Raw genomic sequence first — 56,680 nt, 5'->3', positions numbered from 1 at the left:
ATAAACATTGATTTTAGTGACACAACAAAGGTCTTTAGGACTGATAACCCAAAACAAATGAGATCTGAAATCACTCTCTCTCTCTCTTCTCTTCTTTTTTTTCAATAGTCACTCCCCTCTCTGCTTCTTTCTTTCCCTTTCTCACATTGTCCTACTCTCTGGTCTATACCACACGTGATCATAATTGTTTCACACCATCAAAATTCAAATACTGAATGAAAAAATGCAAGTCCGTAAAGAGAAATAGGAAATGGAACATGACATGTTTTATTAATCAATACCTTTATTTTCACCTGATATTAAATTCAGTCCATGTCACAAAGCCATGCCAAAACATGTCTTACAAAGCAATTTATACAAATTGTACATTGGAAAAAATCTAGAATAGAAAATACAGTGCATAATTATGAATGATCATCACTGATCACATAGAGCTACAACATGAAGAAATCAAAGTACAAGTTTTATAGTAGCCTGTGAATATCATGCAAGCATTTTTTTAATTACTACTTTGAAAACACCTGAATCAAAATAATAATTATAAAAAAAAAGAAATTAAGAACATGGGGAATACATACATAATTACTTACATTAATATGAATATGGCAAGTCATTCTATAAATAATTGGTCTGGTTGGAAATAAAAAATGACTGAATTCTGCTAATAAAGTGAATGACAAGGATGGTAGTTTTAAGGTTGTTGTTTTTTACAGGAAAAGACATGTTTTATAATACCAATGTGGATTCAAGCCAAGTAATAAATCTTGGTAGATCATTTGAATATAAGGGATCCTTTGGAAGAATGAGTGAAGTTTTCTCTGAGTGTTATGAGATCAGTAAAATAACAACAAAGGTTCGTGTGGGGGGGGGGGGGGATATTGCTCATGAACCAGTGGGATTTCATGCTTCCAATATCCAAGCATTCAAAACACAGATTTAATTTCCCACTTACCTTTTTCAACCCACATTCACATATACATACACACAAAAAGACTTAGACCAATGCTGAATTTCAAAGAAATCCTTAATAAAAGAGCAGAAGAATGGGGGGGGGGGGGGTCTCTGTATGATGACTTGAGTTGGGTGCTTCAGGGAGACCAACAGCCGGAAGATGACAAGCAATTCACACCAAAGGATACTTATCTCATGCGGTTTCAACTCATTATGACCCAATTAATCACGGAATTGGACTTTGCAACAATCAGATGAAGAAGATTAATTCAAGTTTTGAACAATTAATCATTAAACCATCAAAACCACCCACACAACCGATGACAATCCTTGACCGTTGTCTTTACAAAGTGTGGGCTTGGTACTGACGGAACAATTGATAATTAGATGGATATACTGTATGGGCCATCCATACCAGGGAATATTGCATGTACCCAAGCCCATACCATAGCAGTTGCAACAAACTAAACAGGATTTATATTTAATTTCAAGCAACCTTGATACTTGGTACATGGATATGGATGTGGGGAGGGGGATCATTGCCCACTCATCAGGACAAACACCTAACAACTATTCCCCAAATAAATCTCAATATCAAAATGAAGTTTTCCAAACTTTTTAACATTGATAAAACACAAATGGGACATCCAAATTTTCTGAAACCATTGCAGAACTCAACTTTTTTTTTTCTTGCAAATATCAATAGAAAATGAGCACATCCACAGAATAAAGTACAAAAATATGTCTTATGTTTAGTATAAAAAACAACTCATGGCAAATCATTCCTCATTTTATTTTTCTCCACTTCATAATTTGTACACCACAAACGAAATAACATAAGTAGAAGATATTTTGCACTAATATCCTCCTGAGTGATCACTACATTAAAATTTCTCAAACAATTTCTGCACTACAGACAGAAAAAAGTACTTCAACAAGCATCATGATATAAAGCTCTACTAGAATAAACATTGTATAATTATTTGCAGTTGATAAATAGTTACATACACATTTTCAAATACATTCCCCCCAAATAATAATGACAATATCCACAATTATAACAATAAAAGATGCAAGTTCATTATATACAGTGTAATAGTTCCCTTACAGAATGTTAAACATTTAAGTAAGTTTACGTCTTTATTTGATAAAACATGACTGACCTTCCTGAAATGCTTGCTTATCAATGTTGATATTTGTGTATTACATTTTACATTACGCAGATATATCAATGAGATTAGCACGGTATATTGATAGCAAACGACATTGACGGTGGAAGATTGTCTTGAATTGGTCTTAGTGCTAGATGCAACATAAATCCCACATGATTGAAAACGTACAGAACGCTACTTAAAAACTCAGATGAAAATCGAACATCTACACTCTATCATCATCCACAACAACAACAACAGAATTTTAATCACGGTTCAGATGGACTCTGAATATCATAAGCATAGATTTGTTATTAGTGATGTAGACTGGCACTTAAGCTTTTAATCATTTAAAAGAATACACTACATTGTCAATCATTTTTAATCATACTGACTCATACCCAAGTCGATATGATCCACTGAAGGAAACATAGATACTACCCCCCCCCCAAAAAAAAAATAATAAAAGAGATAAATTGTGGGTTAAGATTGAAATGGGTCAGAATATTGATACTAACTGGACTAGTATTGGATGACTATGCAGACTTGATTTGGGCAGCAACGTCCATACACAGCTCTTCTCCATTTGGACCCTCCAAGTACCAAAACACAGCCAGTGTCATCTATGAATCAGATGAAGAAATTAACATCAAAGTAGTTAGTGGGGGCATGGACCTACTACAACTGGACATTCAACGAATCCCGTCCTTTGGACCATGGACCTACTTGGCGAGGGTATATGCATATATACATCTATTCAAGAATGTAATTGCTTCTAGCTGGTGATTTTTCGGTGGACATCGTTGGACTGGTGAAATACAGTACAAAAAGGTATTTAAGAAATTTAGTGTCATTTTACACTGTAAAATCCACCATTTAAGACCAAATCAAATTTTTAGGGGTAAAACAAACAAAAAATGTAGGAAAAAAAATCACAACATTCATTGAGGCCTACAATTTCATCCTGGTTTTATACATGAAATAGTCTTTCTAGAGGTAAAATTTGTTACAAGAGAGTCCTGCACGAATAAAACACAAACAGAGTACAATGTAGAACTGAGGAATGATAAAAGAATGCATTCGATAGCATATGATTTGTTTTGTTGTTTCGATAAATAGCAAAAACCACATTGGCAAGAAAACACTACAATAAATAGTACAAGAAAATGTACACCATAGTACTAATATAAAAAGGATAACAAATGTGCCAAAAAGGGATTCTTAGGCCTTAAAAACACAAGGTATTAAGTACTATATAAACGTAAAATATTTATTATTATTACATTGATTTTCTAAATGTTCATGAATATTGTTTGTGGCAATCTTGGGGAGACTTTAGGGAAAAGGTGGTTCCCCTACGGCATTTTATTTTGCAAATTTTAGGGGCGATTTTGACTGTCATGAGGGTGAAATCGCCTGTTTCATTCTTGCAATTCCTATGCTGACTTGGATCAGTCTAAAGGGAAGTTCACCCAGACACAAAGTTGATTGTTAAAATAGCAGAAAAAAAATATTGCCAAAGGTTTTGAGAAAAATCCATCAAAGAATAAAAAAGTTGTTCAAATTTTAATGATTTGATGTCATATGCGAGCACCTTTCCTACATGTACATACCATATGGCAAAAAATCAATGAAAATGAAATGTCATTTTGTCAGATAATTGAAAATGGTTTTTACTGTACCTTCAGTATATCAATAGACAAATAATTTCCCACCCATTTCTAAACAAAAGAAAACAAAAATAAGTCATCAGTTACCATTAAAAAAAGAGGAAATTTATGCATTTTATATTACATAACATATGGGGCAGCTGCTTGTTTATGACGTCACAAATCCAAAACTTGAAATTCTAATAACTTTCTTAATCTTTCATGGATCTTCTTCAAACCTTTTACCAATATTTTTTTCTGCTATTTTTACGACAAACTTTTCTTCAGGATGAACTTTCCCTTTAAGGTTCAGTGTATACTTACCGAAGGGTACTCCTCTTTAACTTCTAGACTGTATTTGTACGCGTACGATTGTCCTACTACGGTGGGGCACTGGATATTACAGCTATTGCAAGCATCGCTGTTACTGATGGGGAACGGAACCTTCACGCCTGCTATCTGGCCGTAAACCTCAGATTTGATTTGGGATGTTGCAATACCTACAACATAATGTTCAACAGAAAATGCACACATGAGAAATACCCATTCTTCACTACTGTACACTTACATATACCGGGTATACGAAGGAAGGTCCCATTTCTGCACACATACCAATAAAATAATAACATTAACGAGAAAATTACTCCTGAATTGATTTGACCAGATTACTAATGGAGAATAGAACCTTCATGTCTGCTACATGTATTTGGCCACACACCTCAGATTTGATTTCGGATGTTATGATACATACTACATACATGTACATCTAATAAATAACATAACTGGTCAACAGATCTTACACACATGATCAGTGAGAAATGTTCATTCTTTCATATAATTAAGGAGGAGAAGTCTGTCTTGAAATCTGGGAGCATTACACAAACCATTATATGGTTGGTGATTTTCCACTGACAAATTTGCTCTGAGCCAATCAGATGCAAGGATTTTGGTAGCTTATAACAATGTGCTTCATGAAATACTCCCCAGGTTGTATTTGGAATGTCCTAAAAAGTAAAACATTTTTCAGTCATAAGATGTTAGCACTTCACCCTACCATACATCATATTTAATGCCATTTTTAGTTGTCAGGATATATTAAAAAAAAAAAAATAGATTTAATATCATTTACGACCATTTGGAGACTGGTAGGGGCACTTCTAAATTTGGGAAATGTCACCAAAATGGGGCAAGTTCAAAACACATCAAAACACCAAAATTAAATGAAGCAAACTTAAATATTATGAACAGATACACTTTTACTTACGAGCTATGAAGTCAATCTCCACCGAGACATTTTTTCCTTTGATTAGAGGGCAGGGTGGCGCAGTACATCCCCCAACAGCAACCCTCGTCAGCTCAAATGTATCTGTAGAAAAAAGCATATACAGTGAAATCATATTCTGATCATGCTATTCATCATCACAAGTTATTCTGAGCGAATTTATTAAGGACAGTGATTTTCCATTCAAAATAAGCAGCCTTTTCTGTTTCTGAAAACCTGTAATTCCTTTTCAAACTTGATCTGAAATGGAAATTCCATTTTTATAAAAGAGAATGTTCACACTTCACAGAAAAAACATGACTTCTGTTTTGAAAAGGTGAATTCAATGAATTTTCACATGAAAAGTAAAGAACAAAAAATATTTTGCTTTCATTTACCTGTTAACAAAAAAAAATCATTGTCCCAACATAAGTAGCGATTTTCTAAAAGGAAAAGTGCTTGTTTAAAGGACAAGTCCACCCCAACAAAAAGTTCATTTGAATAAAAAGAGAAAATCCAACAAGCACAACACTAAAAATTTCATCAAAATCGGATGTAAAACAGGAAAGTTATGACATTTTAAAGTTTCGCTAAATAAAAAAAAACAATTAAGGTAGTTGGAAAATCTATTTCACTTGCCCGAAAAAGTCCTTGAAAAAAAAGTTTTACCTCTTCAAAAAAAATATTACGGTTTTAGAAACCATTCACCTTTTTTCTCTCTTTTGACATGAACTGATGTACCTTGTTCTTGCATTTCTATTTACAAGATGATTTTATCTTGCCCGCCATGACCAAATTTAGGGTCGGTATATCATACCGACTCTAATTTTGGTAATTCTACTGTGAGAATTTTGCTTGCCCAATTCAGTCAAGGAGTTTTGGTCTATACTTCAAAACACTTGCTCGACTTTAACTTTTACTTGTCCCGGGCAATCGGGAAAGTGCTTATATCAGAACTTCGACAGAAGAAGTAGACTAATAGACTATGTAATGATATCACATTGCATGCATTATGCAATGCATACATATATCATTGAGTTTACAGTGGGCCTACACACTTATTGGACAGTTTATATTCCAAATTTCCAGTATTACAATTCTTCTGTTGTTTGGGATAAAAAAAAAAACATGTTCCAAGAATAAACTTCCAATGGTGGAGAGGAATTTACAACAAAAAATTCTGTGAACTATTGGATAGTAATATTTTTGCTAACTATTCAACTAAGTACCTGTATTCAAAAGTTTGTCGAATATTTAAAAAAAAGGCATCACTTTTTGTTTTAATAGAATAGATCTAGTTGATTTTGTTTACCGTATATTTTTTAAATCAATAAGAATACTTGAAGTTGATGATAGTTGATTTAAAGTTCTTCCGATGTTTTTGGTGGATTTGAAGTCAAAATTGCCAAAAACTTTTGACAAAATTATGTACATGTTCAATTGGATATTGAAGCGATTGAAATCAGTTATTTTCATTTTTTTTTAATCCAGATATTTGAAGGAAAAAAGCATTGTTTTAATTGACCAATCCTACTTCAAGTACTTGAGCCTTGAGTGAAGAAAAATATTCTTTTGTAGGCCTAACGTTAGATCTATTTACTTTCAATTTCGAAAAATTCAGAAAATGTCAGAAATCCCCAGAAAAGACGGTTAGACTTAGAGTCTAACGAGTAACAACACGTTATCATATAGGGGTCTAGAGGTAGAGTAGACAGCTGGCAGCCGTCTGTTTTGAGGAGTTTAAAAAAAAAAAAAAAAATTTATTTCTCCTCGTACACAGACGGCTAGCTATCGTGCAGCCACCATTAGGGGGTTAACAATGCAAAATTCCCCCGACGGGGCTCATCGATTTTTGTCTTTATTTCATAAAAATATATAAAAAGAACTGTACTAAAATAAAGATTATTATTCCGTTTTGGCCTGAAATACACCAAAACGGGGAAAAAACAGTGACTTACTTCGGCTGTCGCGCAACTTCACTTCCCTGTTTTATATGAACTTAAAACATACATAAACATGATATGGCCATTGAGTCCCTAAACAGATCGAGCTAGAACTTCGGTCTCTGTATTTGGTGAGTGGAGCCAACGTAGTTCAGTGGAACAACCAACATAACACTACAGAGACTGAAGGCGTGAAGCTTTTGGTCATGAGGTAGAGTAAGTCAGAGAGAGGGGGGGGGGGGGACTGCCTGTTCTGAGTTTCTAACTTTGTCATATAGTACCGGTATCATGACTATCAATTATCATGACAAAGTTAGACACTCAAAACAGGCAGTCCCCCCCCTCTCTTTCTCTGACTCTGGAAAAAAAGTTCTCACCTATTTTACTTTTTTTTAGTCTTTTGGGAACAACTGCAGAATACCCGGACACTGCGTTACCTTATCGTTGGAGAGCCAACGCACAACGATGTACTTAAGCTATCAAATCAGAAAATCAGCTATAATAAATAATTGAATGATTTACAACTTACAAGTATTTTTTTAATAGATTCTAAGTGTTCAGACTGTACTGCACTGTAACGCTAACGATGCGAGCGCGCGCGATTAGTATGTAGACCAACAGTGTCCGCGATGCCAACGATGTGTATATTTTCGTAGTACGTATAGGCCAACACAGTCCGCGATGCTAGCGGTGCGTTGGTGTCCGTAGTACAGGCCAACACTGCCCGCGATGCCAACGATCTATATATATATCTGTGTGCATCTGTAGTATGTAGGCCGACATTGCCCGCGATGCCAACGATGTGTATATTTTCGTAGTACGTGTAGGCCAACACAGTCCGCGATGGTAGCGGTGTGTTGGTGTCTGTAGTCGGTACAGGCCAACACTGCCCTCGATGCCAACGATCTATATTCTGTAGTATGTAGACCAACAGTGTCCGCGATGCCAACGATGTGTATATTTCCGTAGTATGTGTAGACCAACATTGCCCGCGATGCCAACGATGTGTTGGTGTCTGTAGTACAGGCCAACATTGCCCTCGATGCCAACGATGCGATCATATCTGTAGTTGCCTATGTAAACCAACATTGCCCGCCATGGCAACGATGTGTTGGTGTCTGTAGTACATGCCAACAGTGCCCGCGATGCCAACGATGCGATCATATCTGTAGTTTCCTATGTAGACCAACATTGCCCGCGATGCCAACGATGTGTTGGTGTCTGTACTGTAGAGTACAGGCTAACATTGCCCTCGATGCCAACGATGTGAATGTATCTTTAGTAGGTATAGGCCAACAGCGCCCGCGATGCCAACGATGTGTTGGTGCCTGTAGTAGATGCCAACAGTGCCAACGATGCCAACAATGTAAATGTATCTTTAGTACGTATAGGCCAACAGCGCCGGCCAGGATGCCAACGATGTGTTGGTGTCTGTAGTATAGGCCAACCTTGCCCGCGATGCCAACGATGTGAATGTATCTTTTGTATGTATAGGCCAACAGCGCCCGCGATGCCAACGATGTGTTGGTGCCTGTAGTAGATGCCAACAGTGCCAACGATGCCAACAATGTAAATGTATCTTTAGTACGTATAGGCCAACAGCGCCGGCCAGGATGCCAACGATGTGTTGGTGTCTGTAGTACAGGCCAACCTTGCCATCGATGCCAACGATGTGAATGTATCTTTAGTAAGTATAGGCCAACTTTGCCGGCGATGCCAACGATGTGAACGTATGTTTAGTATGTATATACCAACAGCGCCCGCGATGCCAACGATGTGTTGGTGCCTGTAGTAGATGCCAACAGTGCCAACGATGTGAATGTATCTTACATAGGCCAACATTGCCGGCGATGCCAACGATGTGAATATGCCTGTTGTAGAGGCCAACATTGCCGGCGATGCCAACGATGTGAATATAACCCTAACCCTAACCCTAACCCTAACCCTAAACCCTAACCCTAACCCTAAACCCTAACCCTAACCCTAACCCTAACCCTAACCCTAAACCCTAACCCTAACCCTAACCCTAACCCTAACCCTAACCCTAACCCTAAACCCTAACCCTAACCCTAAACCCTAACCCTAACCCTAACCCTAACCCTAACCCTAACCCTAAACCCTAACCCTAACCCTAACCCTATACCCTAACCCTAATTGAATTCAATTCCCATTGAATTCAATTCCCATTGAATTCCTTCAATGGGAATTAAAACTTTATTTCATATTTTAATGAAGAAAAAATGAAAATATTTCATGTATAAAAAATACAAAAGAAATAGAGAGTGAATGACATCGATCACCTCACTAACCAGGATATGCATATATTAAACTGTTTTGTGAAACCATACTTTGAAACGCTTGCCAACGATGTTTTGAATGTTGCATTGCACGGTCACATCGTTGGTCGTTGGCTAGCGGCGCACCCAACGATGTATAGCAATAGCTAGTAGTAGTAGGTAATTTAAAAGAGTGTATTAATCTTGTACTATTGCACCTTCACATCGTGGGTCGTTGGTTAGCCAACGATGTTTTAAATGTTACATGGCACCGTCACATCGTTGGTTAGCGATGTTTTGAATATTGCACCGTCCGTACCGTCACAACGTGGGTCGTTGGCTAGCAGCGCACCCAACGATGTTTAATTATAGCTCTAGTAGTAGTCAAAGGGCAAAGGTCATTACGTATGGCCTGGATGCATTGCTCGTACGTACCGTCATACGTACGTACGTACGTAGTATAGTAGTAGTAGTAGTACCAGTAATGCATGTACGTATATAATAGTATGGATATATCTAGGCTATATACCATTGAATTAGTATTAGCTATAGGTCTTGACATCGTTGTGTTGGCTGACCAACGATTGGGTAGTGAGCAGTGTCGGGGTATTCTGCAGTTAAGCCGTCTTTTGTTTAAACATGTTAAAGGAATAACTTAAAAGTTTAGTTTAATAAAGTTCAACAAAAACAATTTTAACTTAGGCCTAGGCCTAGGTAGTTTTAACTAAGTTTGAATACTGTGAAGCCTACAAATACAATAGTACAAATGATGTAACGTTACTCACCTGTCGCTTTACTGCAATTGTGGAAAATAGGAGGACCGCCGAGCTTTTTTGAACTCGATTTTATCAAAGTTGCAGGTTCCAAATCATACATTGAAATGGTCCTGGATTCTGCTTTGGGAAGACAGAAAAAGGCAAATGCCATGCAAATAAACGTGAAGATTGTCTTGGTCATCGTGTGCGGATCGTCCTCAGCCTCAGGAAGTGAAGGAGAGAAAAAGTGGTGAAAAAGGAATTCACGAAAGTTACAAGAATTGATATTTCTCTCTGTAAAATAGTGTTAATACTTGTTGTTAATACAGATAGCCTCTCAAATCTTAGATGACTTTGGTGATCGCTGCATAAATGGGCCGCGCCGGTACATTTGTATACGCCGTAAACTTGCACGGCTATTCATGATCTCGTGACACTTGTGAATGAAATAACCAATCAATACCTGTATCGGTATATAAGGCCGCGCAAGACAGTAAAAATGAATAAATTGATTATAAAATAATTATATAACCAACAATTCCATTGAAAAAAAAATCGTGTATTGATATTTTCCGATGGATATGGGATGAGGGGGGGGGGGAACTGATAACGCCCTGTGCAGACCGCAAGACTTTTCTCAGAGTTTGGAACCGGCCTTCAGTTGTATGCAGGAAGGTGCACAGGTAGCGACCCCCCTTTTTTTTGCTTGTCATTTTTTTTGGATACGAAACGACCTCATATCTTTGATGGAAACCTTTTTTTTTTTTTTTTTTTGCTTGTCAACTTTTTATTCAGCTCATTAGCTCAACCCCCCCCCCTTTCAAAAATCCTGCGTACGCTACTGTCCCGTTTTATGGCAACAACATTGAGACCTAATTCATATCAGTTTTATTGTATATATATATATTCATTTTAATTGTACATTTGAAACTTAATATGGATCACTAAATATTTGAAGCTGGAAATAACATGCTGGAGTCCACTGTGATGCTGTGCTTGTAAATTGTGGCCCCCTCAAATCAAATTATTCATTAATATTCAATTACATAGTTTGAATAAGAGAGGAAGAAAAAAAGTGAAATAAACAACAACATAATGCGTGAAATGCATATTTTCTTTTTCATTGTACAAACCTTTTTTATTTACGATTTGAATTTCATTGATCAAAGATATACTTTGAGTCGGCGGATGAAAAGCTTTATATAATAGGAACAGGAGTTAATGTGTAATTCGTCTTCAAAAGATTTAATGACAGTTTATTGGTTCTTATCCATCCGAATTATACAACTCCCAATAATGTTCTGTAATCTGATTGGTCCAAACGGATCCGCGAAGTCATGATCCACATGGTCCAAACGGATCACATGATCTTCATCGAATTGCAATATGGCCATACCAAATCAAATAAAGGGAGGCCACCATGCACCCCCTCCGACAGGGGCCGCGGAAGGGGGGGGGGGGGCTTCAGCCCCCCACTTTTTCCAAAATCGTGTACAAAAAACGTAAAAATGACCATAGAATTCTGATTTTTTGCATGGTCAGCCCCTCTCCCACTCTGAAAACCGTTCCGCGGCCCCTGTCCGAAACTGGGAGTAGACAAAAGAATTAACAAGTGGGGATATGACATCATCAGCCCGATTAATGGAAATTCAATAACTTCGTTATTTGTTTATCCAATTTTGATCAAATTTTAAGCATTTTGTTTTGTGAATTTTACTCTATTTATTGAGATATAAATATCTCCAGCCTGGACCATCCCTTTAATAAACTCACTACTCAGCAAACCTGGGTGAATTCCTTATTTCCGTGGCCGGCAGAACCAGTAGAAATAGATTCTTTTTTAATTTGCCTTTTCATTGGTACCACTGCATAGTGAAGTGTATAAATTTTGTGGATATGTATTTTAGTACCGGGTAGCGAAGTGTTATTTTCAGCGTAGCTTGTACGGCATGCACGGTGCATGTCAATGCATATATATGCACGATTGTCCACCCGATTGTCCTGCCTTGTATTTGCAAAGTTGTATGCCGTCTCGATCTCCGTCGCCACCACTTCAATTACTTGGACAGCTATCAAGGGAAGCCGAAGGGAACAACAACGAAAATGTCGGAAACAATGGTCAACATCGTTGTTGGCAACATCACTATGGTTGATCCTGAAGTTTACAGATACTGGTTGGATGGTTATTCTGGTAAAAATTGTGTTGTTTTTGTTGCTGCTGTTGCCGTTTTTGACATGTGAATGTTGTTGATGATGATGATGACGATGATGTTGCATCGACAGTCAAGATTGAGATTGCTATTTATTGAAAAATCAATAGATATACCATAGACCCTATGGCTATGCTATAAAACTATGATGGTGATGATGATAATAAAAACAATAACATAACAATTATCAATATTGATAAATAATGATAAATAGGCCCTAATACTTTTTTCTCAATCTAGCTCTATCTAAGTAACGACAACGTTAGACCTGGCTAGTCTAGTAATTCTCGAAAATACATTGACATAAAATTTGGAAGTTTAAATTGATACTTCTCGATCGGCAACTTTTTTGTTAGAAGTTTACTATGAATCTATGATCATGCAATTAGACTAAATCCGACCATAATCGATTTTGTCAAAGTATGAAAATTGAATAGAAAATTAAAAAGGATTGTCGCCAATTTGAGAGCAATTAGAGATCAAGGGCTAGAGCAGATTAATCTCGACTTCATGAAAGGTGTGTAGACATCTACTTATGCTTATAAAATACAGGTTATCAAATTTCTGTTTGCTTCATCCTCTGTATTATTGCCTAGCTTATGAAGCAGCCAGGAGGAGACACCAGAAGGTCAATCGCGAGAAACCAGGCTACTCCTTTGAGATCATCAAGAACGATACAGACGACAACTACAGGGCCTTCATAGCCATGGAGAAGCACCTACAGAATCCACTATCTCTTGCCAATCAACCGTTATTTCAACTTCCTCCAGACATGCAAGGGTTCCTTATAGAAAAGTGAGTAGAAGGATCAAGGTCGGGCATGGGGGAGGGGAGGGGGGGGGAGGGGAGGGGGGGGGAGGGTAGGGGTAGTTGGTATGTCCAGACTTCTTTCTTTGTCTCTAGATTGAGAAAAAGATTTTCATTAAATAGGCAGGGTCTGTTATAAATATTTGTGATTTATATACTATTGACGATTGTCTAACATTATTTTCAAATGATTTTCAAATACTAATGAGTCTGCCCATAATGTCAAATTACTTTGGACGATAGAAACCTGTTCGACTTAGAAAATAACAATAATAAATAACACATCTGATTGTACTTTGACAAGTATTTGACTTCTTGTCTATCTGTATATTATTAAATGTAATTTGTTAATTACTTATTTCTTTGAATATTTTTCAAGAATGTATTATTTTTGTTATTTTATTTATGTATTTCATATTTTCAAAATAATTAATTGATGAATTGTTTATCTTTGACTCTTTTGGCTAGTTTCTATGAATTAGATTCCTCGGTTGCGAGGGAAATCCTTGGTAAGAAACTCTCTAGCAGGCACAGGAAGGACTTAGATGAGATCAGAGACAAGACCAATGTTGCTCTTAGAAGCTGCAGGAGACAGGTATAAATTATCCAATGTTTTTTTTTTTTTAGATCATAATAAGTAATGTGTTTTTGCGCTAAACTTAATACTCCTGATTATCTCTATTTTGCCATTTTTGGGTAGTGAAGAACATATTAACTTAATTAACTCGGTGCAGATGCTTGTTAGTATCAATAATTTTATCCTGCACAGATTAAAGTTAAGCTGATTGAGCACTCAAGAACATATTCCAGTCATTCGATAAATTGTGCATTTAACTCTTTCACATTGTGCATTGAATTCTTGAACATCTTTATGAAACTCTTACCACCCTGCCATCGATGCAATTTCTTTGTTTTCCTTTCAACACTCACATAAATTTCTTTTTGAACACAATCAAACTAGAGGTAATGTATATTGCAATGTCTAGAAGTACAGTATATATCTATTATCTAACCAAATCTATCGTGGCATAAGGGAAGGATTTGGGGAGCGAGAAATTACAATTTCAAAGTTTGTCCATTGGCAACTGAACATTCTTATTTGGACAGGATCCACTTGTATTATAATGATCACATTTTCAAATGATGGCACAATCTTAGGCTATGAATGTAGTGTACGACTTCTTAAATATGGTATTCATTTGTATGTTTCACTTTCTCTCGCCATCTTTCTAACATGCAGTATGATAATTTCAAAAGAGTTTTCAAGACGGTTGAGGATATGGAAGGCCCTATGGTGAAGAACATCCAAAATCATTTTCTCCTCTCGCAAGAGCTAGCCAAGTAAGTAACATGATGATTATTAGGTCATATATGTTCTTTCCCTGTCTAAGATGTATGTAGACAATGACAACTTGATAGTTTGTTACAATCAGCATTTAAGTTACCGGTACCTATTTTACTCCTGTTATTTGTATACTTCTGCACAATGAAGTTAGTTGCCAGATAAATATTTGTGTATGAGGATGTTTTTTTTTTTTGGGGGGGGGGATGGGTAGGAGTGGCTAAGACAAATCAGATGATGAATAGATTAGTATGAAATGTACTAAAGAAATCATAGCTGTGTACTATAGCTATATGAAAGTAGCTGCATAAAATGTATTCTACTTTGATAAAGTTACATATTGATCTTTTGTGATAGTTTAGAAAACTTTGTACTTTAAATGAGAGAATAGAAGCTGATGTATATCAAATGTGACTGAACTCATTTCTCCACTATCAGGAAGTACGCTGCCATCGTATTCTTTGCCAACAATCGGTTTGAGACTGGTAAGAAGCGTGTTCAGTACCTGACCTTCAACGACCTAGCCTACTGTGCTGATGAAATGATCAGCAGTTGGACTGCTGGTTCTGTGGGTATGTACTGTATTCACGATATTGATTCTTGTTGCATGATAATGCATATTTAGGTATTCTCAGAGCTGCCAGCCCGAACAAGAACATTTTGGTATGTTTAAAGCTGAAAATCAGTATTTTGGTGAGGAAATCTGTATTTTCAAAGAAATGCCATAGGACAACACATGAAACTGAATCTTTAGAAATCAGTATTTTGCATAAAACCATCAGTTTTCTTCTCATTTTTCAGTACTATATACAGAAAATGCATACGACTTGGAAACTCTGTATTCTGATTATTTGTCTGCTCGTACAGACACAAATTTGACTACTACTAGTATACTTTAATTGACCACTAAGGAGGGGGCTAAAACTTGTTAAGAAAAAAACCCAAACAAGAATTTTGCCCATTCAGGCCACCATGTCTTGAGCTCCACACTACTACCCTGGCTTCAACTTGCATAGATACTTTATTTCATTATTTTGTTCCCTAGCAAGTACTGACAAATCTCATGGTTGAAAAGGAAAGAATGATGTAACCAATTGGGTTAGCCTGGCCCCCAAAGAAAGGACTGAACAAATGTAAAATAGCAAAGTATAATTAATTGTTAATGTGCTTGAGAAACAAGGGTTGATGATTAATTCCAGTCTGCTCTATTTCTATAATCCAGATTCCAGAAAAGAAGACTTAGATGCAGATTTTGACCGGGAATTTCTTCAGATGCTGAGAGAACTCAAGTTTCTAGCGTATGATAAAGATGCAAGTGACCAACATAGAACGTAAGTATGACAAAATATTTGGCCCATACTTGTATCCAGATACTTTCATATATATATTCGTTAATTGTATCACTTTCACATTAATTAGCATTAATGTTTAGCAGTTAGATATATGTTACATTCATATTTTCCTCTTGCTGTACAGATTTGTTGACCAAAAATAAAATGAAAAATTTGAATATTTGAAATTCCATATTATTCAATGTATTTCGAGTGTGAAATACCATTGACTCCTTTATTTTCATATATTCACTGAATTTTTTTAAGCAATGCAGAAATTTTAATAAATGTTGGATGAAATACCACAATACTACATTGCAGGTTTCCAAGAAAGAAATTAGGGGCCCGTCTTACAAAGAGTTGCGATTGATCCAATCAACATGCAACTATGGAAAGCCAGCAACGTCAACGTCTAAAATACATATTTGTTCAAAATATTTTCTAGAAATGATGTGTATTCATACATTCAACGTTTTCCAGACAATTAAGTATGCTTCTCTTTGTTTTCAAAGGACATTGAGCAAATTTCTTGAAGAAAAAATTATGACATTGATGGATTTCCACATACTTGAGATTGATCGGATCAATCGTAACTCTTTGTAAGACGGGGCCCAGATTGTCTTTGAGAGCATTTCATGAAAGGACTTGTGAGGATTTGCAGTAGATCAGTGAAAATCATTGTTGTCAAAACTTTTTGTGAAACATTCCAGTTCTGTTGATCTCTCTCTTGATTTGTAGATTGCTGAGCAACTCCATCAAAGGAAAGATCACAGATCGGGCCTATTCGGATATCGAAGGGGATTTCAAGGTACGTTCATTTGTGAAGGAACCAACTTGATGATAGTGGTGAATGTAATGATTGTAATGATCATATTTGTATGGAAAACATGTATATTCATTTGAAAGATTTTCGATGGTGCAGACTCCTCCAAAAAAAAGTTATGTCTAGCAGAAAACGTGGGTCTTCATAATTATAGTGATGACAGGATAGTATATTGTAACTTTTTGCATTCACCCTCCTACTGGTTATGCTCATTCATAATATCATTTGCATTGGTTATCAACTATTGGCAGTTACTTCTTTCCTTATTACCACTTTCTGAAAATGAGATGCCACAAAACAACATTCCGACCATAAAAGTTCATCTGTGTTGGTTGAAGATATTGAGAAACTCAGCTTTTGTTCTCAATGCAATGGAAAATTTACCTCAAACTTTTTGGCTATCCACTGCAGACTTTATCAACGATGTGCCGTGGATAGCATAAATTTTGAGGTTAATTTTTCCAGTGTGTTTAGAAGAAAAGTTGAACTTTTCAATGCAAAACAACGATCCTTAATATTCACAAATTTGATAAATACCCTTCCCTACTAATTTAGCATATTGTTATCTTGCTATAACACTCTATTTGTATCCTCTTTCTCACTCACAAAATCAGACTGTTTCTCGGGCCATCATCAGCATTGCTTGTGGAATGATACACTCAAAAGAACTCAGGGACTTCTTCAATGATGTCATAGAGAAGGTAAACACAAATCATTCTCACAGATATTGATAATAATACATTATTACATATATATTGAGATTTATTTGTAAGTACACAACAAAGAAAAAAAATCATGAACATTAAGGGGCAATTGTTTACTGGATACATACATTGCACATTATTTGGCCTAGACTATGTGACGATCAAGTAAAATACTTAAAAGTGATCTGAATAGGAGTAAAAAAATTTTGCCTAGCCAAATAAAATGAAAAGTTATCTAATTAATCCATAAATGCTCTGAATTGAATACTGACTCAGGTTAAGAAATAATCCACATTCTTTATTTCTTCCTCTTAGATTGTTGAGCCATGTAGACAGTCGTTCTGGACGGCGGATGATATGAGCAAGTTTCTCACCGTGTATACCAGCAGTAGTTACCAAGTTGAAGCAATGGGCAGGTGAGAAGTGATTCTGTATTTTATACCGATGATAATAATAATACCAATGATGATGATGATGATGATACTAAACAAAACAGTATGTCAAGGCACTTCTAAGGGGACTTGGATAGTGTTACCCTGGCTTTAGCCTGGCAAATTTTTTACAGCACACAAACATTTTACAAAAAATATTCCTGCCAGGTACCATTTACCATTGCCTGGGTTGAATGCAGCACAATGTGGATCAACTTCTTGTGGAAGAAAATTGTCATGGCTGGCATTTGAATAAGCCCATGACTCTATTTCAAGGTCCAGAGACTAATCCACTGGGCCACAACACTCCACAAACAATTATAGAATGATTATCCTTGATAGTTTTTGACTGGTCAATTTTGCTCCTCTAGCAATTGAATAATGTTTTCTACAACTTACTCTAGATTATAATCAATAATAAATTTTGATTAGATGTGTTTTGCCTGATGTCTTTGTTTGATAGTTTGAACACAGCCTCAAATCAAGTTTAGATAGATCGTATAATGAAGTGTTCATGCATCGTTTCTTTAAAATGTGACAAGGAAATATCATACTCTGACAATTTGTGCACACACACATTTTTCTTTGTTTTTAGTGTATTTTACATACCCAAATAAGGCAGAGATGTTATAACTTTTTTGTATATTTATTCTTTTTGCAAATAGACATCCACGGCTACATTCCATCCTGGAGCGTTACATGTCAACCCTCAGGAAGTGTGTCATTAGGATGTATCACAGCTGATTGCTGCTCAAAGACACTTTGTGTGCAAGAGACTTCTGAGAAATACTATATATATATATATAGCAAACCCGTGAGGTGTGCTTATAAGCATATCCAGACTGATATGCGGAAACAAGACCTAGGATTGTTGGAAGAGCTCTTTACAATGAGTCATGCAGTTTTTAGTTCTCATATCTCTAGAAACTACTTAGAAATACTGTATGAAAGCGAACCCATGGAGGTGTGCAGGTACAATGTTGAACGTAAAATCCAGACTGATACGAGTATGCGGAAACAAGACCTTGGATTGGTGGACAAGGTTTTTCCGATGTTTCATGTGGTCATACGTGACCTTGCATCTCAATTTTGAGAGCTTAAATCCCCTTATTATCAAGTATTACGAATTGCTTGGTGCAAAGTGGATTGAATCATTCAGTGTTGAGGATGTTAACATGGACAATACACTGGGTGTTTCCTTTATATGGTGGAATCTCTACTTTTGGGACCTTCTTTCTAAAGGGGGATGTTGACAATTTATTTTACGTCAGGGTTGATGATAGAAGATGCATTGAATTGGGCTTAGTGGAAAGCGAGGTAGACTGCTAGTGTCGCAAATTCAAACTCAAATGTTGGGCAAGACTTGAAATTAAATTCAAATAAGGTCAAATAAATTCGCACAGCAGATTTGTTGAACAAAACATGGAGGCCCCCCCTGGCCTTTTAGTTTTAAACTATCTTTCTCTTTTGAGTAGTGGTACGATTGACTCCGCTTTATCTTTAAGCACTTTTGTGACTGAATATTCATACAGTTCCATATCAAACATGAGTGCATATTCAGTTCAATTTACCAAAGAGCCTTAAGGTTGAAGGTTTTTCTACTTGAAGAGGTCAGTTGCTGATTGCTCTATAAAAGCTTATCGTAAGTGGTGATATCACACAGTATTTTTTCAAACCGAAATGATATTTGTATAGTATTATTAGTAATGATAAAATTGAAACGTACTTTATTGAAAAGTACAGAAACAAAAACATGAGTCATGCAACTTTACTAACAGAGATGTGATTGTCCTAACACGTGTTCATTCAGAGAAAATTTATGAATAGTGCAATATTTGTTAATCTTGTCGATGTATCATATTCTCAAAACCATCGTAAGTTATGGTTTAGTCCATGTAAATATATTTTGATGTCATGTTCTCAGAGAACATTTGAACATAATTTGGGCATTTCCATGAAGTATGTACCCCTGACCCCCTATATTTGCGACCTTTCTGAAATAATTTGTCTGTCTTGTGGTTAATATGAAAGGTTCTTATGCGCTAATTTATCATGGCTTGAGCAGTTCGTAAAGGAAAATGAAAAAAAAAATGGGGCTGGACATTGACAAAAGTTAATTTTATGGAATTGACTGTCGATTTCTGAATGGCATTATTTAAAATAAAACAAAAAAGAGACAATTCCATAATATGCTTTGTCTGATGTAGAAGTTCTATAACTTGATTTCAGCAATTATCACTTGACTGCTAGCAGCTGAGGATGTTCTAAGCAGTCTGTGTGACAAAGCAACGTTCAGGCGAGGCTTTATTAGTTAGCACTGTATTTTCAGTGGAAGGTTATGGGAGCCGGCAGGGATGGGAATGGTGCTAAATGTACAGTGATGGAAGAAGATGGAAAGTTTCTGTGATCACAGACAAGTGAGTCTATTCAAACACACAGAAATATAGGTTATAACAATGACTTTCCATGAAGTACTGTATGTCGTACTACAGTATAGATCTGGGGCCCCGTTTCATAAAGGACTTGCAACTGTTGTAACTTTGCCATTATGGCAACTACCATGGAAACCTTGATTCTGATTGGCTGCTGAGCCCTGTTACCATGGTAGTTGCCATTATGGCAAAGTTACAACAGTTGCAAGTCCTTTATGAAACGGGCCCCTGTAGATTAGATGGTGTGAAGTCCCCCAAAACAATTTTGTTACCCATTTCTATGCTCATGTACATTGTATTGTTTTGCAAATTGTTCATAGAACCATATTGTATTCAAGTATGGAATGTGCTCTTCTGATTAAATTGAAAGCGCAGTATTTCAAGTCAACATCTTGGCATTTGTTTTTATCTCGTCTCTCCTTCCCCCTCCAACTCTCTCTCTCTGGACCCTCTTACCCCATTGTTTTTAACTTACTTTAATTGATGCCATTTAGAACACTCGATCAGAGATGCCCGTAACTCGCCACCCTGACTTGCATGGCTTCATTCACCGTTAACTTGTAAACAATGCAATGCGATAGTTAGCAAGATTGTTAGACGTTACAGACCATGCAGCAAAATGCAACTGTACCATAAAGTTGTACAAGTGACTAGTCTGCGATCACAGACTCCTATTTGACACTGTAACCAATTATACCATGTCTAGAGTGAAGACTAGACACCAAAGGCTCTGTCTGTGTCAAGTAAGTTAGAGTCAGCCACAGTACATAATGAATCTAGTCTCACAACTTCAGACTCTGAATTATGCACTGTGCAAATTGCAAAAACCAAGGGTCTGTGCCTGCAGACTACTTCGTGACCTTACGGGACACCTTGCATGATACCGCATCACCTCACATTTTTGATCTCGGTAGAAACACAACTACTTTTAGTGAATATGGGGTAATGCATGGTACATAGTATGCAGTGGGTTTCCAGGGGGAAAAACATTGATCTTTCTCTGGCTTACTCGACTCGCAATGAATTAACATTCCTCATGTAACATTTCACAAACAAACATCATCCTAACTGCAGTATTTATATTCTTAGTTCTAAATTTTATTACACAAATGAAGCAATTTTCTCTTTTGTACAGTTGCTTATACAATACGAAAACAAGACATGTTTTTAGCAACTTTGTTGCCTCAATACACTGTTGTCAGGCACAAACATCTTGTACCATGATGTACATATACAGCTGGCTACAACATTATATGCAATGGTGCTGGGATTTTCTATTTCTTTTGAATGACCAAAACTGATTCAATATAATAAAATAGTTGTTGCTAAGGATAGGGATAAGTGACACCTACTCAGAAATTGCAAAACAAGACAAAGGCAGGAATATGATTTGCAGTTTTCTCTAAGTGCCCCTCACACAAAAATGTTTTGAATGCTAGAAGCAACAACAGACAACCACGGGCCCATCTTACAAAGAGCTGCGATTGATCCGATCAATCACAACTATGGACGGCCAGCAACGTCAACATCTACAAAGCGATTTTGTTAAAAAAAATTTCTAGATATAATGTATATTCATACATTCATCATTCTCTTGAAGATTCAGTGTGATTCTCTGCGTTTACTAAGAAGATTAGGCATACTTCCTGTAGAAAAAAGTTATGGAATTGATGGATTTCCATAGTTGAGATTGATTAAATCAATCGTAACTCTTTGTAAAAAAGGGCCCAGACCACAATCCCACAGCAATCAAGGAGACTGACAGGTTATTCATTGCATCTCAAGCTATTTATTTAAAAAAAGATGGACAAGATCTTACTTTGAACAAATTTCTAAAGGAATTTGACTTAGAGTATCATTGGAACATGTGTCTTAAATGCAACTTGCATTGCTGATAAAATCAGCGATTCGTCCCTCAACCTCCGGTCTTTCTAAAATTACTGAAAACCAAAATATCAGAACATATGGAGAAATTAACCGATATAATGCTGGTTTTAATCAAAGCACAATTATGAGAAAAACACTAATGAATATTTGGCGAAATTCATCAAATGTGCATGTGTGATTTTTCATGAACGGTTCAAATCGACTTCATATCGTATGAAATCATTCAATATGGTCTCTCCGAATTCATCTTAACCAGTTCATCTTCTAACCATTTATTCCAACACCACTTAGTCTTGACTTGTTGAGATGGCGAGATAATTTATCTTGCCAAGTCGACAAACAAGAAGAGGTATGTCAACATGGTGAGATAAAAAGAAAGTTGCGAGATTTAATAATATATTTCACAGCGCGTGCACATGGACGTTGATCTTTAGCCAGTCACGCCATGGCCTGGATTCGCTTCCAACTGGATGTGGTGTGTGCATGCTGTTGATAAAAAAAAAAATCAAATTTCTCCAGTTACTTTTTATATGTCAACATGGAGAAATGACGCATCTGGCCATGTTGGCATCCAAATTCTTGATGTCAATATGGCGAGACAATGTATCTCACCACGTTGACATGCGAAAAGTAGTTTGTCAACTTGGCAAGATAATGTATCTCGCCATGTGTATTATGTCAACTTGGCGAGATAACGTATTTCACCATGTTGACATACTACTTTTCCTAAGTTGAATTGGCGAGATATCATATTTCATTTGTCAACTTGACATACAACTTTTTCGTAAGGCGACTCTGCGAGTTGGCACACTGTGGATGTAAAATCAAATCTGCGTTTTACTTTTTACATGTCAACAGAGCGAGATAACGTATCTCGCAATGTTGACCTACAACTTTTCATGTCAACTCAGTGAGATAATGTATCTCGCCATGTTGACATCAAACTTTTTGTAAGTCGACTTGGTGAGATGACGTATCTCGCAATGTTGACATAATAACGTTATGTCGACCTGGCGAGATAGATCATCTTGCCATCTCAACAAGTCGATGGCACTTCAAAGCTTCTGTAGGTTGAGTAATCTTGGTGCTAGATGCTCTGAGAATTAGGCCATTTATTAGTAGCCAAAATAAATACAAAACCTCGGGGTGGCATTACGAACATTGCTGACTCTTTGTCATTACTGCGTGATCAATGAAAGGTATTACCTTTTCTGAAAGGCATTCTGTGTGCATCCATCAAAGCCTTTACACTTCTCTAGTCACTAATAACTGAACTGGGAAAGGTTTCACAAAACTGTAAAGTTGAATATGGTAAGCCAAAGAGAATTTTCATTCACTTGTACTTGAAAGTAGCTTGAGTTGAAATACAAACTCTGTAGAATAAAAAAAAGTCAATGAAAAAATATTGGGGGGGGGGGGGGGCAATTCAATTGGGGTTACTAGAAACTGCAGTAAAACTAAATCGGGATGTCATCTCTCCTTCAGAATTCCAGTCATCCATTTCTGTACGAACAGCTTCATACAACTATTCCTCGATACTTTTTATAAAGACCAGGGGAGCTTTTCATGGAAACGAATAGTCAATGATTTTCATTGAGAATCGTTATAAGCTTCTGAAATCCATGCATCTTATTGGTTCAGAGCAACTTTGTCAGTGAAAATCACTGAAATTATGCTTAATTCCAAACAGTCTCCGGGCCAGCCACTATGGACCACATCCACATAGCAATGTGGCTATAATATTGCCATATCAATCAAATCAGACTGGAATACACAAGACTCGGTCCTGCCCAGATAACATCACAGTTTGCACCTAACCCTGGTATCGTTGATATAGAAGAGTTTGATATAAAGATGGATCACATCATTGCGGGCTGGTAATAGTTAGCACAGCCGATGGTACTAAACCTATGCAGAAGGAGAAAAAGAAAGAGAGAGAAATAATGACAAAATTATTTTTGAGGTCTGAGCAATGGATCAGGTGACAATAACTGCATGTACTCAAAATAATTAATTTCAAGAATATCAACAATATGACAAAATTATTGTCAAAGTCTGAACAGAGGTTTTAGTGACAGTAATTACATATATACGGTCCTCAAAGTTATCAATTTCAAGAAAATAAACAATACTTTTGAAGCTTGACATGGGAATATGAACAAAACACACCCCCTCCACTGGCCAAATCAAAGTGATTTCCAGCATTCATCCCACATTATATGTTCTATCTGACCCACTGATATTCATCCATGAATGCATATGTTTTACACTGTATATACATTCGAACTTGCTTTAGCAACCAACGGGTATCGAATTCCCATCTGAATAGTGTACTGATTTCACGGTACACCATGTAATCTGAAAGGACCAGCCAAAGTCGACGTTTCGACAAGTGTGTTCTTGTCGTCTTCAGGAGAATAGCATAAGTTGTAAAAGCAGGCTATATATATATATATACTCTGTCAAGGTGGCATATGCAAAGGGCCTTGCAGGGTACATGTCTCTGATTGGCTAGAGAAGTCACATGACCACCAGTCTACATGTATATACACCACAAATTGGATTTCCTTGAATACAATTCACCATTGCAACATGTATTACGATAACCCGTCCATAAAGGCCATCTTCCTTGCCTCCCTTGAGTGGTTCTTATAGACAGGACTGGTTTCACTGTAAACGCACATATTCACCCATCCACTCACACTCTCTTTCTGACATACAGCTTTACATACTACTTCCAACACATTAAAAAACATTACTGACAGTCGGGCAATGTGGTCAATAAATACTTAATTTTATAAAAATCTAATTTAATCAATTTTTTTACAGTAAACTCTCACACTCCTGAAGAAGTGTGTGGGTAAAGTGCGCGAAGGAAGTCTTTGTTCGTGATTATTATATAATTCTGAAAATTTACTGGCTGAAAAGCAATTGATTGTCATGAAAATCTCAAATGCCCCATAAAGTATACCTGGCACTGGGTTACTTTGGTGCTTTCATGGAAACGTGGGAACAAACTTTGAACTTTACATACTGCAGCTTGCGGATATTGATATGTCAAATCAGTAATCGGTAGTATTTTAATCACCACTCACCTAATTCCTTGAGAGGTTTTTCCATGTCTTCTAACGTGAAGATTTTCCTAGGGAACGGGGTCATGAGAGAGAAGGCACCTGTCTGTCCGTCTGTCCTGTTCAGTTCAATGTACACACGGACGGCAGCCAGAGGTTCCATTGCACCAAAGGACTGGGTGATAGCACTCCCATTGGTTTGACGAATCTGTAATAGATATATGCAAATCAGTCGATGGCAGATTGATTAAAAACTGTACGCAGTCATATGTTTCACAATTTTCTTTTTTTTTTATATTGAACTGTTAATTAGAATTCATTATCAGAGGAAATCATTAAAATGCAAAACCCTCACTCTGTATATTGGGGGCCCCCTGCTAAAATGAAATAACCAAATAAGTAAATGTGTTCATTTCTTTCGCATGGGCTGTTAGGTGTTCTTTCTTTCCGCATTAATGATTGTTTTCGTACATTATCGTTTTTCATATTTCATGTCTAGGGTTGAGACTAGACTCCAAACTCTATCTTACGGTAGTACGCAAATGAATCACTAGTCTCCCCACATCAGACTCTGCAATATGCACTGTGTGAAGACCAAAGGTCTGTGTTTGCACATTATGCTCAAAGCACTTATGTAAACAATTCTTCGTATCAACAAAAAACAAATGATCCTAAACGTAGACTAACACTGTTTTAATACTTGTGTGACCCAGTAACTTCCGGGAGCTTGAAGATAAGAATAGTATACAGCAAGACCAATAACACAAGTAGCAAGTTTTACGATGATTCCTCCTTAAACTGTCAGAAGAGATTTAGAAAGCGGTGCAAAAACAAATGCGACTAGACTAGCTACAGTAGGAGTAGATCGGGAGCTGTTGGAACGTTCATCACAGAACAAGAAGTAGATGTTCTAGTTGAGTGCAGTCCACCCCAGAAAATTGTTGATTTGAATAGAGAAAAATCAAACGCTGAAAAGTTCATCAAATTCGGATGTAAAATAAGAAAGTTATGATATTTTGAAGTTTCACTTATTTTTCACAAAATATGCACAACTCAGTGACATGCAAATAGACGGTCGATGATGTCCCTCACTCACTATTTCTTGTTTTTTATTGTTTGAATTATACGATATTTCATTTTTTACAGATTTGTCAATAAGGACCAGCTTGGCTGAACCTTATAGTATTAAACAATGCTAATTCCACATGTTCAGAGAGGAATTAATCGTTGCTTTACTTGACAATGAGAAAATTAGAATATGCCATATTTCATACAATAAAATACAAAAGAAATTGTGAGTGGATGACATCATCAGTCTCCTCATTTGCATACCGACCAGGATGTGCATATAGGATGTTTTGTGAATTTAAGCAAAACTTTTAAAAAGTCATAACTTTCTTATTTTACATCCGATTTTGATGAATTTTTCAGTGTTATGCTTGTTGGATTTTTCTCTTTTTATTCAAATCAACATTTTGTTGGGGTGGACTTGTCCTTTAATGGCATGTTTGTGCCGAGCGCTACATCCATGAACTTTTGGTTATTGTTGCTAGCAAGAATGGACTCACTTGTAACCTAGATGTATCGTACTCCTTCTTGGGTGCGGAGGAACCTGGAGCCGGAGCTGGAGCCGCAGCAGGAGGCTGAGCGGGGGGAACCCCTTCCTGTTTCTTACTCCCTCGAGCTGCTCTATCCGCTCTGTCCCGAGCAATCTGTTCTTTCACTCTTTCCCTTCAAAAATGAAATTTGGGGAATATGTATTTTGATTAATGAATCATTATCGTCGTCGTCATCATCATTATCATAATCATCATCATCATCACATCAGTCATGTTCAGCCCACTGCAAGGTGAAGGCCTCCTCAAAATGGTACAAAAGCTGCTTGTCTTGTGCTGATGCAATCCACTTTGTGCCAATGAACTTTGTGAGCTCGTCACTCCATCCCAATTTTTATCTACCCCGATTTCTTGATCCGAGCCATGGTTTCCATTTTGTGCTGTGTTTGGTCTATCTATCGTCATGTGATCTTGCAAGGTGGCCAGCCCATCTCCATTTTATTGATTTAATTGCTTTGATTATGTCTATTACTCTAGTCTGGCTCCTAATCCATTGTATGGTTTTCCTGTCACAATTTGATATCCGTAGCATTTTACGTTCCATACTGTGTTGAGTGGTTTTTTAGTTTCTGTTCCATTTTCTTAGTTACAGACCAGGTTTCGGAACCATATGTCATTATTGCTATTATTTGCGAATACTGTATATGAGTCGTTCCTAACTATATGAACAGCTTTATGGAATGGCTCCATGGACGCTCATGTGGAAGACCTAGAAATATTATAAAGAAAAAGGTTCCAGTAAAAACACCCTATGTTCAAACTAATGAAATAATTTTAATGTTCAGAATATTTCAATACCCCCCTTCTCCCGTGTTCCCCCCTCTCTCTCTGTCTCGAACCAAGTTTCTTACCTTGCAAGCTTTTCCTCCATTTTTTCCCTCTTTTTCAGAGCTGCGAGTTGTTTAGCCTCATCTATTTCCATCCTGAAATTAAGATCACAGAGCCAATATTTATACAGCATTCAGAGAAATACCGGAGAAATATAATACTGGACAAAACAAATCAATCCGTATCTACAAAGTCTCCATTCGCAAATAATAATAACCATCCTATATTTACCCAGGGTAGCCACTGACTTCAGTTCCAAAAACTGTTCTCCCAATGGGCCCTGCTTAACATGATGTTATAATTACCTTAGCTTTAGCTGGGCTGCCTAGGCGCTCAGTTTCTTCCTACCGCCAATGAAGCATTTAATAAAGGTAATTTGATCTCCTTTCATCTCGATAAATCTTTGATAATGATGATCAAACATAAGGTTGATTTATATTAACATAGCTTCTACATGCATACACTCTACTGCAGTTAATACAAGGCATTATTTCATTACACTGGTTGAAGCTGAGCCGCTATGTTGGTAAGTATTGAGGAATACATCCTCCTGGGTTCCCATTCACCTTTATGCCTGGCGCAAACTATACGATCCTTTGCAATGCAATTTTCAAAGAAATCATGATAACATTTCACATCAACATTACAAACCCAGAAAATATATCAACCAAAGTTCTGAAAAAGTGGTATACTAATGAATACTAAAATCGAAATTCCAGTCTATTTCAAGCCTCCCATAAAGGCTCTCTCAGTCTGACACATCGTTCTTTGCAAGCTTGGCTTGTGGATTGGGGGTGACTATTACTGCTACCCGCAGGTTACCTGCATTGACAGTAAAAAGCACGCAGATGCCTGCAGGTGCGCTCACTGGTCTGACTTGCCCGCAGAAAAGTTTTGAACATGCTCAATGCTTTTTTGCGGGTGAGTGATGAGGGATTGTCTTCAACTCACCCACGAGGCTTGCACCGAACATTGTGACAGTGCCTTGAGAATAAATTCAATCCACATCATAATTATTAAATTATATGCAATGATAATACATTGTATTTAGTTGAGGCCGTACGAGTTAAGTTTTCATTGAATTGCCTACGCTTTTACATGGAATTGATTTTAATTTGGTCAAGATTGATCAAGTTTGGCTCTAATGCACCCCTAGATCTATGTCTCTCGTAAATGTTACGCTATGGTCAAGTGTTAAAGCTAGACCCATTTTAGTGGTGGTTGCTATTTCACGGCATTACAAAGTTTTTTTTTTTTCAGGCCGAGTTAGTGGTCTTAAAGCTCAAATTGAAAGAATATCAATGTAACAACAATCTGACATTAGCAAATCTTTGAAAGTAAACCAATAGTTGTCAAATATAAGAATGTTTAATGTAAATTATGCAAATAAAACAAGATTAAAGATGGAAATGAACCCAAGTGCAATTCCTCTTTGCAAGGAGTTACTCTTGAAACTCTTTTCATTTGAAATTAGAGGTGGACGGAAGCAGTGGTTTTCATGGTGAGTGGTGGTCAGAAATCTTCTGTGCCGGTTGGGCCCGACCACTGCCGTCCACTGTAGCTAAAACACTGCTACGGTCCAACCAACAAAACCATATCCAAACTGACCAATCACGTGTCATTGAAAACAACGTAATAACTTTCATTGGTCTGAGGTCGGTTTCATCAGTGTGATTGCAGTATTACATACTATGTTGATGTAACTTACTGTTGTTTTGCTTGCACCATTTCCTTGCCCTGTTTCCGCCTCATTTTCTCCCTGTCCAACGCTTCCTTCTTCTCGTTGGCTATCCTATCTGCCTGCTTCTGTTTTAGTCTCTCTTGTAACCTTCAAACCAGCAATATCACAGAGAGAAAAAAAAAAAAAAAAAAAAGAGAAATACTGAAATTCAGTTACCTGGAAATCATCATTTTCCCTGTGAACTATATTAAAGATGACATCATTACACAATATGTAATCCAATGCCCTTCAAACTCTGTATCAATGGTCATCTGAATAATACAATAAAAGATATAATACAGAAATAGACAAATTTTTCCCTTCAGCACATTTTTCTACCCAGATTCATCAACCTTGCTATCATTCAGACCCTACAAGTCTCCATTAGAAGCTCCTAAGCCATACCGTTTGATTGGGTGATAATTTTTTTTTTACATATTCAGAAATCTTGGATGAACTGTCAATGAAAGTAAGATTTATGATAGAGGTGCCAGTCGATGGATGAATGATTACATTGGTCTTCATCAAAATCATTTTCTGCTTAGCTACATCTTCTAAAGATTGCTTTTGATTTCAAAACATGCCTTAAAGATTCATAGTTAAAATGACTATGGTGTCTTCTTGAGTGTACATTCCCATTTACGTTTTAGTTTCAAAACCTGCCCCGAAGGTTCATAGTTGACTTTTACATGGTTAAAATGACTATGGTGTCTTCTAGAGTGCATATTCCAGTTTAATGTGAAGATGAAGCGAACTAGCGGAAAATCTTTTGATGTCGACAAACATACGTAACACCCGGGCTCGTGGACCCTCCCCGCCCATACCTTGCAAGTTGCTCTTTCTTTTCCTCTTCTGTGAGTGGTTTGATTTCCTCCGTTGATTCTGAGAAGCTCTGATGACCCGTTCTTGCAGCATGCACCTATGGAAGAACAGCAAGGAATGGGACCATGTTTCACAAAACATTCACTCTTCATGCTGAATTAACAACAGAGGCTGTATCAATGCTAAGTTACAGGGCAAGAATTTATACTTATAAAGATTAGGGCCACTTTGATGCATACCTATATAATATTGACTGGCCTTGAGGGGAATATCAAATGTATTGCCCACACCAGAATCATATTGGCCCGAGTCTTCAGACGAGGGCATTATAAAGGGGGATATAAAGGGGGATATAATTGATGTTCACAGAAAGAAGAGCCAGTCGATATTTTTATTATAATCCAAATCAGACATCTAGAGCAAAGTCATGACAAGTAGAACGCCTCTGGCAGTCTCGCCTGCGTTACGCGATTCGATATAGCAGCAGTGCTGACTTTGAAAACAGCTATTGAATAATTATTCACAAAAGAAAGCATTCATAAAATTAAAAAAAAAAAAAAAAAAAATCCCCACCAAAATACTATGTCCATTGACTCAATATCACCTTGACCATGATCATGCGACCTAAGATGTGTGCAAAACAATCATTCATACTTGATTACCCTTTATGTCTATATTTCATGAACTACATGTAGATCCATAAACTTTTAAAGTTATGACGATTCGACAAATACCCCCAACATTACCAAAGTTCGCTGACCCTATATGACCTTTGACCTTGGTCATGTGACCTGATCTCGCACAGGATGTTCAGAGATACTCGATTGCTCTTATGTCCAAGTTTCATAAACTAGATCCATAAAATGTGTAGGTTATGATGCCAATTCAACAAATACCCCCAATATTATCAAAGTTCATTGACCTTAAATGCCCTTTGATCCTGGTCATGTCACCTGAATCACGAACAGGATATACAGGGATACATGGTTGCTCTTATGTCCAAGCTTCATGAACTAGATCCATAAAGTTTTAAAGTTATGATGACAATTCCACAAATACCCCCAACATGGCCAAAGTTTGTTGACCCTAAGTGACCTTTGACCTTGATCATGTGACCTGAAACTAAGGTCTGTATCCAACTTTGTCTCACCTTGATAATCATTATGACATGTAATATTGCTGCGCGGACCAATGTCCTCAGATACCCAGATGTGAGACCAGGGAAAATACTGAGGTATATTTTACGTCATCTGTGCTTGCAAAGTCAGTACGCACATATAGAGACTGAGTAAAATACAAATAATATACCTATCTTTTCACAATATTCAGGAAATCTAGGGCAATACGGTTTTGTAAGTTACCAGCTCTATATGTTTACATCCTTTCATTGCACAAATATTTGCGGTGGTGTAAATTTAATCAATATCATGCCTCATTAATAAGTGAATGGAAACATGATTACATGGTGAAAAAAGCTGCTGGGAATTTCCCTTCTTGAAGCAATATCATGAAATTTTTTGAAAAAAAAAGAATAAACAAAAAGAGGGAAAATATAAAGTGTAGACACCTCCCGACTGTACAATGTATGTTCTAATGTTCATAAAGATATACTACATAACCACAAGTACAATGTTAATGTACTATAGTGCCTCACCACATGTTCCTACTTCATATGCATTTCAAATCATCATTAATGCGGTATCGAGACTGATAGGTTCGTACCTACCTGAATATCATCCGGCGTTCGTAACTTCTTTCCACATCTGGAATTAAAATGGGGGAGAGCATGAGGAAAGGAAGGAAACGGGTTGTAATAAGAATATAATCATTCTCACAGTATGATTTCAAGCATCGAATGGAAACAAACTCATTGATCGTTACCTGATAAAGGTTGATTACCTTTCCTTCATTTGGTCTTGTTATTCTTGAGTGCTAAAACAGATTCTCTATTTTTTTCTATTCCCAATAGCTCAAGCTTAAATATGGTTTTTCTAAGTTTCTTACCCAAAGTTCATTAATTAATTAAAGCATGGTTTCACTGAATGGGGTTCAACCAAACTTTCATTTATTATCAGGCAAAACTGTCAAATGAAAAGGTGATTCATAGACAGTTCATCTGATCATATAGACAAGTGGCATTACACCAAGCGGATAATAGACAAAATAGGTATAGCCTCACTGGAAAGGTGACAAAATGGTAAACAAGTTAAATGGCTCGATTGGTAAAGCATCCGCCTCACAACCGGGAGGTCAAGCCCCGGCCGCATCGGAACAAAAGACGAGTTGATGCTACCCTATTTGGCTTTCAACAAAGAGATAGAGCAACATCGATCTGGTACTGCTCAGTGGCTGCCGAGCTGATGATCAATTGGGCTAAACAAATTTTTGGATGATTTCCATTTCTGATTTCTGTTTCCAACAATAAAATATGGATTTATATATTTTTTCTTTTTAAAACTAAGAAGAAATGGCTGTAGACAAACTAGTATTAGACCAAATTGGATTAGACCAAATGGAAAGTAGACATAGCAGATTTAGATCAAGTGGCAATTTGCGACTTACTCATCACACTTGATTGATTGGACTTGAGCTGGTTGTGCAGGTGTTTCCTGGGCAGGTTTAGAGTCCCCACTTGGAGTAGTATCTGGAAATAAGTAAAAGAACAGTGAAAATTTCAAAGTAAATCATAGGAAAATTAAGAAATAATAAGAAAGTGAAAAATAAAGGTAGGAAAATTGAAATATAATAGGAAATACAACTTGATATATTCATGTACTCTAGTGCAGTGGCAGATCCAGGGGGGGGGGGCACATCCGGCTAGGGACAATGATTTCATAATAAAATACTAAGTTTGTTGAACTCCAATGACCTTTGACCTTGACTTAAAAACTTGTTATTCATGTTGTATAATATTATATCATATAATCATGTCATACAATTTTTATATAATTCCATTAAATGTTATAAAAATAATAGAAAAATATCAATTTCAATCAAAGCTACCTGATCAGAATTGACCATTGACCTTGACCCAATGACCTAAGCTTATGTTAATGACAATATTGATAAAAATTCATTATAAGTTTAATAGAATAAAGACAAATTATTCTGAAAATTCAAAATATTAATCTTCGGTTGAGTTTTATAAGTTGATACCAGTTTGTCGATCCCAATGATCTTTGACCTTTGCCTCATGACCTGATATCACATTTATCCTTTTGCTGATAATTGATATCCATAACACGTAAGTATAAAATTCCAAAATCATATTGAAAATTCAAAATCTTAACCTTGGTGAAGTTTTTGACATCAATACAGCAAGACAGTCCAAGTTAATTGACCTCAAATGACCTTTAACCACGATCGATTTACCTGAAACTCCTGCAAGATGATCAGTGATAATTGTTTTCAAGTTTTCACAAAATAGATCCATTTACTTGTTAGATTATAATGATATTTCAAAAACTTACTCGACCTTGGTTATGGTTTGATGTTAAAGCCGCCATCGCCGCCGCCACCCCCACTGCAGAAAAAGCAGCGCCTTTGTCTCGCTTCTGAGCACTAAAGGTATGCAGGCTAGACAAAAATCAACGTTAGATTTTGCTACTTTAAGCACAAATGTTGTTAATTAATATTAATGTATGTTAAGAGAAGGGGCAATTATGATTACACTTTACAAATGGCCAGCAAGGCAACAACAAAAAATGCCATGCATTTAGCATTAAATATTAACAAGTAAAATGCCTCTGGAAGTCTCACCTGCATTGTGAGTAAAGATGAATGATATTTAAAAAAGGGAGAGAAAAAAAAAATTCATTAAATAATAAAATCCCAAGTTTGTTGACCTCAAATTACCTTTGACCTTCATCTAGTGACATGAACTTAAATCCATGATTTTGCCAAGACTTAGGACTCATACTATCAATGTTATCATAAAAATTCAAAATCTGAACTTTGGTTGATATTAAGGTGGTCTGTTTATGACAGATCACCTTTTAATTTTGTCAGATCTTTCTTCATATCTTTACCATTTATGTAGTTTTATGGCCAATGTTTGTCGCCAAGTTTTTTTTGCTTTTTTTAAATCTGAAATCTCAATTTCATTGAATTAAGGTCTCTCGCAGAAAAAACTTTTCAAGGTCATCAGGTCATGATGACATTATCTAAGCACCATTTTGTTAAATTCTTTAATTGATATCATCATAATAATGGATCATCATGTAGAGGTCATGAAGTGGTGTACGCATGAGTCAAAGTTTTAAAATGCTCCAAATCGACCATGGGTGATTTTGAGTACATTAATACATTTCAGGTCATTTTAAGCATTTCAACTAGCTAATTCTAACAATTTTGCGCATTACATCATTATGCAGCATGGAATTGCCGTTTTATTCTGAGCAATTTGATACCTCGCTCAACTTTTTACCATCATTAATAAGGGAATGCGCATCAATCAAAGTTTGCAACATGTGCGCATGCGAGCTTTGAAAATGTTATAGGCAAAAATATGCCTATATAAAATTCACTCTAGCTCATCAAAAGAACAGAGACACCCAATCTTTTTTTTTAAAGTTGGATATATTATGAACCACAGATATTATTTCATGTCATAATTGACCCTCAATTACATTGTGATGTCATCAAAATGGTGTCGGAACTAAAAAATACCGTTTTGAGTTTTATGATGTCATCACATTCATGTAAATTTGATTTTGACTTCCTAAACATTGGTCTTTTTTCACCCAGTTTTCTATATATTGTAGCTTAGAATATACTTTTGTAAAGGAATTATGTCAATTTTTTTCATTTCAAAGATGGGATCAGTATGACAATAGCAATATATTATGCCAGTGCAATTGCAAAATTTAATTTGATTACGTTTCATTCTTTGCGTTTCTCGTCTATGGAAAGTAATGTATTGTGGTTGAATGGATAAAGCACCTGCCTTAAGTGAGGGTCCCTGGTTCAAAACCCACTTTATATTTTTTCTTCTTTTTGGGGGTCTTTTGATCTCCATCCTGACTATCTTTAATGTTAAATGTGTTATGATATTGAAAATTATAAAATATTTAATCAATATTCATTTGATATTACTTAACTATAGAAAATAATGACAGACCACCTACAATGTAATTAATCCTCATGACATATTAAAATCTAGTTTGATGTTGTGTTGATACCACAACATGGTCAAAGAGGCTCTGTTCAATCCATTGCACGAGGCCGTTCGGCTCCGTGCAATGGGTTGAACACAGCCTCAGCGAGAGTGGATAGGTCGCATAATGGAGGAATGAAGACATGCATCATTTGGTTTATACGACTCTTCTAGATAGTGTTATATGACAAAATAGAAGGGAAAAAAAGAAGATGGAATTCAATTGTGCCTTTGTCCAGTAACTCATTTTCTCTGACAACATGATTATTTTTTTCATGTATAAAAGCTGTTAATTGCTTTCATTCTTTTGTGACACGCTTTGATTCATGAATCACAGTCAGCCTTGTTGAAAGCGCTTGCCCTGTTGATGCGCTTACTTCGCGTGAACACACACACATACAAAATGTACATTCACACACATGCTCAGTGGTACAAACTGAGGGAGAGAGCTAAACCGTGCAATGGAATAATAAAAAATGCACGGTCGTCGTGCAAAGGAAAATAGATTTGCATGCAGCTCAAAATGGATCAAATATTGCATGGCTTTCAACCAATCAAATTGCAATAATCTTTGTATGCGTTGTATATAAAAGACAAATGATCAATAATACTTCAGATTTCAATAACTTTGTCTAAGTTTCACTATTAAACAATATACTCTTTTTAAAGTTATGACATTTCAAAAAATTAACCTTGGTTAAGATTTAATGTTGACACCTATCATTTGAAAAGCATGCTATCCTTCTAATGTGTAGGCAAGACAAAAATGTTACATTTTTTTATGTACACTATGAAAAGTGACTATTTTGCTCAACAATAAACTTTACTACTACTATTACTACTACTACTACTACTACTACTACTACTACTACTACATCTATTACTACTACCACTATTATCACCACCAATAGACCTGGAAATAAAACTACCACCGCTAGTACTACTACAACTATTACTACTACTACAACTACTACTACCACTACTACTACTGCATCTACATGTGTTACTACTACTGCTGTTATTACTACCAATAGACCTGGAAATAAAACTACCACTGCTAGTAAAACTGGGCATTGTGACGTGCACCTGTAATCCAAGCTATAATCCAAGTTACAAATTGATGCAGAGGTTCGAGCCCTGGTCACGTCTTTGGGATGGTGACATTAAAGGTCGGTCCCAGACGTAAATAATCATATCTGATTGATACACGTCTGGCAAAACTCAAATACACACACACACTACTACTACTACTACTACTCCTACTACTACTACTACTACTACTACTACTAATTTTATTTCTTTTACTACCAATTTTACTACTACTACCAATTTTACTACTACTACCAATTTTACTACTAATACTTCTACTACTTCTACTACTACTACTACTACTACTACTACTACTACTACTACTAGATCTACTAATACTACTGCTATCATTACTAGTACTATTACCACCAGGCCTGGGAGTAACACTACCGCTACTTCTACTACAAATACTACTACTATTCTGTTTTCACTCACACATCAGTTGACAATCAAGGCTCATCATCTGCAGCAACACTTTTCCACATTCTCAAAATCTAATCTAATGTTATTTTTAGTAGCTTTTGCAATTAATTTTTCATATATTATAACAGAAATTAAATGAGTAATGCCACTTACCAGATTCACTATCATTACTTCCAAGTGTTTTTCCTTGAGGCACTTCAAAAGGTTCGTCGATATCTGCATCATCATTGTGAGCGAATAACCTGATTAGAACAAAACATTACAAAAAGGTTGGCTCTTTGAGTAGAAAAAAAATCATGTTTTTTTTACATTTCTAATGCCTGAATTCAAGAGATATAATTAAGCTCAGAGGTTATACATAAGGTTCTGGACACATGATCTTCTGTTCCTCTATGTCTAGCTCCTAGTGATATACAATGATGTCTAGTTCAAAGTAACTTGCAAATGAGTGTTGGTAATACAATGATACACTCTATTTCAGGACTCTTCTTAAAGAATCATTAGTTAACATAACATCAGTATTGTCACTATTCAAGTCTCAACTGGTTTCACCTGGTTTCAATTGGTATCCTTATGAGTCTGGCAATACCCTACAAAATTCAAATCTTCCATTTTTTTTAAAGAGATCTTTTATATGCAAACTTACCAGTCCATGGCAACCTGAACTCCTTTGTAGGAAGTTTTTGCGAGAGCCTTTTCTCTGTAAATGTAAGCAAAGGCAATGTAAAATAGAATGCAAATCATTCATCAGGTGAAAATTATTCATAGTAAATCAGACATAATTTTCAACATGTCACGAATGAATGCCTTTTAGGTATACTTTGTAATACATGAAAGCCATTTCAGTAATATTTTGTCCTCCTCTCGATGAATATATCTATTATCTGCTGTAAAAAAAACAGGTGCCTTTTCGTACATGCACATAAATTTGAGCTAAGTTTATACCAAGACATACTTATCATGACAAAATTTTGCAAACTCAAATTGTAGAGCAAGTCATAGCCTATTGATTGATACAGCTTTGCCTATGTTATCATAGAATGGATATGTGGATATATTCTAACAAATTGTGTGACATCCCTATGGAATATGCTTACTATGGAACATAAGCAAAAAGTTTTGAAGTGAAAGTTGATGTTGATTATAATTTACATCAGTGAAAAAAATACACGGGGGCGGCGGGCGAATTCGCCCCGGAAATGCCTAAAGTCGCCCTCGAAATCACCCAAAATCATGCTTTCGGGGGCGACATAAAAGCTGAATGTCGCCCCCGAAATTATTGCCGAGTGATAACAACTCAACACCCCACTAGCACCATATGCTCGAGCTCCGCTTACCATTTAAAAATCATCCAAAATCCACACTCAAAATCAAGAATAAGCCTTGAAAATAGCGAGGAGCGCAGTTTCAAATTCCGAAGTTGCGTCTTTTTTTCTGTACTACTTATTTCCACACACATGGTACCAGGTATGGAAAAAAAAATCAACGCGACGGTCGGGAAACAGTTGCATGTATAGGGGTCCATTATGACTACCACGATATGCAATTTCTAATGCACATGTTTTCACCTACAGATATCACAATTTTGTGATAAAATAATTCGAATTACACAGGAAATAAATCCCAGAGTCTAGTAACCTATCATTGGTGAGTTGTCATTCGGCTTTGCTTTTCAAAACGGCCTATAAACATCCAAAATAACTTACCTTATTTATTAATTATAACTTAAAAATCATTTGTTTTATTTTTCTTGGGGAAGTGGTAAATATCAGACAATAAATCATCAAACAAAGCTCCATCTATTTTACAAGGCCGGCGGCAGGCGGACGCATTGGCGCTTGTATTAGCTAGCCAGTCTGAGCTCTGTCTCTCTGCCAGAGCTCTGGGGGACAATTTGCTCAGTAAAGGCCTCAATGATGGTGATTTTCTGTTTCAGACAGAGTTTACATTTCAGGTATATTATTCAAAACTGCCAATAAAGTTTGATGATTTCTTCATTGTCATGTATATTTAAGTTCTTAATGAATACATTCTCACCAAATTTAGACTCCCCATAGAGAAATGCAATTTTCATGGAGATCTGCGTTTTCAAAGAACTTCACGAAAAGTTAGGGTATGTGGGCCTTTATTACATGTACATGGCCGAGTACAGGGTATTGTACTGGAATAGACGGAGTAGAAATTAGATATTGAATTCATTTATATCCAAGTCCAACTCACAGTCACACCCACACACACACACACACCCAAGATTCTAAGCATGAAAAAAATAACTTAAAAAATCATACAATATTAAACAAAAAGTAATAATTCATTAAGAAGTGAACAGGTATTCCTAAAAATACAAAAAAGTAGCATTCAAAAAGAGCCCCTGAAATGCAAAAAGTAGCCCCCGAAAGGTAGAAATGGAGCCCCCGAAATTTGACAAAAAATTTAAAATGTAGCCCCCGAAAAAAAGATAAAGTTGCACTTCACACCAAGGTGCACTGCTATAGGCATAAACACCATAAAATTAATCAACTTCTTCTTCTTCCTCCTCCATTTGCTTTGCAGATCAGCAGAGAGAAGTAAAGACAAAAACGACTTGCCAAAAAATGGGAAAGCAAAATTCTCACAGTGAAATTAAATTTTATAAAGTTGCCCATATTTCACAAGCAAAAATACAGAAGAGAGAAAAAAAAAGAGAAGAAAGTTAACAACTCTTCAAATAGCAAGCCAGTTTGGGCTATTTTCTTCGATCTACACACATACATGTAGCAGATGGCTGGGGCTTCCGCGTGGCAGGCAGGAGCCAATAGATTGGTTCTAAATAGCTGCAGCACCGGCACCTCCCCGATCAAACTCCAAATCAAAGTGAACAATCGCACAAGAAAAATACTATTTCCAACAAAATAATTATAAAATTATGCGACTGTTTTAATTATATGGATTCTCAAATTACTGATTTGACGATGTGATCAAAGGAGTACGTTTTGGGGTCTTATTTCTAGTTGTTTCAGCCTTTGTTTTGAGTCTTGTTATGATCAGTGCAGACTTGTAATGGGAAAAAAGGTGCGTGTGTGCCACAATGATTCATCTATTTTTTTCTAAAACATTTTAGTTTTCTAACAATTTTTGAAATATATTTCAAGAATACTTCATTGAAAACAAATATCAGTAAAATTTTAGATGATTATTATTATTTTTTTTTTTAAGTTTGAGATTTCTTCCTCTTTCTTTCTTTCTTTCTTTCTTTCTTTCTTTTCTTCCTTCATTTTTTTTCTATCCTTGCTTCATGCCTTTGCTTTGTTTCATCTATCGTTATTTTCAGTCTTTCCTTCCAGATTCCTTTTCTGTGCCCATTTATTTTGATTCTTTCCTTCTTCATGTCATTCTTTCCATGATTTTTTTATTTTCGGTCTTTATTTCTTTCATTCTTTCTTTATCCATTTTCTCCTTTCCTTCTTTTTCCCCTTATTCTTTATTTCCTATCTTCCTCTTTTCTATTCTTTCTTTCTAAGAATGAATGAAAACTCTTTTCCTTTCTGTCAATCTTTCTTCATCCTCCCTTTCTTTTCTTTTTCATTTCTTTCCTTTCCTTTTTCCCCCTTTCCTTCATTTATTATAATTCTTTCCTTTCTTCTCCCTTTCTCTCCTTTTTTCTCTCTTTTTTCTTATAGTTTATCAAAATCAAAATCAGTTATTTTTTAACCACCAATTCCCACAGAAAATACACATTTAAGGACGTTCCACAGTTAAGGTGAAATCCATGTCATCTTCACCAAACTTTGCACATAGATACTTTAGAACCTTAATATTCGAAATATGCAAAAATTAACATAGGTCCATGTGCTTGATTTTTTGCTATAGAGCTTCAAAGTTCACTCAAATTGATGTTCTTAAGAATTGCGCATTCAAAAGAATTTGGCATTTTTAGACCGCCCAAGATTACTACAATGAGTTTAAACCTCTATTACTCAGTCAAAATACATGAAAAAGTCATCAAATTTCGCAAGAGAATTAATAATTGTATCGTTAGAATGGAGAATCTATTTATAGTGCTATTTGTTTGCAATTTTAAGTTTAACAGCACTGTCAATTCTTAAAAATGGCGTAAAAGATAACAAAATCCCAATCTAAAAATGTGAAATTTCAGTAACAAACTACAAAAGTACAATAAATGCTGCACTTTATTAAAAATCCATGTCATTTTCACCAAAATTTGCAGAGTTGTAGAAGATGGTATTCCTAAGAGGTACAAACATTAAAAAATAGGGGTTCATGTGCTTGTTTTTAAACTATCAGCATTTTTATTAGAGCAAATGTGCTTTTTAAAACACCAAAAATGCGCCGAATGCTTTGTATCTATGTGAAGAAAAATCAAAACCACTCTACCATTTATACAAACTGGCGGTAATATTCGTGATTCTTGGCAGCACTGCAGAGTAAAGTATTTTGAAATTGTAGACATTTTTTTTTTTGAATGGTCCATGGAATAATTCAATTTTTTTGCTTCATGAAATAACGCATCGGATCTGCAGTTAAAGTGCAAAAGATGAGAAAAATCAGCTCATACCCGCAGCTAATCACCTGTTCATCCATTGTGACGTCAGCGCGCAGAGTGTAAACTATGCGCAGATCATAATGCGCATAAACATAACTGTGGAACGTCCTTAAGATAAGAACTTAGTTTAAAATAGTGAAATTGAAATGTGTAAAAAAAACACTGAACTGTGACAGTGAAATTTACTTACAGCGGTCCCACCTATACAATTTTGTGTAACGACAATGACTTTGCGAGTTCAATGACCACAAAGATTATATAAATTAAATTGAAATGAAGTCTACATCGTGATCATTATACTCACGCTCTATTTCTTGGGAATCCCATTTCCATAAGAGTTTCAACGTCAGTCGGCATCTTGATTTTCAGTGTTCCCTCGAGCTTAAATTTCAGAGAATCCAACTTCCAAGTTCAGTAAAAAAAAAAAAAGATGAAAAGACACTATACATGTCATATTATAGACGTTGATGGCGGTATATAAGATCGTCAAAAAATCTTGGTGCTCCAACCACCACAGATCGGGGGAGCGTTTCATGAAAGGACTTGTCGGACGTTTTATCCGACAAGTCCCATTTTATCCGACAGTTGCCATAGTAACAGTACCTCTCAACCAATCAACATCAGAGAAAGATGTCAGATCTGACAACTTGTCGGATGAAAATGTTGATGAAACACTCCCCAGGGGGGTGTTTCATCAATGCTGTCAGCACTGACTAAATGGTCAGTGCTATAACTATTTCAGTGAAATCCTTGGTTTTGATTGGCTAAGAAGCACTGGCCTCTGACTGTTGCTATGGTAACTGTCGGAGAAAGACAACTTGTCATTGCTGACAACTTTCATGAAACGACCCCTGTGGCTCCAAGAATCATCATTGGAATAGTAATATTTGTACAAGAGAATCTTCAGTGAAACTGCCAAATCTATTTGTCTATTGTTTTGATTCTTTGTTGATTCTTAACCATAGAGATGTATACTAACTATACATCTCTATGTTCTTAACTTATATTCATGAATTAGTCTTATTTTATGTTTGAAAATGCGATTATTTCTCTGGCGGAACGGGGAATACCCGAATGAATCCAAGGGTGTAGAACTACGTATTGCATAGTGATTGCATATTTTGCATAATGTGGGATCAGATGATTGACTCTGTATTGCAAATTCTGAATAAGAGTTTTAAGAAAGCGGCTTATTTCTTATTCAGCGAATGGATCTATAATGCCACCAAAATCAAGCAGTCATTCTCCATTACTGAAAAGGTGTTTTGAAATGGATTTTAATGGAACCCTTGTTATATTATCACATCATTAACATCTGAATTCATTCATTGAAGTCATGCCTTACTTTGGCGCAAATCAAAATTTACATCGCTGCAAAGAATACCTCTTGATCATCCAAGCGTTAACACATACCACAAAAATATAGTATCAAATTATTTGGGATAACATACTCTTTCAGGCCATTTATAATTATTATGTGTTCATGACATATTCTTTCCTTATATTTGGAATTTGTGAGGTGTCAGGTTTGTTTTACTCACACGGTGTAGGGTGTAGAAATGAACCATGCAATGAATTAAGGTTCAAATCAAGGTTCAAATCTGTACCTTTTAGGATGCAAACAAGCATTTCTGGGTGCAAATCATGATAAAAACGTGCATTTTGCACCTTTTTTCAACTTAGGGTGAAAGGTTACAACCCAAATGGTTGGTACAAATGTTTCATTTGGGGTTCAAAAATTTCTTAGTGTGTAATAAATGATAAATTGCCCGTCATTTCTTTTAGTTGGAAAAAATAACTTGAGCCCCCCCCCCCCCAATCCATCCCCATCTCGCTCCATAAAGCTTTATTGTTTGTTTGGAGGACGTTCAGGAGAATTGACCGGACAAGCTTGATGAATTATTCCCGCTTTCACAAAATTATCTCGGAATCATTATGCGTGGCGGTCAAATGATTATTCTGCTACTCTCAGCGGCATTAATAAAGCAGACATCTGAAACGGGCTTAAAAGCTTGGATGTCGCCCGGGAATAGTCTTGTATTTAGAAACGTGCCATGGAAAGCGTGCATGGAAAGAAAAAAGAAGGGGCCGCTTATCATAAGGGAGAGTAACTATTAACTTTGGAAGAACAAAAGCAAAATAGAGCCTTGAATATTTGCAATAGTCCATTCTGACTATGGGATGTATTGTTGAACCCAATTATAAGTAACTCATGTATTGGCTAATTGGTGCGTCCTCAAAAATTATGTTTATAGTATAGTAAGGCAAGGAATTGCAAATGATTCCGAATGTGATAAAATACATATCATTATATCTAGTTTAAAATCGACTGTATACGTCTTACTTTGGAGCTACAATGTGGAGATGCATGTGAAATCGTTCAATCGATTTTAAAATCATAGGGTATAAACATTCTAATAAGTAGTTATGATAGTGTAATTGATTTTAATTGTGATAAAATCATTTTTATTATCAATTTTAAAATCGACTGAATAAGCTGTATCTTAATTGGAGCTACAATCATATGATTGTGATTGAATGAAGCCTTACAATCACAAATTTCGAAATACCTAATAAGTGTGAACTTTGTGATATAATTGCTTTCATATCAGGCCATGGATTAGAGAAAGCTTAATTGCCAGGCTAGCAACGCAAGCTGAGACTGCATGCGAGGTGGTGAAATGCAACATTCTATGGACTACGAGATGGATGCACAGTTTTCCTTGTGATCACATAAGTCCGACGATCCAAGGAATGTTATATAATATTACACATCATGTCAGTCAATATTTGTATGATATTAAAGTGATTACTTCAGGAAATCGATCGTTACATCGAATATGTAATACAAAATACCACAGAAATATTCATCTACATTCGAAATATCTTTATCAGAGTGTATTTCTTTCATACACTACACTCTTAAAAAGGTTGGGCATAAAAAAGCCCAAATTTCTAACCATCACTGGGCAACATACTGTCCACACAACTATTGGTTAAAATCTGTCCAAAACTGGATAATAAAAAATAAAAAGGTGGGTAAGAAATTTGCTCAATTGGATAATAATTGCCCAGAATATGTATATTTTTTTTTACCAACATACATTACCCAACACAGTGGACAGTATGTTGCCCAACATTTTAAATGTGTAACTCTTTAGGAATTTGTATAATGACTTAATCCATAGAGACTGGCATGTAATATTAAAAACAGATATTCAGAACCTCTTTGAAAACAAAAATCCGATACAAATTCATGATCATTATGTAGCCGTTACCATTCGTTTGTCATGGTAATATTTACACCCGATAATCTTAACGGGCCAAAAATGAATATAAGATATGATAATTTAGATTTTTTTAATCAATGAGTCGTTATTTTTTTAAAGGATGTTTTTATTGTATTCTCTCAAATCAAAATACACTTTCACATTTCATGAACACGTTGTACAAATTATTTGAATCATGATTATAATTTATACAATAAATCCATATCCCATATAATTATACAAATATACATCAAACTTCGAAAATACTGAAAATTAATACTGACAATTATGCGTTTCCATAATTACAAAATGAAATATTAATATGATGTATTAAATTACAAGAGAAAAAAAACACAATGATGAAAAAAATGTATCATTCCTTTCAATGTATTTGAAGCTTTTCAATTAGATAGGCAGAAATTCGCAGCGTATATCTTTTTATAATATCATATTTATATTTTGATAAGACAGTTTCATAAGATCATTTAATCTTTTGAACGAGTCTAAAAAGCACGAAGAGGGCAGGCTAATTTTGTTGTATTGAAGGAACAAGAATTGCCGAAGGGTGAATCTAAAAGAGAATTTTTTTGTTAAGGTTACTAATGTTTCGTTTCAATATGTTCATGCAATTTATGTTGTTTCATATCTTTGTAAGATCCTCTGTATCATATAATGCTTTATTCAAAGAATAATATAAAACTCTTATTTTATAATACTCTATGTTTATCGCATCATGTCAATACTCTTTCACGGCATCCCTTAAACATGAAAACGGCATTTTCTAATCAATACAACACGGGTTATTTATAATGACTCTTCGTGATTGTAAGTACTTGTATTAGGCCAATAAACAGCCATGTACTCGACATAATTACTGCTTTTCAACACGGATTTGTTTTCTATCCCATTCCCATTTTGTTTCCCCCAATATCCCCTCGACCCAGTCTTGATCTGGACGTTTGTAGTTATTTTGTTCGGAAACCCTGCACTCGTGCATCGCATTCTTGCCTTCGTCTTTTTACTCCCCTTCGCAACTGATGATCAGGACGGAACTAGACATTTGTGAAGGGAAGTGAAAAGACGGAGGCGAGTGTGCGATGAATGATTCTAGCGTTTAACGAACAATAATAGCTACAAACGTCCAGATCTAGACTACCCGCGACCGGAAGTCATCCCTTTTCCCGAAGTGATCATCTGTTTAATGATTAACAACATTAGACGTGCAATTTTGACCGCGGAGTGTTTACCCACTTGGGATCGCTAATGTACCACGATCAATCAAGAGTTCGAGGGCGAGTACGAGGTCGAAGTGGAAGAAAGAAAAAGAAAAACAAAAACATCGAGACCTTATATGGGCTTGTTGTTCTCGAACGATCATGCGACTTCAGACCATGGACATTGATATTTTCGTTTTTAAGAAGAATGATTCCCTTGGAACCAGTTGAAGACATATAAGAGAAAAATCAAGACGCTGGGTTTATGCGGGATGCTTATTTTTAATAACATTTCGACAACCATAACTAATGCTAGGTAGATCCTCATAATTGGCAATGCGACCAAGAACTGTGTTGTCACACACGTACAGCCTTAAAAACCCCACAGGTTGTAAAATGAATCTTTAAGGGTTCTCACTTTTCCTATAGAACCTAAAACAGTTCAAGGACTTTTTAGAACTATTTTCTGTTTCTTTAAAAGGTTCTCAAACTTTAAGAGATGAGGGCGTATGTTATATCAAACCAAGGCCCTATAGGGCCTTGTATCAAACCGCCTTCACACGAATCCGATATCCATCGATCGCTACTGCGTATAATTCGAAATCTTGAAGTAAAAGTGATCGGGCACGGCTTGCCTCCACCGATGTGACTGCTGCTCTATTAATCTCGTATCTCTCGAGACGATCTCAGAGAGATGTATGCATGCCATATACGGCACCACTGCATGAGGCCTATTGCACGAAAAGGTCTTTGCAAGAATTGTTGTCTTCGTGTCGGTGATTTATTATGATACGCCGTATGAGACGCCTTTTATGTAATTAAAATAACCTGCAATCCTATCTTAATCATCGTGTAGAGTGAAGGAAACAGTTGTTTATAGTGATGTCATATTTTATATCATTATGTAAAATTCATTTAAAAGTGAGTTAAAATTAGATAGCTTATAATGTCTTTTAAAATACGCCTGATTCACCACACCATAATATTTCTGTGTAATTATATAAAACTCGATGTTAAAAAGAGTTGAATAATTTCAATAGTTTTATATATATATATTTTTAATGCGCCTCATACTGCGTGCCATAATAAATGGACGACATGAAAGACGGTCTTTGCAAAGACTATTTCATGCCTTCAGTCGCTGCAATCTTGCTAGTGATGATTATTATGTGACACGACATTTGCTCCCGCGACAATTGCTCCGGACTTAATTTCGTCTAAGATGTAAGTAAGGCTAGGGTTAGTGTTTCAATATTATTTTATATTAGGTTTAGGGTAGGGTAGGCCTACAGTGTTAAACCCAGGGTTGAATTTGGTCATTTGAGTGCGGCATTTAGAGCGGAACAATTGTCGCCGGAGAGAATGTCATGGTACCGATTAGAAAACTTGGCCCGATATTGAAAGAGACTTAATGCCTTCATATCTACCGTAGATGCCCATTAACGTGATTTAAAGGGATATATCAGGGCAGTATTATAAACTATGAAATTCAACATGACAGTGAAGTATTTAATATAATCTGGAAACGTGCCCGCCGATAGGTGATTTGAGGGTCAACCCCAACTTGATTTGTATTCCAGCCCCCCCCCCCCCTCCCCGACCCGGCCGCCCACTGATCACATCGTAGTCTCTGTATTTTGTGTCTCTCTCTACACAATTAATAGTTATACATATAGGAATAACTGAAATAATGAAATACTTAGGCTGGTTGAAATGAAAGGATAAAACCATCTTTGAACTGACAATTTCATTCAAATCGAATGTAAAACAGCAGAAACACACAGTCAACACAGTGATGACATTGTCAGTATGAAATTTAGAGAGTCGCTAATTTTAATGATATATTATTCATTATATGAAATCTATATAGTGCATATATATGAATAGGAAAGTGTGTGTGAGGGTGTAGGTGTGTGTGTGTGTGTGTGAGGGGGTGTTGGTTTGCGAGCGTGGGTGTATGCTGTAGTAGTGTACATAATGGTATATGCAGGTCGATGTATACATGTATTTGCTGTACAATAGCATCAAATCCAGGGGCCTATTCAATAAAGTCCACGCAGACTCACGACCATATAAAGAAACGAGAGTGCAAATTACAATGATAATGCATTCACCTTCCCTCTTATTTTTCTAATCTTAGAACTTTGCAAATGATATGAAATGAAATGAAGAATTTACAATATCATTTGGTTTCCTGTTACAAGCTTTCAAATGTAATGTTCGAGAATGTCAAGTTCCTACATATGGAAAATAGCCATTTATCACTAGGTTGCCACGCTCTATCATCTTCCTGAATTAAAATACATATTTATTTTGTACACCATGCATGTTGTCAGCTTAAAATGCTAGCTTTTACTCTTTTTCACACACTGCCTCTTCAATGTATTCATCTGTTTTATATAGGTTTAAAGTTCGAAGTTTCATTGTAGGATTTTTCGCTCGGATGATTATGATCTATCGCATTATTTTTTCGTGGAGGGGGGAGTTACGCCCCTGGCAAGATGAAAATAATCTGCTATACAAGCTCTTCACTCGATTTAAGGATCTGAATGTGCAGCCTGTAATGCCTTGTGTTACTGAAGGCCCTCTCGCTCGGGAATTGAAACAGTAAAATGTGCTGTATGGTCTTGGCGTGGAGACCCACTTGTTGATCAAAGTTTCAATCAGGGTCTGTGCCTGCAGACTATTTATCCTTGAGGTTTCTGAGTATAATAATTCATTTTCGTCCCTTGTATTATTCGTACCATAGTTGCTTGGAGATGAACATCAGTAATTTAAGACCAAGATGACATAATCGGGGTATTTCACGAAGGCAGTCCGTGCGAGGCTAATTTTTTTTTACTCATTGCAATAATGAACATGTTAAGCTAAGAATTATATTAATGCTTCATTTCATACTGTTCTTTCTAAAAAACACGAGTAGATATATGGGAATGACTCTTTATTATCTAATTAATATTATGATTTTTTACCAGTATCAAAATTATTGTCATGATTATGATTATCATTATATGGTTAAACATCGTCATATTTTGATCACATTACCACAATCACATACATGTACTAAAAATAATGGTATGACTTGTCACCTAGTCGTGATTATATCAATCGTCCCTAGTTCATCATTAAAGTCCCCATCACCTTCATCATCGTCATCATCATCGTCATCATTACCATCAACATCATCATCATCATCATCACCATTATCAATGTCATCATCATCATCATCATCATCATCAATTATCTACGGTTTCATTTTTTCCTTGTTAATCCATGTGTAAAAATGCAGTGGTGGGAAATAATATTCATCATTACGAATTACCTCTGCGCATATTACGATTAATTTGCAGTCACAACATCACAACCAACTCCACAGCGATCGCTCTTGCTTATATATTTAGAAGAATAGCATATTAATATCGGTCCATGCGGTTTTACAAGTGTGACTGCGGCCAGTGGCGTTACTACGGGGGGGGGGTATGGGGGCACGTGCCTCCCCCTTAATCGGCTGGCAAAAAAAAAAAAGGGGGAAAAGGAGAAAGGAGGGAGAAAAAATGGAGAGACGTAGTAGAGGAAGAAAAAAATAGTGTATATTGTATTGTATTATGTTATACTATATTATATTACATAAATGTTCTTTTTCATAACTTTATGAAACATAATTTGCTGAGTACCTACGTGTTCATCATTCCTGGTGCTCGCATTGTCTGTTTAATGAAATATATAATCCAATTGTACTAAAACATCCCATTTTCAAGTCAATATACATTAAAATGTATTTCCTCGCACTTCGATATATTATTGTTTTATGTAGTGACATGCTTCTTTTTCATGACTACTTAAAGTGATTGCCCCCTTTTAAAGTATGAATATAAAATATTCCCAGTTAGTGGTTGCGTTCGCATGGTGTCTGCTCTTCACGAATTCCTAAAAACAGTCCTTAAAAATTCCCTTCAGGCCTACTGGTCTGAATACTGTATCAAAAATTTTCAGCTCACGATTTGCGCACGCATCATTTAGTTAGTGAAATACGTATGTTATAGTAAATTCCTACAAACAAGCCCGAGAATGCCCCTCTCCAGGTCTAAATTTCAAAATTTTTCAGTATCTGATTGGTGAGATACGTATCATGTTCATGATTACAATGAGTACAAAAAGTGCTCCATGTTTTAGGTGTAATTATAGCAAAATCAGCAAGCGCTTGATGCACGCATCAATTCCTAAAAACTAGTCCTTAAAATGTCCCTGTTTGGGGTCAATATTATACAAAACATTCAGCTCGGGCTTCGCGCTCGCATTGTTTGTTTGGTGAGACAGGAACGTATCATGATTACAAAAATTTGCTTATTTTGTCCCTTTTTGAGGTCTGAATGTAAAAAATGTTCAGCTCGCGCTTCGCGCTCGCATTATCTAATCAGTGAGATACATATCTGATTAATGGTAAAGTCCTTAAATTGTCTCTATTAGGTCAGTATACCTGCCAATTGGGCGCGCTTCGCGCGCACACTAAGTCACTCAAAAATTTTGCTGGTGCCCCCCCCCATACCGTGACCCACGGTATGCCACTGACTGCGGCAATATCTTTCGGTTGATTACGGTATCTCTCGAGACGATCTTGTCACCAGGGAGATGTGCATATGCTTTTCTCTATAATGATAATCATGGTAAACCTTGAATCGATAAAGAAATTGATTTAATGTGTCTGTACCTATAATACGCCTTTATTAGGCAGAGGGTATATAGTTTATAATTTCAGTTCTGGGAATGTGTCCAGACGATATGCTTCCACAGGCCGATACTTAATCAAGAACAAGTTAGTGTAGACAGATGCATTAAAGTGAATCACCTTAAAGGTGAGTTCACCCTGACGAAAGTTTTAGAAAGGTTTATTTTATTAATAGCAAAACACGATTAAAATAATGATATTAAATAATAATTATTGTTATTATTATTAAAATAAATAAAAAATAATTAAAAACATAGGTGTAGGTTTGAGTAAGATCCATCAAAATTAAAAAACAGTTATCAGAATTTTATTGTATTTTTTAATTATGACGTCATATGCGAGCAGCAATTCCATATATTTCCATATAGTAAAAAAGAAAGTAAGAATGAATTCATGTTTACGAAAAATGTAGAAATTTGTGAAATGGAAGAAAATAATTGTTTATTTGAACTGAATTGAATTGAATCAATGAAATGTCATTTTATAAAAAAAAGTAGATGGTTTTTTTTCCCGCTTCTGGAAGTATATTTTTAATTAACATGGACAATTGAAAAAATGTAAATTTGTGCATTTTGTATTACACAGTGGCGGTAGCTGCTCGTATATGCCGTCACATATTAACAATTTGAAATTCTAATAACTTTCTTATTATTTGATGGAATTTCATTAAACCTCACCAATACTATTTGTATATCTTGTGGCATTTTTTCTTTAGGGTAAAAAAGGAACGATACGTTTTTTTTTCTTCCGATTTTACGTTTTGTTTCATTAAATATCATAGGGACGTGGTAGAAAAGGAAATATGAGAGCTGATGATTTAACATACGATTTTAATGTATTTCATCCTACAAATCATCCATTCAAACATATCAAATTGCGTTTGATATTAATAATAACTTCCCTGGTGAGTCTAGCCACATTTAAGGGCCCTCATATGTATATTTATTTCTTTATCTATTTTGATTCAAATATATTTAAACAGGATAACAAGATCAGGACACTGTTTTTAATTTTGGTCCTGAATAAAAAGACAAACACTATTACTACAATCAGTACAAAAGAAAGATAAATGAAATGTTAACGCGATAAAAGTCAGAAATATTCAACTAACGTTCATGTGATCAAATGTGGCATTACATAAGTAAAAGAGGGGTAACGATAAATTTACTTAGGAGGGGGAAGGTTAGGAACGATTTTTAAAGAAATGATTTTTGTTATTCGATTTTAAGCTGCAGATATATATATATATATATATGCAAACCAATTTCAGAGGAATATTTTTAGAAGGACGTATATCCATTCTGATGGCTACGCAATTAACATTTAGAATAACACCTGAACCCATCGTAAGAAATCACTGCTAAATATAATCAAGCTCCAGTAGAATGATCTCAAATTGGTCATTAAATATGTTAGTTATCTCCTTGGCACGCATGTTACGCAATAAAGTTGTAGACAGCCCCGTCTGAAACCCCTAGTGCCTTACTGCACGTACAGAGATATCGTGACCTCATACATTTCCCAGAAACCCATTCTTATACGTGTACTCCGAGCACAGACCTTAATTAAATATACTTATCCTCGGAAATCAGAAAGATTGGGTAATTAGATACCCTTAAAGAGCCAATCAATACCCCTCTTAATCATTGTGAACACCGTAGTTTTAGTACTGTATTTGCACTCCAAGGGAACTAAGGAATCCGGATGTATTTGCAAAGTAAGACACAATGTAAATTAGACACAGAATGATTCACTCTGCGAATCTTTGAAATAAAGACATATATATGAGGCTTCAATCATTTTGACCTATTTATATTTATGCTTTCACGACGGGGAAAAATGAAGCCAATATTGTAAGGGTTCGTACATCTTTGATTATATCTTCTTCAAAATTTAGCTTTACAATGATGGATGAAAATACCTCGTTTGACATGAAATGTCCATACATCGTATAAGAAGCACCCATTCTCCCACCATCACCACTACTAGTATTACACACATATCCACGCCCCTCTCTGTCATTCTCATCCACATCCTTACACACATGCATTCCCACACGAATTCACTCTCTCAATGGCGCAAACACACCCACACTCTCACCACCTAATTTCACCCTCTTCCCCCACACCCACACTCTTCCCACCTAATTTCACCCTCTTCCCCCACACCCACACTCTTCCCACCTAATTTCACCCTCTTCCCCCACACCCACACTCTTCCCACCTAATTGCACCATCTTCCCCCACACCCACACTCTTCCCACCTAATTGCACAATCTTCTCCCACACCCACACTCTCATCAGTAGTATTCCAACCTAATTGCAACCACACCCACACTCTCACCTGTAGTATTCCCAACTAATTCCACCCTCTTCCCCCACACCAACACTCTCACCAAGAGTATCCGCACATGAAGACACTTCCTCCCTCACGCACCCACGCAAACGCAACCCACATCCACACACATTGATCGCCCACACGAAAGCACTCTCTCAATCGCACGCACACACACACTCCCACAATTTGTATCTCCTCGTGAAAGCACTCTCTTACTCACACGCAAACACAACCCACATCCTCACATACATTGATTGCCCACACGAAAGCACTCTCTTAATCGCACACCCACACCCACCTCTCACTAATTGCGTTCCCTCATGAATTCACCCTATCAAATAATCACATATCCTCCAATATAACACTGCCATATCACAACGCCTCAATTAATATCAAGATTACCACCTCATAATTTAGAATTGAATTGCATATGTAGTTGAACTATTTGTAAGATCACTCTTCTTTTTTCAGTAGTATTTCAATTTATTTTATATATTTTATCTTATTATTATTTTTATTATTTGTTTGGGGGGGGGGGGTGGTTATAAAAAGGCAGTGAGGTATATATATTAGAGTTACTTTGTAATCTGTGGTTTCGACATTATCCAACATGCACATGTCGATTTTTTATATGATTATTGTAAAGTCACAATAGCTGCTGTCAGAATTTTTTTTTGTTCAAAATCAACATTTTGAAATAAATCTGAAATGATGCGGTTTGTAAGATGTGAAGTTTGCAATAACGTCCTTTGTTACAATGAGGAATTTGTAAGTAACAAGGCAACATGGATATGTTTATATAAAGTAAAATCTTTTAATTACCAACGTGCTTACGAAAAACGTAGCAGCATTCTTCTAAGTAGGCTCGTAAGTCATTACACGACATAGCCGTCTTAAAACTACAATATTGCTGAATAGAAATTTGCTTTGAGTTGCTATATATAGCTAACTAGTTGCTAGGCAACGAAATAATTTTACAGATCAGATAGTCTGCGCTCCTATTTGATATCTATCATCTATGTCAACATTAGTGTATGTCTACTTGGTTCATGAATATGCATGACGAACGATTATCGTATATTGAAGGCTGTACCTATATATAAATATTACATACTGTAGACTTCTCTGCCCAGTCGCTATAAACACAATAGTGTGGAATTGCATCTTATAGCCTGTCTCACACTAATTCATAAGGAAGACAATTTCTCAAGCATTTGAGGAGATTTTTTCTGTCATCAAAAAATAAATCATACATTATGATGTTTTATAATCTTGGATATGATTTATAAAAGCAAAAAGATACATAAAGTCATTAACTTGTCAGTAGTGTATTTGATTTTTCTCTGAAGTCCTTCATAACGAGTCATCGTTGATTAAAGTAATGGAAATGCAGAATTCGCCCTCTGTGAAAATGACCACATAAGAATACATATAATAAAACATCAATCATTATAACCCTTTCTATGATTCGGCCTCGTCTGTTTATGATTTTATTTCTCCGACAGTATATTCATCTTACGCGTCGTGAAGCCTTAAGATAATCGTCGTTATTTTCCAGTATCATAATCCGAAATGCGAAGTTGGGAATATGTTTGCTATAACATTGTTCATGAATGTAACTATAGGCCTAATCATGATGTGAAAGATTGATTTTAGAGCTTGTTGGTCTTATTTCAATTCGGCCTTAATATCAATTGTGATTAAAGTCATCGAATTGCCGCATGGTTTGGTTCAAGGCCAAGTCCACCCCAGATATTAAATGTTGATTTGACTCAATAGAGAAAAATCAGACAAGCATAATGCTGAAAATTTCACCAAAATCGGATGTAAAATTAAAGAAGTTATGACATTTTAAAGTTTCGCTTATTTTTCACAAAATAGTAATATGCACAATTTAGTCACATGCAAATGAGAGAGTTGATGATGTCCCTCACTCATTATTTCTTTTGTTTTTTATTGTTAGAATTTTACAATATTTCAATTTTTTGCAGATTTAACAATAAGGAACAACTTGACTGAACCATAAAATGTTAAACAATAGTATTTCATTCATTTTCAGGGAGAAATAAAACTTTGTTTTACAGGACAATGAGGAAAAAATTATAATATTTTATACAATAAAATACAAAAGAAATAGTGAGTGAGTGATATCATCAGTCACCTCATTTGCATACCGACCAGGAAGTGCATATAACTATTTTGTGAAATTAAGCGAAACTTAAAAATGTCACTATCTTATTTTTTTACATCCGATTTTGATGAAATTTTCAGTGTTATGCAAGTAGGATTTTTCTCTTTTTATTCAGATCAACTTTTTGTTGGGGTGGATTTGTCCTTTAATATTCATTTTCGATTGATCTATTTGTCACTAAATCCACTCATGTTTCTCCACGTTTCTTCCATATATGATAATTTCATATATTACGAGCTTGTCTCATCGGTTGACTATGTTCATGACGATGCGTTAGACCATAGATGTAAGAGTCTCTCTTATAATGTTAGACCAAGTTGGTATTAGGCGAAATGGGTATAGCCTAACTGGAAATAAGACAAAATGATGGATGGGCTAAACGGTTATTACACTCAAGTGGTTAGCAGACGAATTTGTCGTAGACGAACAGGGATTAGACCGAGTAGGTTGAGACCACAAGGAAAGTAGACAATGCGGATACTTATAGACCAAGTGGCGATTTACCGTATGACAAGGTATCATTAGACCAAATGGTAACTCATCGTACACATTGACCTCTACCTATCTGTAGTATAGACCTCGTATTACCAAGCTCCCCTCCGTGCAGCCGGATGCGGTAGTATTAGAATTAATGAGTTAACCGTAGAGGATCAGATGGGGAAGAGAGTGGCATTTGTTGATTGCTAATGGTGTAAAGTCATCACTAAGTGCCCTCGAGCTATGTGATGATGGGGGATGCGCAGCGATGAGTGGTATACAGAGGGGAAATCGTATGCTTGAAGGATACTGTATGTTCTCCTTTGCGTTTTTCTTGCAAAAGGTGTAGTAAGAAGAATTAAGCTGGATGCTAAAAAAAATTATGGTTTTATCATGGTCCTCGTTGTTTCTATGAGTGTATGTGAAATATGTCTTTAAAATTCTCAACAAACACTTTACAAGCATCATCTTTCGATTCACACGCAAACTAAAAACAACATAGAAGTAATCGACGTCTACATCTAGTGGATATCTCAGGGCTCCGTTCTCGGTTCTTAATATTTTTTTGCCAATTATACACATAATTATATGACTTAATTTTTTCATGAACTCAGAGTTGTGCGTTTATGCACGTAGTTCTGCGTTTTGTCAAGCAGGTATGCCCATTATGTTCGGTCGAATTCGGGTGAGGCACATCATGGATTCATGTGTCTAATTAAGCACTCGTTACCAAGCACGATGGTCTCGTCTCGTATTTGAAAGTGCTTAGAAACCTTTATTGGTAAATCGTGTAGAGATAATATCAATGTTTAGGATTATCATTATTTCATTGATATGGTTTGGAAAACACTGGACATTTTTTCCTGTATAGTTTTAAACACAGAATTTATACGTATAAAACTTATTTTATACTTCTTCAAAACTAAAGAGCAATTGCCTACCAATGATATTCAAAGTGTCGAATTAGTTTGGACCTGTGAATTTGATCTAGATTTACTGTTTACAATTATTAACGCGACGTACCTTTTACAAATTTCAATCTATATACGCAACACACACAAATACATGAAACAGGGATCTTTAAAAATCATTTTATGGACAGTTTTAAGGAAAACTGTTGTACACTCTTAAAATGCTACACCACTCCACCTCTCATGACAAACTTAATAGTTCCGAACTCATAGAAATTCCCCCACCCCAAATAAAAAAAAACCTGTAAAGGCTTCATTTTGAAATATTTACTCGA

At 36.0% G+C, this 56,680-nt stretch overlaps 3 protein-coding genes across 4 annotated transcripts; 1 reads left to right on the top strand and 2 right to left on the bottom strand.

Annotated features, from left to right (window-relative positions):
- Nucleotides 1-244: 244 nt before the first annotated feature.
- On the bottom strand, nt 245-10,550 carry LOC129264348 (NPC intracellular cholesterol transporter 2-like). Its single transcript, XM_054902217.2, has 4 exons — nt 10,017-10,550; nt 5,016-5,117; nt 4,076-4,251; nt 245-2,725 (listed from the first exon to the last, which is right to left on the bottom strand). Exons 1-4 carry the CDS (start codon nt 10,186-10,188, stop codon nt 2,639-2,641), a joined length of 537 nt encoding a protein of 178 aa, XP_054758192.1. The 5' UTR covers nt 10,189-10,550; the 3' UTR covers nt 245-2,638.
- Nucleotides 10,551-11,924: 1,374 nt separating this feature from the next.
- Nucleotides 11,925-20,449, top strand: LOC129264349 (acidic fibroblast growth factor intracellular-binding protein B-like). 2 transcript variants are annotated; one of them, XR_010294239.1, is made up of 11 exons: nt 11,963-12,177; nt 12,793-12,991; nt 13,472-13,598; nt 14,244-14,344; nt 14,784-14,917; nt 15,568-15,676; nt 16,415-16,484; nt 17,114-17,200; nt 17,519-17,619; nt 18,300-20,117; nt 20,260-20,449. XR_010294239.1 is itself a non-coding variant. In XM_054902218.2 (10 exons), exons 1-10 carry the CDS (start codon nt 12,090-12,092, stop codon nt 18,376-18,378), a joined length of 1,095 nt encoding a protein of 364 aa, XP_054758193.1. In that variant the 5' UTR covers nt 11,925-12,089; the 3' UTR covers nt 18,379-20,449. The 2 variants fall into 2 exon arrangements, 1 of the variants encoding a protein (XP_054758193.1); XM_054902218.2 differs by having other exon boundaries at nt 11,925-12,177; nt 18,300-20,449.
- Nucleotides 20,450-21,142: 693 nt separating this feature from the next.
- Nucleotides 21,143-41,951, bottom strand: LOC129264351 (UBX domain-containing protein 1-like). The gene is made up of 11 exons (XM_054902219.2): nt 41,525-41,951; nt 37,324-37,377; nt 36,831-36,919; nt 32,573-32,654; nt 31,737-31,773; nt 30,013-30,107; nt 29,177-29,296; nt 27,492-27,563; nt 26,593-26,755; nt 25,049-25,232; nt 21,143-23,861 (listed from the first exon to the last, which is right to left on the bottom strand). The coding sequence occupies exons 1-11, from the start codon at nt 41,575-41,577 to the stop codon at nt 23,818-23,820; spliced, it is 993 nt and encodes a 330-aa protein (XP_054758194.2). The 5' UTR covers nt 41,578-41,951; the 3' UTR covers nt 21,143-23,817.
- Nucleotides 41,952-56,680: the final 14,729 nt, after the last annotated feature.

The sequence above is a fragment of the Lytechinus pictus genome, chromosome 7 (assembly GCF_037042905.1).
Source record: "Lytechinus pictus isolate F3 Inbred chromosome 7, Lp3.0, whole genome shotgun sequence".
Classification (NCBI taxonomy): Eukaryota; Metazoa; Echinodermata; class Echinoidea; order Temnopleuroida; family Toxopneustidae; genus Lytechinus; species Lytechinus pictus.
This window is presented reverse-complemented; position numbering and strand designations above follow the sequence as displayed.

Excerpts from the sequence above, each read along its gene's own strand:
- LOC129264348 (XM_054902217.2), bottom strand. The coding sequence starts at position 10,188 with ATGACCAAGACAATCTTCACGTTTATTTGCATGGCATTTGCCTTTTTC. Across the intron at positions 5,118-10,016 it reads CAATTGCAGTAAAGCGACAG|ATACATTTGAGCTGACGAGG; the intron begins GTGAGTAACGTT and ends TTTTTTCTACAG. Across the intron at positions 4,252-5,015 it reads GGAGATTGACTTCATAGCTC|GTATTGCAACATCCCAAATC; the intron begins GTAAGTAAAAGT and ends ATTATGTTGTAG.
- LOC129264349 (XM_054902218.2), top strand. The coding sequence starts at position 12,090 with ATGTCGGAAACAATGGTCAACATCGTTGTTGGCAACATCACTATGGTT. Across the intron at positions 16,485-17,113 it reads ATATCGAAGGGGATTTCAAG|ACTGTTTCTCGGGCCATCAT; the intron begins GTACGTTCATTT and ends TCACAAAATCAG. Across the intron at positions 17,201-17,518 it reads TCAATGATGTCATAGAGAAG|ATTGTTGAGCCATGTAGACA; the intron begins GTAAACACAAAT and ends TCTTCCTCTTAG.
- LOC129264351 (XM_054902219.2), bottom strand. The coding sequence starts at position 41,577 with ATGCCGACTGACGTTGAAACTCTTATGGAAATGGGATTCCCAAGAAAT. Across the intron at positions 32,655-36,830 it reads AAGTAATGATAGTGAATCTG|ATACTACTCCAAGTGGGGAC; the intron begins GTAAGTGGCATT and ends ACTTATTTCCAG. Across the intron at positions 30,108-31,736 it reads GAACGCCGGATGATATTCAG|GTGCATGCTGCAAGAACGGG; the intron begins GTAGGTACGAAC and ends GTTCTTCCATAG.